This window comes from Thermobia domestica, chromosome 18 (assembly GCF_964235325.1).
Source record: "Thermobia domestica chromosome 18, izTheDome1.hap1.1, whole genome shotgun sequence".
In the NCBI taxonomy this organism is placed as follows: Eukaryota; Metazoa; Arthropoda; class Insecta; order Zygentoma; family Lepismatidae; genus Thermobia; species Thermobia domestica.
Window position 1 is genome coordinate 46,740,987 of NC_137471.1, and position 72,089 is coordinate 46,813,075.

General features: G+C 37.3%; 2 protein-coding genes across 4 annotated transcripts in view; both read left to right on the forward strand.

The window, feature by feature from the left end:
• Nucleotides 1-3,516: 3,516 nt before the first annotated feature.
• On the forward strand, nucleotides 3,517-30,910 carry LOC145675449 (uncharacterized). The gene is made up of 2 exons (XM_081745873.1): nucleotides 3,517-3,571; nucleotides 28,782-30,910. Exon 2 carries the CDS (start codon nucleotides 28,811-28,813, stop codon nucleotides 30,527-30,529), a length of 1,719 nt encoding a protein of 572 aa, XP_081601999.1. The 5' UTR covers nucleotides 3,517-3,571; nucleotides 28,782-28,810; the 3' UTR covers nucleotides 30,530-30,910.
• Nucleotides 30,911-60,004: 29,094 nt separating this feature from the next.
• The window catches only part of LOC145676131 (uncharacterized), a 997,262-nt gene continuing 985,177 nt past the window's right edge, over nucleotides 60,005-72,089 (forward strand). For all 3 annotated transcript variants that reach the window (XR_014129303.1, XM_081747034.1, XM_081747035.1), the window contains exon 1: nucleotides 60,005-60,687. The gene's annotated coding sequence lies outside the window, so the exon portion shown is untranslated. The remainder of the gene's footprint in view (nucleotides 60,688-72,089) is intronic.

Genomic DNA, 72,089 nt, shown 5'->3' on the forward strand with positions numbered 1-72,089 from the left:
CTAAACCCATGTCCCTGCAAGCGTTTAATAATATCTCTGCATTTATTTCTACTGTTCTCCTATCATCCCCTATTAAATTTACATCATCAGCATATGCCATAACCTGGTGAATGCCGTTCAACTCTAGGCCCTAGTTGCTATCTTTGATTTTCCTTATGGCGTATTCCAGGACAAAGTTAAATAATAATGGCGACAACGCATCTCCTTGTTTCAGGCCATTTTCGACGTGGAAGCTCGTGGACAAAAATTTTCCTACCCGGACTTTACTTTGGGATTCACTTAAACATATCTTAATTAATCTAATTAGCTTTCTCGGTATTCCAAGCTCTGTAAGAACGTTGTATAATATTTCTCTCCTAACCGAGTCGTAAGCCTTTCTAAAATCAATAAATAGTTGATGTCCCGGGGTATTGTATTCCCACTTCTTTTCGAGTATTTGGCGAATGATAAATATTTGGTCGATAGTTGATCGATTTCGTCTAAATCCGCACTGATAATCTCCAATAATTTCATCTGCGTATGGGGTCAATCTTGCTAACAGAATATTTGAAAGGATTTTATAGGATGTTGACAGAAGAGAAATGCCTCGATAATTATTACAGTCAGTTTTGTCGCCTTTCTTGTGAATTGGAACAATGATTGACTCTTTCCACTCTTGTGGCAAATCTTCCTTGTTCCAGATAAGGAGAATGAGTTTGTGTATCTTGTTTCACAATTTTTCGCCTCCAGCTAAAATTAACTCAGCCGGAATTTCATCTACACCCGGAGATTTGTGTTTCTTTAATTTCTTTATAGCGGCTTCCACTTCTATTCGATTGGGTTCTGGAATATACGGTTCTGCGGTGTGTATCTCCTTTTCTCCACGCACATTAGTTTTTGGCTGCGTGTTCAGCAAATCGTCAAAGAAATCTTTCCATCTATTTAAGAGGCTATCCGTATCAGTGAGAACTGTTCCGTCAGATTTCTTTAATATATAAGCACGAGGTTGATAGCCTTTCTTAAATTCGCTGATTCCCTTATACATGTCCCGAATATTTTTATTTTTACTATTATCTTCAAGTTCCTTAATTTTAGCTTTGAAAAAATCCCGTTTCTTTGTTCTAAAAGTTTTGGAAGTTTCCCGCCTGATATCTGCGAAATTTTGTGTAGTTATTTCATTCGGATTTTGTAGCCAGCGTAATTTTGCCTGTTTTCTCTTCTCTGCTAGTTTAATGCATTCTTGGTCGAACCATGGTTTGTTCCTACGTATTTCCGCGTGTCCCAATTTTTCTATTGCTGAACTTTTAATGCTATCTCTAATTTCAATCCAAGTATCCTCAACACTAGTGCACTCCGAGTCTTCTAAAACCGAGAATCTATTCGAAACTTCAATCTGGTATTCCTCTCTTACCTGGCTCTCTTCTAATTTCTTTAAATTAAATCTCTCCGTTTTCGGACATTGAGTATTACCTTTATTCAACGATAATCTCTCCCGTATTATCGCTGCTACCAGGTAGTGATCAGTGTCACAATCAGCCCCTCTAAACGACCGGACGTCAATTATGCTAGATTGTCTTCTTCTATCTACTAAAACGTGATCAATTTGATTATGTGTTTTTCCGTCTGGTGATGTCCAAGTGTATTTATGAACGTCGCGATGTGGGAATTTTGTACTCTTCACGATTAGGTTTTTGGATGTTGCAAAGTTCACGAGTCTAACACCGTTATCATTACTTTCCTTATGCAAACTTTCGTTCCCTATAATCGGTTTGAAAATATCCTCTCGTCCTACCTTCGCATTGAAATCCCCTAATAGAATCTTCATATGGTATTGCGGGAGTTGGTCAAATATCCGTTCCACTTCTTCGTAAAAACTATCTTTTATATCGTCACCCTTATCTTCAGTTGGAGCATGTACATTTAAAACAATAATATCACACCACCGTCCCTTAAGAGTAATAATAGAAAGTCTGTCAGTAACAAATTCAACCCGTTTAATTGCTGGTAATATTCGTTTGTGAACGAAAAACCCTGTTCCTAACTGGTGATTTTTATTCCCTTCCCCGTAAAAGAACGTAAAATTTCCGGAATTCTCAGATCCATTTCCTTCCCACCTAACTTCCTGAACTCCTACTAAGTCCATCCTGTATTTCTCTAACTCACTCGTTACAGATTTTAACGCGCCTGCCCTATAAAGACTTCTAATATTCCATGTTCCAAATCTCATGTCCATTTTCTTTTGCTGATGTCGTGCCAAGTTATCAGTCCTTGTCCGAGGCTTTTGTGAATGTTTCTGAACAAGTACCTTTTTTTACAGGATAAGGGTGTTAGCCTTACCCAAACCCCCAAGCTGGAGGACCACTCCTAGTCGTCTGTCCGCGACTGCTTATTCGGTATATTCGCAGCTAACCTCTATATCTAGAGGCCTTCTCCTCGATCCGCAACCTGAGGACGCGGCATGCCGTGGTGACAGGAACCCACGTTATATATATATATATATATATATATATATATATATATATATATATATATATATATATATATATATATATATATTAAATTGGGCAATATCTTCAGTTCATGCATTGAGATAAAATTTTCGTCAAATTGTCAAAAAATTGTACTTTGTGGAACACCCTGTAAAAAACACTATTTACATCTCTTGGAAATGAGATGTGGTCATCTTCTGGAGTTTCTTGAATAAAGAACTGTCAATGAAGAGCGAAATTGTGAACTCTGACACGTTTGAAGTCTCCAATGAAGCAAAATCGATCTGAAATGTTCACATCAGGTATCAGTTTTTTTTTTTTTTTTTTTTTTTAACTATAACGTTGGATCTTATATATAGTCAGAAGAACTGCGGAACATGCTTGTAAACCTGATTGGAACGAGGTGAACATAAACTTAGTAGTCCAACTCTTACACTCATTGATTTCGCCAAGGATGTTATAAAATAGAGGATCTGCCCATAAATATCTTCATCATATGAACTCAATGAAGCCAAAAAAAAACAACTGAGCATTGTCTGAGCCGGTACGTCTGATTGGCTACTCTCGTTTCGGCCATGATTGTTGGCTCGAAACATTGCGATCTTAGTGGCGCGGAGTGGGCAGAGTGGGTGTGGCGAAGCTGTGACGTATGGCTTCACGATTTTGTTGTATGGGCGGGTCCTTTATTTTATAACATCCTTGGATTTCACATCTCCATCTTAAAACAGTGATTTAATGGGAAGCGTTTTGCAAGCAACGACAGAGTGATAACCGTCGAAACGACGCAATAATCCGTACATGATCATTTTCTAGATTTACAAAACAAGTTTTGTTTCTGTAAATGTTTTTTTTCGGAAAATCGGCATAAGGTTTAAAGCTCTACCACATCATTATGTTCAGCTGATAAAATCTATTGAATGGTATGTGTCTTATCTTGGCTTTTCCGTTAAACGCTAATAACACTGAATAATTATAATGTGTTATATTGCCATTTATGCAATTAGATGCTTAGGAAAGTAAATTGTTAAAAACTTTATTTCATTGTTGTATTATACAACAATAAGGATGCATAGTTATAGATATAACAGTATTAAAATTGTCACGTAAGTATTATTCACTAAAATTTAATACTTCGCTTGAAATATTTCCTAATACGTGATGCTTTGAAGTAAGCATGCTAGTAACTTGTCTACCAACATGTCTTGATATGCATTTTCTCTTAGAGCTAGGGAAAAAACGGCAGGTAGAAAATTTCAATTATGGACGTGACAGAAATTTTCAAACGTATTTTTTTTTCACAATTTTAAGTTTAATCAATATATTTTACTTTAAGCGTGTAACTTTATTCTAATTGTAAGAGCTTGTGTTAAGCTTCAAAGCACTCGAATTATTGTTCGACTTCTCATAGAAATTTGTAGACGTTAGACACGAAAGTAAAAATTACTCTCAGAGGGAGTTATGAATTAGGTCTAGTTAGCTTGATAGATATTTCGAAGCCTCACTGCTTGTAAAGCTTTACGATCCCAATTAAGAGGAATAAGACAGCTAATGTAAAGGTATTTCTAACCATCTAATAAAAAAAGGTAAAGTGAGTTTTTTTTTCTTTCGGCAGCTAATTTTTTGAAGGTATTCAGGTGCAATGTAGATGCAGCTATTTAGTGTGGCATGTGGCCTCACGAATATTGTTCTGCTTATAAGAAAGATACTACGTAATGTTTGTGATATTTGTTACACGGGTAAAAGTGGATCTGAAAAGATAGGGGAAAGCATGACGACACGCCGTTCGTGTGCCTATCGTTGCACATTGTAATTTTTTAAGAAGTGGGGGAGGCCATGGATATTTTTAGGAAGTAGGACAATGACGTCCCTCCGCGTCCCCCCTCACTTTTCCCCCTGGTTTGTTATTAATTGTTATTTTAATAGTGTAGGAATGAGGTTAATGGAAGCAGGACACACATGTACAATCATGTCCAAAATTATTGTCGCATGTCTATAAATATGTTGTTGTACGAATATAATTGGATAACCAATTCGCCCGGTATTTCTTATAATGTTAGTATCTGTATAATCGGTAAAGACATGTATGTGGAAAAGTTCATGCCAAAAGAGGAGTAAATAAGAACAATAAAACGAAAATAAAACTTTCTTGTCCACTTAGCAACATTTTGTTTTACTTATTCTAATTTTCGTATTTATAATTCTTTTCCTATGAAATTTACCACAAATATACATTTCACGATTATACACATAGTATTAGTATTAAAAGTATCCTGCAAAATCATTATCAAATTATATTCTTACAAGAAGACAGTTATAGATATGCGACAATCATTTTGGACATGAGTGTACCACTAATGAAATCATAAAAACTATTGGTACCATTCCATAACCACAGTCGTTTATCTTATTCCAGTGTTTGGCTTAAGTTTGGAGGTGCCTCTCCAGTTTCAAACCTACAAAAAACTGTTATGGTTACACAGAGAAAAATCCGTTCTGCGGACAGCGGTATATTGTACAGTCAGCGACTTTAGAAAATGGAGGTTGGATACATAAGAAATGATAGCTTTTTCCAGTAGCAGAATAGTTTCACTGTATGTCTGATAGTTGGACAACCAACATGACAGCAAATACATGCCCGAAAACATAACATGCCAGGATATTCCTCCATTTGGAGGAAAAAGTATTACTATCTGAGAGCATCACTTAGAGAAACAACCACGAGATAAATCTACAGAAATTCCATTTACTTTAAGATCAAAGAGATAGGAATTAATGCAAAGGAAACGAAAACAATAATACGCATCATGCAGAGACCGAAAAAGTATGGAAAGCTAAACAAAATGAGAAAAGAAGGAAAGAGGGAAAGGAAAGAGCAAAAGACATGGGAATAAATTAAATTTTAACACTTAAGGATAAACAGTGTCCGTCTTTCCCCCTGACCCCATCGTGGGTTTTCTCCCTTCATAGGATAAATCTCTTTCAGTATCAAACGCGAACATCATTTATAGTGTTGAAAAAAAAATAACTCAGTCTAGGCCGAGACTCGAACCCCACACCCTTAGAATGACAGTCTTACGCGGTATCCACTTACCTACACAGGCTCTATCTATAAACCAGCTATTACCCGCGCTGATATCAAACGTGTTAAATCAGCCATTGTCGGTGAGCCACCCCAGTTTCATTTGAAGTTTAAATTTTATTTACCTCACTTAGCCATCTATGGGTAGCAGTCCCCTTGCTTTCATAAAAAACATTTGTTCTGTAGATTAAAATCAAGAATGAATTAATCTGTACTCTTGGGTGCTCACTGGTGCACCAACATATCTATCTATCTATCTATCTATCTATCTATCTATCTATCTATCTATCTATATATATATATATATATATATATATATATATATATGTGTGTGTGTGTGTGTCGAATTGATTTTGGATTAAAAGAGCGACTTCGTAAATTTACGGAACGCGTGTTAACACGACAGTAAGGACATCTCGTAACGTTGTTAGGTAACACACGCAGTGTAAATAAAGTTTCAAAACCAGAAATCGGAAGATATGCCGTGGGTAAGTCGGTAAGACGTCTGCTTGCTGAGTGCAGAAATTCGGGTTCAAATCTTGGCAGTTACTTTTTTTTTTTGTTCCGTTGAAAATACATTTTTATATTTTTGCGTTTGAAATTGCTTTCTTTCATTTTTTGTAGATTATCTTAAATTAGTGAAGGCCAAGTAAGGTCAGATTACATATATGTCTGCTTTATCTGTGTGTACAGTCCAGAGATGGAGTGAGTCAATTGGGTCAAGATTTGTGAGTAGGTCAGTGGATCGTGGGTCAACAGGACGTGACTCACTGTGACACACCACCCCCCGTGACCTCTCTGACTCACACTGACCCTACGTTTTATATTTTAAGGTCTCCCTCTTTATTCGGCCTCCCTCCTTATTATTAAATTCAATGTATAGATAATTATTGAGTTGAGTTGATTTTGAGTTTAGCGCCCTTTTCAGCAGCGAGGCTATATGAGACGGGACCTACTGATTAACATAGAAACCGAAAAACGTGAGCTCCCGTTGGGAATCAAACCAGGGTCTTCCACGCCACAGGTATATAATAGTGTCTTATATAGCAGTTAATATTCTTGCTATAAAGTATCAAATAACTAAACATTTGATGTAAATAAATGAGAAACCTAAAATATTGCAGATTACTGCAATTGCGATTTAATTCAATTTAAGCATTATACATCCATATGATTGTTAAAAATGCTTTATAAAGATGCAGATTATGAATTATAGTAATTTTTTCAATGAAATGAAATTAAATTAAGTTTGACGTCCCATGCTTATGTCGGCTAGGTAAAGGAGACGGTGATGATAAGTGAACGAAAATTGTGGAACGATGTAGGTAGGAGGAAACAGGAGAATCCTGAAGAAACGAACGCACACGGTGTTTCTTCACCACAAATCTGACTTTGTGCAAGCTGGGATCGAACCAAGGACCCCATGCACCAGAGGTGAACGCTCTACCACTAAGCCACTTTGGCCCTATGAAAAATACAACCATATTTATTCTCTCTCTCTCCCTCTCCATTTTTATATAGTTATCAGAAGCATGAATAATTTTCATTTTGGGGGTGCGGTGGCTTAGTGGTAGAGCGTTCACCTCCGGTGCTTCGGGTCCCTAATTCGATCCCAGCTCGCGCCGTTTGGACTTTGTGGTGGACAAACGCCGTGCTGGTGGGTTTTCTCGGGGTTCTCCCGTTTCCTCCCACTTTCTTCATTCCACCATTTCACTCCTTTCTCATTATCACCGTCTCCTTTAGCCTAACCGGCATAACCATGGGACGTTAAACATAAAGATTTCATTTTATTTCAATTTTTGCTTTGAACGTATGGTTTCAAGTTGGTATTAAACTCAGAACTCTGATCTTAATGAGTTGAGTTGATTTGGAGTTTAACGTCTCTTTCAACAGCAAGACCATATATGATGTGGACATATTGATTAACGTAAAACCCGAACCATGTAAACTCCCGCCGTGTGGTGGTGATTGTGATTTTGAGTTTAACTGCCCGGTCAGCAGCGTGGCTGTAGGAGACGTGGACCTACTGATTAACATGGAATACGAAACACATGAGCTCCCACCGGGAATCGAACCCGGGTCTCCCAGGATAAAGTCGTGCGTACGTTAACTCCCACCGGGAATTGAAATCTGTTCTCATTGTAAGAATGTTAACGTTCCTTATTTTACCGGTTTTTGTATAACTTCATGCACCAAATTTCACAGAAGTAAATCCCCACGGTAAGCAGGTTTGCATATCCAGACTCCTAAGTATGAAAACATTTACGCTCACTTCAACCTCAAACAATTCATGAATTGAAGAATAAAGGATAATATTCCCGATAAAGTATATGGTTTGAAAAATACCATATAGGAGAGGGACATATCAGTCCTTTCTGCTCATGGAGTTATTAAAACAGGATCATCGGGCAGTGGTCTTTACCATTGAAAGATATTGCTTCTAAAATATTTCCAAGTAACTTCCAATTTTCTTGTTCTTGTTGTGGGGCTCAATGGTAAACCGCTTACGCTGGTGCGTGTGGTCTTTATTGTTTCGATCCCCGGGCAAGTAAGTTTGCGTTGGACAAGATCGTATCCGTAGGTTTTCTCAGGGTACTCCCGCTTTTTGCCACTTTTCATTCAACCAATTCTTCTATCATCATTGACTTGCTTTAAACATAGGAGAGGTCTTGGTCCCTTGAGCATTGCGGTGATGTAAGAAATCAGATTCGATCCCAAGCATTTGGGTTGTGATGTAAACCTTTGCTGTGGTTCAGTCTCAGTATTTTATTACGCGAGGTAAAACCATCCATACAGCTATAAATGTTGTTTTATCTTACGCAACCAGGTATTGATATTGAGCCAATGCGGAACCACATTTTTGGCGCTTTGAGGCCAGGAACTGACTTCGGACATTACGCTGTTTTCAAACGACTAGGATCTTTCCAATGTTACCATCCGCGTCCAACAACCCCATGTTTAATAGGGGAATAGAAAGAGCCCGTGTCTAAAACTTCCGGACCGAGTTTCTTGACGTTCAAGTTTAGGGATCGACTTCTGACATCACAATTGTGCTCAACGGATCAAAACCTTTTAAATGCCGCCAACGCCGTCCAACAACTTCATCTTTAATAGGTGAATAGAAGGGACCTGAATCCATAACGTCAGGACCCCATTCCTTGAGTTGCGTGGCCTGGGCCAGACTTCTGACATTACTACTGCACTCAGGGGACCCGGGCCTTTCCAACGCTACCACTCGCGTCCAGCAACTCCATGTCTAAGATGGTCGTCCTGACGTAGGAGAATCGACTCCATGCTTTTTTCATAATTATTCTCCAAATGGATTTGTATACAAGGTAGTTTGGCAAGTTTAGCAGCAGGTCTAAAATAAGCCTCTTGAGAGTGGCTCTTATTTGTTAAAGAATACATAACGATCGCTTTTGGCTGTTGCAATGGTCTGTCTAAGCGGCTTGATAAAAAAGAAAAAACAGCGTAGCATAACAACAAAAAGGTGTTTCTCTTATATGTTAAAAATAAAAGCACAGAAAGAAAAAGTCAAAGTTTGGTAAGGTGAGTGTCGGGGGACGCCGAATTCTACTTCGCCCCGGGCAACGAAATTCCTAGCTACGGCTCTGAACTCCAACACTTATCGGTCATTCAGAGTCTCATCCCTTACCTACAACAGCGTAGTTTGATTAACCTGTTATACCAAAACGTTTGGAAAGAACCTTTGAGTGTGACTTATTGACAGCTATGCAATATGTTGACAGAGTGCTAGTCTTCAGTTTAGCAACGAAGGTGCCCTTAGGCGAAATTTCACGTTGCTCTCTACTTTTGTCTGTGCCTTGTAAACCGTAACATTATGTTTAAAGGCAAGCAGAAACAACGTCAGTTGTTTAGTACTTCTTTGCAGAGCCACTGATAAGGCGTTTGTGTCTTTTACACAAATAAATTTTGCCTGATTGCTGTTTGAAGCCTTTTTGTATTATACACTATAAAACAACATATCCAGATTCAGAGAAATACACAGAAAGTTTAAAGAAGGGGGGTTAAAAATATCGTTATTATTCAGATGCTTTATTATTATTATTATTATTATTATTATTATTATTATTATTATTATTATTATTATTATTATTATTTTCTTGAGTACAGAGATACAAAGAACAAGAACTCCGTCACCATTAACATGGAAGCGAAAATGACTTCGAATTGGAAATAATAGATCAATGCATTTAATTTCGAGGAGAGGCTATAGGGCAGACACGGATCCAGGGAGCGATCGGGGCAATCGCCCCCCTCCCACGGAAGAGGAAGCTTTCTTATTTTATATATAAATAATACCCATCCCAAAATTTGGAGCTCTTAAAACTAGCTAAGTAGCAGTATTACAATCGACGCCCCCCCCCCAGAAGTCCGTTCTGGATCCGCCCCTGCTACAGGGGTACTTTAGAGTTCACTGCTTTTCCTTGCAATCCACGCTCATTGCTGGATAAGTATTATATTTTATTATATTATTTGTCAAATTGAGCGAAATAGTTTTACCACAGCGGCAAATTCAACAATTAGGTTTAGGAAAAACAACTCATTGGTTCAAGCACACACAGAAAGAGAGAGTCCATTTGTTCGGGATGTTTTTTGAGGTTCGCGGCGTCTCCCAAGAAGAAATCTTGCTAAAACATATGTTGTTTTTAACAAGGAACGTAAATGGGTATCAGGTATATCAGTACTTCAAATGGAAAGCAAAAAGAAAAGAGAGATAAAGATGAGTAATTTCCTATACTGTATTTTTGGCATTGAAGAATACCGTTACTGTTTTATTGATCTACTGTACGCACTTCTGCGTTTTACTAACCAACCCACAATCATGCTATATATACCATATATCGGCTAGGTCCAATCTGCTGCCAATGCGCCTTTTCTTCAAGGAACATTTTTTTATTATTACACGCTCAGAAACAAGGATAATCACCCGAAACCTGAGAAGATCTGGAGAATGACCCAGTAACAATAAACTGACAAAGGGAAGGAAATACAAAAGTGGAAAACTATTGTAATTTAAAGTCGAGGCATTTTTTCTTGCAATAAAAGACCCTTCAAGTCGGGGGAAGTTTCTTGAAATAATAGTAATATATTTTTAACTTGCTCCTTATTTTAGCTTATGTAGTAATTTAAGACACAAAGATGTATCGCAATTTGCAATACATTTTTCAATTTTCAGTGCAAACATGTAAATGCAATGTTGCATTTCCATGTTTGCGCTGCATTGCATTCCCATTTGCACTGCAAACTGCGATGCGATACTCCATTTAAAAAATGCAAGGAGATTCCTGACCAGTTGTTCTTTCAGAAAAAATGTTCAGGGTGAGGGGAGCACTGCTGGTACTATTCTATTTATTATTGTATTATAGACGTAATATTTTGGTCTCCTCCGGGGGGCACTCTCAGAGCTCCGGGAGGGGGGCAGTGCCCCAAAAACATATCTGGAAGAAATACTGTTCCTGACACCAAGATAAGACAAAAGGTAATAACAAACCTGGTCGCACAAATGCTTAATTTCGGAGTTATAGGCTGCCAAAAACATGAAGAAATGAACTTTAAAGGTCCATAGCTCCAAAACTAGGCGACCTACCGTAGTACGGTCAAGACCTTATTTAGGAACTAGTACGTGCGCTGTCCAAATATCCATATTTTAGAATTCTAACATACTTCTGCAACAATTTTTATACAGGTATTTGGTGAGTACTTCAAATTATATGCACATAGCCAAAGTTCCTCTCTAAAAATTGTCGCATGTGTACTCTAGATTCTGAAACATTGTATTTTTGGATAGCGCACATATTAGTTTCTAAGTGAAGTCTTAACCCGACTACGATAGGTAGGGATGCGCACGAGACAAGATTTGAGGCTTTCTCGTCTCGAAAATGTGCTGTAAAAGTGATGTCTCGACTCGAAAAATGTATTCTTTTTTATTGCAAGAGCTGTGTCTCGACTCGAAATTTGTCAGGAAAATTCTGTCTCGACTCGTCTCGTGCACATCCCTAACGATAGGTCCCATAGTTTTACAGCTATGAACCCTTAAAGCCCCGGATCCAGGATATGATCAAGGGAGCGACTAAATCACTGTTTGCCGCTTTATCCAGTGTAAAGCAGGATTGAAGCCTATTTTATCCAGTGTATACCTGAGTGTCAAGAGGGCTGTAGCTCCCCTTGGATCCGCACCTGTATAATATATATATAACTGTTTCTGAGTGATTAGTTTCTTCAAAACTATTGTTAAAAATATGTGAAGAGTTTTGAGACATTCGAGTCGAATCAAGATTTTTACGAGCAGTCTCGATTCGACTCGAATTTTACAAATTGTGTCTCGACTCGTGCACATCCGGTTCGGTTCTCGGTTCGGTTCGATATTGAATAAGCTGTGAGCCAAGCCGCACAAGTCGTTGACAACCGTAGACCCAGGCAGAACAGTTTTAAACATGTTTTCCTGGCACGCTATAACTTTTAACAAATTTTGGCCCAAGCACGAATACTTGATCCTCCGGAACTCAAACCCAGAACCTCGTGAACGATGTCCTTGTGTCCTAGATTTCACGACTACCGAAATCGGCAGTTAACTAGTTTTTAGTATTCAGATGGAAACCGCCTATCTTTCAAGCTTAATTACAGAATTTAATAATAATAATAATAATAATAATAATAATAATAATAATAATAATAATAATAATAATAATAATAATAATAATAATAATAATAAGCTGTAGTGGAAGTAGCAACATTGATAATAATTATATTGTTTATGCAGAATAAGTGAAAAAGGAACTTGAAACTACACACAAGATTTGGCTCGATTTGGCTCGACTCGACTCGAAACTCGATCCAAATTCGAGTCCAGTTTCGAGTGGAGTCAGAAGAAATTTTTCGAGTCGAGTTCCCGAGTCGAGCTAAAAGATGTCTGTTTCGAGTCGAATCAAGTTTAAAAATAAAAAACACTCGAACTCGCTCGTGCCCATCCCTAACCACTGCCCCTGAGTGCAGTAGTAATGTCAGAAATCAGGCTCAGACCACGAAGCTCAAGGAATGGGGTCCTGACGTTATAGGCTCAGGTCCCTTCTATTCACCTGTTAAAGATGAAGTTATTGGACGGCGTTGGCGACATTTCAAAGGTTTTGATCCGTTGAGCACAATAGTGATATCAGAAATCGATCCCTACTCTTGAACCTCAAGAAACTGGGTCCGGAAGTTTTAGACACGAGTCCTTTCTATTTCCCTTTTAAACATGGGGTTGTTGGACGCGGATGGTAACATTGAAAAGATCCTAGTAGTTTGAGGAGAGCGTAATGTCCGAAATCGGTTTCTGGCCTCAAAGCGCCAAAAATGTGGTTCCGAATTGGCTCAAAATCAATACCTGCTTGCACAAGATAGAACAACATTTATAGCTGTATAGATGGCTTTATCTCGCGTAATAAAATACTGAGACTGAACCACAGCAAAGGTTTACATCACAACCCAAATGCTTGGGATCGAATCTGATTTCTTACATCACCGCAATCCTCAAGGGACCAAGGCATCTCCAATGATTAAAGCAAGTCAATGATGATAGAAGAATTGGTTGAATGAAATGTGGGAGGAAGCGAGAGTACCTGGGAAGACCCACGAATACGACCTTGTCCACCACTAACTTACTAGGCCGGGAATCGAAACAATAAGGACCCCATGCACCAGAGATAGAGCTCTACCACTGCGCTATCGCGCCCAACGATTAAAGCGTCAATGCTAATAGAGAAGTTGGTGGAATGGAAAGTGTGAAGAAGCGGGAGTACCCTGAGAAAAACCACGAAGACGATCTTGTCAACAACAAACTTACTTGACTGGAGATCGAAACAATAAGGACCCCACGCACCAGAGGAAGCGCTCTACCACTGAGCCACCGCTCCCAATGATTAAAACAAGTTAATGATAATACAGGAATTGGTGGAATGAAGAGTAGGAAGAATCGGGAGTACCCTGAGAAAACCCACGGATGCGATCTCATCCACCTTAATGTTAATTGGTCCACCAGAGGAAGCGCTATACCACTGAGCCACCGCGCGCAATTATTAAAGCCAGTTGATAATAATAGAGGAATTTGTGGAATGAAAAGTGGGAAGAAGTGTGAGTACCCTGAGAAAAACCACGGGTATGATATTGTCCACTACAAATTTCCTTGGGTGGTGATCGTAACAATAAGGACCCCACGCAAAAGAGGAAGCGCTCTACCACTGGGCTGCCGTGCCGAATGATTAAAGCAAGTCAATGATAATAGAAGAATTAATGGAGTGAAAAGTGGCAAGAAGCGGGAGTACCCTGAGAGAAGCTACGGATACGATCTTGTCCACCGCAAACTTATTTGGCCGGGGATCGAAACAATAAGGACCCCACGCGCCAAAGTAAGCGGTCTACCATTAGCCACCGCGCTCAACAAGAACAAGAAAATTGGAAGTTACTAGGAAACATTTTAAGAAGCAATATCTTTCAATGGTAAAGACCACTGCCCGATGATCGTCTTTTAATAACTCCATGAGGAGAAAGCATTGATAAGTCTCTCTCCTATATTGTGTTTTTCAAACCACATACTTTATCCGGATACTATCCTTTATTCGTCATCCGGATGTAATCAGTTATCCGAATGTTCTATTATCCAGATATTATCCGTTATCTTAATTTTATAAATTATCCGGATAAATCCATTATCCGGATATTATCCGACATCCGGATAACATCCGTTATCCGGATCTTATCCGTCATCCGTTATCCATCATGCGGATAGTATCCGTTACCTCTATATTATCCGTCATTCGCTATCCGGATATTATCAGTCATCCATTATCCTGATATTATCCGTCATCCGTTTTGTTGTCCGTCAACCGGATATTGCAAATTCGGATAAGTTTCTATCCGATATCAGTATAAAAATTATCCAGATGTTACAATCCTTAATCACCATCGCAGGAGCTAAATATCTTCAAAGTCTGCTACACAAGAGCGGGGGCGGATCCAGTGGGCGATCATGGCGATAGCCTCCCAGAAAGGGAATATTTGTGTTTTTATATAGAAATAAAACCCATTCCAGAGTTTGGAGCTCTTAAAAGTAGCTCTAAATAGGAGTATTACCAACCACCGAGCCCCAGAAGTCCATCGTAGATCCACCTCTGGACAAGAGAATGGGAAACACTTATTATTCACATTCAGTTTGCGCATCTCAACAAATAAACAATATTTTCTTTCACTTCTGCATTCTACTACTGCATTCTAGTGAACTGTAATGCCTTTTATGTTTAAAAATAATTATTCATTTTCCAATAATTGTCAATGTTTATAAGTTCAGTAATTCACCATGAATAGAGTCAACTAGAAGTGTTTTTGTAACGAAGAAATAACAACATGAACTGTGAAATATCTTCTTACAAACTGTCGAGAGTTGAGAGTCGACAAACTTTGCTCTTTCGTTTACCGATTACCTCGAAACCGCGGTAGCCAGAATTAGCCCAGGATAGGGGACTTATATTAAGAAAATGAAAATCTTAGGAAAATGCAGAAGTCTTTTAGTCTGAGAGAAAAAAGGAATGAAATCTTTAATTTCTAGTTCTGTTAGTCTTGTAGCTCTTAGTCCGTACCAAAGTACTGATAGAAATATGGCCAATGAATTATGACTATTTTGTAGAATATTCCACTTTAATATTACAGGAAATTCATCTTCCGGCTTGCTTGGTTGTGAAAAGTTATAGAGTGTATTGGTATTGGTATACTATGTAAAGTATGTGTACTGTCGCTGATTTGTGATAACAATCAGAAACAGAAGTAAAAGGTAAATTGCAGTAATAGTTTTCTGTTAATTTTTATATTCAAGGGGAGACGGAAAACCTACTTTTATCTTAACATTTGTTTTTCTTAAAATTTCTATTCGGGTTCACACTCTTCCCCCTCAACATTGAATAGGGAAATGGAGAACTTATTTAGAATTTGATTGTTGATTCCAGTATATTTCAAGCATCACTTCTCGGACCTGGGCCTGTGATATGTCGATAAATCGCTATCGTCGATATATATATATATATATATATATATATATATATATATATATATATATATATATATAATCATATATCAACATTCGATATCGCGAATATATGGACATGAATATATCATTCGAAATTTTCGATATCGATATTCGGGGGGCGGCGAGGTATAAGGGGCCCCTAAGACTGGCGATGGATGAAGAAATTAAACTTACTTATTACAATATTGTTTTCTAATCATAATATCTTTATTACCACAAATTGCAATGTAAATACATCCACTTGCAAATTTGCAATATTATATGGTATAATTTCTTAGGCGCCAGAACTTTTCTGTTCCCTGAAAAAAGAAACAAAAAATCACGTGCAAAAGCAAGTGCTTCGAACTTTGAACTAGAATTTACCAAAAAAAAACTTTTTTATTTCTCTCTCTTGGAGATTGATTGATTGATTTTGAGTTTTACGTCCCGTTCAGCAGCGAGGCTATATGAGACGTGGACCTACTGATTAAGGTGGAATCCGAACCACATGAACTCCCTCCGGGAATCGAACCCGGGTCTCGTTACAAATCGGAGGATAATAATGGGAAAACATACTTTATATTTTGTTTTCAGCTATGGATTTTAGATTTGCAATTGATATATTGTTCCGTCTTAGCCGAATTTGAAACAAAAGAAGTTTCCAATGAGTTATTCAAAGAAATGTTTTCCGCCTCCAAATGAAAATAGGAAGACACTTAGAGAAACTTATTATCGGGTTTTAAAACACAAACATATGATTGATAGAGTATCGACCTAAACCACTCGACCATTTTGCATGCTTTTGCAGGCTTTCTTTTAACCTTTGTGAAAGCAGTTTACTGTTCCATACTCGCTTTTGTTTATTGCGATACGACTATGAGTTCTCAGTGAATATTTAGACGTCACAGCTCTTACAATGTATAAAAGTGTTTGTAGAATAAATCACATTCAATTTTACGTCCTAATAACATATGTAAATCAGGTTGAATTCATGAAATGATTGAGGTTGGAGTGAACGTAAATGTTTTCACACTTACAAGGAAGGGTCACGCAGTGGCTCCGCTGAGATCGGAACGAGACCATTGTGTTTGCATTTTATATGTTATAACTAGATGGATCCCAAAGTTATACGTGCCACCGGGCGGAATATCGTGAGTTACAACATATTTTGTAATGTAAGAACTACAAAAAAATACCATGCAGAATAGTTTGAACCGTCATTTGTTCGGAAATGGTTGAGTAAGTGAAAAACTCTGCCAACACTTATCCCACCATTTTCAACGAGAAACTTTTTGTGGTAAGAAAAAAATGCCCCAGGGTCCCCCGCGGGGTCCCAGATGGGGTCCAACTCAAAATTTTCAAATGGCAAGGGGGGTTAAGTGGCATATCATTTGAAATCTGTTGTAAAATGAAAGAAAATGCAGCAAGTCTCGACTCTCTACAACAACCGCGTGCAAAAGGGCGACGGGTCAAAGTGTAAACAAAATCTTAATTGGAAAGCCCATGACTACCCCTATAAATCGGAAACGGTAAAACAAATGTGGAAACAGGAAAGAAAGCGTGGCATTATTTTCAAAGCACAACGTGAAAATGTCTTGTTCCAGGGTCCCCACATGGTCCCAGGTGGAGTCCAACTAAAAAGTTTCAAATGGCAAGAGAGGTAGGACATCGTTTGAAAGCTCTTGTTAAATGAAAGAAGATGGAGCACGTCTCGACTTTCTCCGACAATCCTGTCCAAAATTGCGGCGGGTAAAAATATAAGCAAAAGCTTAATTGAAAATCTATGGCCACCTTGAATCCAAGAGACAGCTTAAAACCTATATCGAAAGGATAGGCATACCAAACTGCTGAAGCTAGGAAAACCAAATTTGGCATGAATGTTGATCAGTGGATGACGAAAAGATGCGAAATGTTCAAAAAACGAAACGTCTTGAGTTCAAAATGCCATAGTATGTATCGAACGCATGTCCAGCTCAAACCACTGGTGTTGGAGGTAATCCAATATGGCTGCCAGCGTGAAAAATGAGTTTGTATATAAATATGTTATTTCTTGGAATACCGTAATTAAACAACAAAGTTTGGTGCAACTCGAAATACTGAAATGACTTAAACATGGTTTGGTACTACTCGCCAATCTTGCAAATGATTTTTTTTTTTTTTTTTTTTGTATATTTGGTATTGCTTGGAGTATTGTGATCAAACCAACGAATGACATACAAATGTAACCGCCACGAATGCGCAGTTACGAATTACAATAGAGCCACCCACCTACTGGTGCAGCAAGTCCTTTATGCATGAACTACGTATGACAAAATTAGAGGAAGTCAGAGTTGTGTGTTCATCGCATATTCGTTATATTAAAGTAAATGATGGCGAGGGAACCAAACAAAACATATATGTGTTGTTACCGAATGAAATTATAGTTGAGGTGAATCGAAATTCAATTGTTCTTTAATCTTCCTATTGTTTCTAAATATATAATAGAGAAAAATAGAGATTTAAATTTGTACTGTTATGAACGACATAAGTTTTAACCGGCCATCTTGGATTCGAGGTGGCCATAGTTTATCAAATAAGCTTTTGATTACTTTTTGACCCGCCGCAATTTTGGACAGAGTTGTCGTAGAGAGTAGAGACTTGCTTCATCTACTTTCATTTAAGAAGATCTTGCAAACGATGAGCTACTTAACCCCTCTTGCCATTTGAAACTTTTTAGTTGGACCCCACCTGGGACCATGTGGGGACCCTGGGACAAGACGTTTTACCTTAAATTGTTGTACTTTGAAAATAATGCCACACTTCCTTTCCTATTTTCACATTTTTCACCGTTTCCGATTTATAGGGGTGACCATTGACTTTTCAATTAAGTTTCTGTTTACATTTTGACCCTCCGCCATTTTGCACAGGGTTGTCGTAGAGAGTCGAGACTTGCTGCATCTTCTTTCATTTTGCAACAGCTTTCAAACGATGTGCTACTTAATCCCTCTTGTCATTTGAAAATTTTGAGTTGGACCCCATGTGGGACCCTGCGAGGATCCTGGGCAAACTTTTTTATCCGAAAAAGTGTGTTCTTGAAAATGACGGGATACATATTATCCGAGTTTTCCATTTACCCAACCGTTTCCGAACAAATGATTCGGTCAAAATATTCTGCCAGCTTTGTAGTTCTTACATTACAAAATATATTGTAACTCACGATATTCCGCTCGGTGGTACGTATAACTTTGGAATCTATCTAGTTATAATATATCAAATGAAAACACATTTGTCTCGTTCGGATCTCAGCGGAACCACTGCGTGACCCTTCCTTGTTAGGAGTCTGGATATGTAAACCCGCTTAACGTAGGGATTTATTTCTGTGAAATTTGGGACATGGCGAATAAATACGAGTGAACTTGGAAATGTGAAAGTTCATCTGAATTTGTTTTACAATCACTTCAAAATACAACTTTATATATACTTTTAAAAAGCCATCCCTATTTTGAAAAAAAAATTACTGTACTTAGGCTCGAACCGCCGCCCTCCGGTTCTAGAACTTTAACAGTGCTATTAAGCACGCTTGACCACAGAGGCAACTCACGAAAATTCGTTGTGATATAGCTAATAGAATCGCTCCAAGCGCAGGTTTACACTTGGAATTTTAAATAGCCAGTTTCTGTCTTTTTCAGTAATTCCAACTGAAGATATTGACTGATTTCCCATATTGGAACTTTGCGTGAAGTGTGAATTGTATGCTCATTTCAAAAATGCACTATTTTCTGTTCTTTCAATTTTACGTATTTGCGAGTGTTCCTAAGACCTGTTGTGTGCAGCGATTTTCACACAGTTAAGCGTTTTACTAACCCCCGGAGGCATAATATGTTAAACGTAGGCAGCATTCTGTTGTTATCATAGTAGTCACTTGTAAAGGCACACCTAGTATTAGTTTTTCATTTTTGTTCTTGTGTTGACCTTGAAGGACCAACAAATGCCTTTCGTGAAGCTACAAGTTTTCTTTAACTTTATACTTTATAGCAAGAATATTAACTGCTATATAAAACACAATTATATACTGTGGCGTGGGAGACCCTGGTTTGATTCCAACGGGAGCTCATGTGTTTCGGATTACATATTAATCAGTAGGTCCCGTCTCATATAGCCTCGCTGCTGAAAAGGGCGCTAAACTCAAAATCAACTCAACTTAATAATTATCTATACATTGAATTTAATAATAAGGAGGGAGGCCGAATAAAGAGGGAGACCTTAAAATATAAAACGTAGGGTCAGTGTGAGTCAGAGAGGTCACGGGGTGTGGTGTGTCACAGTGAGTCACGTCCTGTTGACCCACGATCCACTGACCTACTCACAAATCTTGACCCAATTGACTCACTCCATCTCTGGACTGTACACACAGATAAAGCAGACATATATGTAATCTGACCTTACTTGGCCTTCACTAATTTAAGATAATCTACAAAAAATGAAAGAAAGCAATTTCAAACGCAAAAATATAAAAATGTATTTTCAACGGAACAAAAAAAAAAAAAAGTAACTGCCAAGATTTGAACCCGAATTTCTGCACTCAGCAAGCAGACGTCTTACCGACTTACCCACGGCATATCTTCCGATTTCTGGTTTTGAAACTTTATTTACACTGCGTGTGTTACCTAACAACGTTACGAGATGTCCTTACTGTCGTGTTAACACGCGTTCCGTAAATTTACGAAGTCGCTCTTTTAATCCAAAATCAATTCGACACATACACACACACACACACACACACACACACACATATATATATATATATATATATATATATATATATATATATATAGATAGATAGATAGATAGATAGATAGATATAGATATAGATATAGATAGATAGATAGATATGTTGGTGCACCAGTGAGCACCCAAGAGTACAAATTAATTCATTCTTGATTTTAATCTACAGAACAAATGTTTTTTATGAAAGCAAGGGGACTGCTACCCATAGATGGAAAATTGGAAGTTACTTGGAAATATTTTAGAAGCAATATCTTTCAATGGTAAAGACCACTGCCCGATGATCCTGTTTTAATAACTCCATGAGCAGAAAGGACTGATATGTCCCTCTCCTATATGGTATTTTTCAAACCATATACTTTATCTGGAATATTATCCTTTATTCTTCAATTCATGAATTGTTTGAGGTTGAAGTGAGCGTAAATGTTTTCATACTTAGGAGTCTGGATATGCAAACCTGCTTACCGTGGGGATTTACTTCTGTGAAATTTGGTCCATGAAGTTATACAAAAACCGGTAAAATAAGGAACGTTAACATTCTTACAATGAGAACAGATTTCAATTCCCGGTGGGAGTTAGCGTACGCACGACTTTATCGTGGGAGACCCGGGTTCGATTCCTGGTGGGAGCTCATGTGTTTCGTATTCCATGTTAATCAGTAGGTCCACGTCTCCTATAGCCACGCTGCTGACCGGGCAGTTAAACTCAAAATCACAATCACCACCACACGGCGGGAGTTTACATGGTTCGGGTTTTACGTTAATCAATATGTCCACGTCATATATGGTCTTGCTGTTGAAAGAGACGTTAAACTCCAAATCAACTCAACTCATTAAGATAAGAGTTCTGAGTTTAATACCAACTTGAAACCATACGTTCAAAACAAAAATTGAAATAAAATGAAATCTTTATGTTTAACGTCCCATGGTTATGCCGGTTAGGCTAAAGGAGACGGTGATAATGAGAAAGGAGTGAAATGGTGGAATGAAGAAAGTGGGAGGAAACGGGAGAACCCCGAGAAAACCCACCAGCACGGCGTTTGTCCACCACAAAGTCCAAACGGCGCGAGCTGGGATCGAATTAGGGACCCGAAGCACCGGAGGTGAACGCTCTACCACTAAGCCACCGCACCCCCAAAATGAAAATTATTCATGCTTCTGATAACTATATAAAAATGGAGAGGGAGAGAGAGAGAATAAATATGGTTGTATTTTTCATAGGGCCAAAGTGGCTTAGTGGTAGAGCGTTCACCTCTGGTGCATGGGGTCCTTGGTTCGATCCCAGCTTGCACAAAGTCAGATTTGTGGTGAAGAAACACCGTGTGCGTTCGTTTCTTCAGGATTCTCCTGTTTCCTCCTACCTACATCGTTCCACAATTTTCGTTCACTTCTCATCATCACCGTCTCCTTTACCTAGCCGACATAAGCATGGGACGTCAAACTTAATTTAATTTCATTTCATTGAAAAAATTACTATAATTCATAATCTGCATCTTTATAAAGCATTTTTAACAATCATATGGATGTATAATGCTTAAATTGAATTAAATCGCAATTGCAGTAATCTGCAATATTTTAGGTTTCTCATTTATTTACATCAAATGTTTAGTTATTTGATACTTTATAGCAAGAATATTAACTGCTATATAAGACACTATTATATACCTGTGGCGTGGAAGACCCTGGTTTGATTCCCAACGGGAGCTCACGTTTTTCGGTTTCTATGTTAATCAGTAGGTCCCGTCTCATATAGCCTCGCTGCTGAAAAGGGCGCTAAACTCAAAATCAACTCAACTCAATAATTATCTATACATTGAATTTAATAATAAGGAGGGAGGCCGAATAAAGAGGGAGACCTTAAAATATAAAACGTAGGGTCAGTGTGAGTCAGAGAGGTCACGGGGAGTGGTGTGTCACAGTGAGTCACGTCCTGTTGACCCACGATCCACTGACCTACTCACAAATCTTGACCCAATTGACTCACTCCATCTCTGGACTGTACACACAGATAAAGCAGACATATATGTAATCTGACCTTACTTGGCCTTCACTAATTTAAGATAATCTACAAAAAATGAAAGAAAGCAATTTCAAACGCAAAAATATAAAAATGTATTTTCAACGGAACAAAAAAAAAAAAAAAAGTACCCGAATTTCTGCACTCAGCAAGCAGACGTCTTACCGACTTACCCACGGCATATCTTCCGATTTCTGGTTTTGAAACTTTATTTACACTGCGTGTGTTACCTAACAACGTTACGAGATGTCCTTACTGTCGTGTTAACACGCGTTCCGTAAATTTACGAAGTCGCTCTTTTAATCCAAAATCAATTCGACACATACACACACACACACACACACACACACATATATATATATATATATATATATATATATATATATATATATATATATATATATATATATATAGATAGATAGATAGATAGATAGATAGATAGATAGATAGATAGATATGTTGGTGCACCAGTAAGCTCCCAAGAGTTCAGATTAATTCATTCTTGATTTTAATCTACAGAACAAATGTTTTTTATGAAAGCAAGGGGACTGCTACCCATAGATGGCTAAGTGAGGTAAATAAAATTTAAACTTCAAATGGATCTGGGGTGATTCACCGACAATGGCTGATTTAACACGTTTGATAACAGCGCGGGTAATAGCTGTTTTATAGATAGAGCCTGTGTAGGTAAGTGGATACCGCGTGAGACTGTCATTCTAAGGGTGTGGGGTTCGAGTCTTGGCCTAGACTGAGTTAATTTTTTTCCAACACTATAAATGATGTTCGCGTTTGATACTGAAAGAGATTTATCCTATGAAGGGAGAAAACCCACGATGGGGTCAGGGGGAAAGACGGACACTGTTTATCCTTAAGTGTTAAAATTTAATTTATTCCCATGTCTTTTGCTCTTTCCTTTCCCTCTTTCCTTCTTTTCTCATTTTGTTAACTTTCCATACTTTTTTGGTCTCTGCATGATGCGTATTATTGTTTTCGTTTCCTTTGCATTAATTCCTATCTCTTTGATCTTAAAGTGAATGGATTTTCTGCAGATTTATCTCGTGGTTGTTTCTCTAAGTGATGCTCTCAGATAGTAATACTTTTTCCTCCAAATGGAGGAATATCCTGGCATGTTATGTTTTCGGGCACGTATTTGCTGTCATGTTGGTTGTCCAACTATCAGACATCGAGTGAAACTATTCTCCTACTGGAAAAAGCTATCATTTCTTATGTATCCAACCTCCAGTTTCTACTGTCGCTGACTGTACAAATATACGGTATCCTCTTGCTTACTATAGAAATCAGTACGGAGCATACGTTATCCGTATGCTACATAGGCACTGCCCTTAGGTGCTACATCATGCGTTGTAGGATGTTTGACATCTAACAGTTTTCCGTATATCACATGCATATACTTATGTTACCTTCGTCAGCTATATGTTATATACGTCCATTTGTATGTGCGATTCTGACCGCCTACATTGTTTCATACGGAAAGTACGTATAGATGGAACACTTATACAGAAAGTATTATAAAACATGCGTTTTCAGTTATACGTCTGCTGTACGTTGAGTCCAAAAACTACAGGAATTACGTATGTAATCTATCTTTTTAAGTACGCCACCTACAATTTTTTCTCAGTGTAAAAAGGCAGTTAAAAATTGTTAGATTAGGTTAGTTTAATTTAGGTTAGGTTAGGTTACACGGTAAGACTTTAGTTGACTATAACTATGACTAGACCCCGTTGTCATAGAAACTTTAATTATCACCTAAATTCAGTTATCTGTGGTTCTCATAGAAATTTAATAGTCTCTCTTCATTATTCTTATATAATTCTGTAAAATTCAATGCAGAAATATCACATTCAACGCACCGATTCGCCATCCTATATGACTACCACGTTGCTGAATCATCGAAACCTCTCGCGTCTTGCAAATAGTACCCACTTCTACATATCTTTTCTCGTATTAAACGTAACTTTACTGTCCAACTTAAAACACCCCATAAGAACTCCAAATCATCATTTCTAACCTCATTTCTCCTGTAAATTTTCCTAATTTTTGTAGAAAACGGAAGGTCATCTCTAAACTTAACCCCATTGTTTAATTAATTATTTGTTTTCTGAGAATTTTGTAAAGCTTCAATTCATTGCATATTAGAGGCTATTAAATTCCTGATAAATCTATTGAGCAGTGATGAAATGAGTCACGGGTTCCGGGTTAATAGGGTCATCACTTTTGTCCAGATTATCCGTTTTTGGGTCTCGGTCCTCGGACCCGATCCGAACCGGTGACCCATAAGCAGCAGAAACATCATCTTTGTAGCATGACTGTAGAATTTTATAGTTGACTAATTATGTTCTCTATTCGAGCTCGAACATTCATTTGTTTGATACTGAGTGTGACATTGCTTAACCAAGACACGTCGTCTTGAATATGCCATGTTTGCACGAATGTAATTTCATGTTTGTTCGTTTTCCTATACATAATTCTTGAACATACAAAAATAATTAAAATCTGATTGTTTGGGCTAAGTAGTATCTTTAATGCTCTAACCACAAGTTTTACAGGTCTATTAAACTTTGCCAATCCTTCATATAAGAAACATTCGTTTTCAGATCTTCCCGGGCAATGGATCTGTCCGGGTCATTCCGTGTCATGGGTTTCTTCAGGTCAGATTGTATCACTTTGGGTCACAAGTTCGTCCAGGTCACTGTCTCAGACCAGGTCACTTCGGGTCATGGATCTGTCTAGATCACCGAGTCTGATGGGCCATGGGTCTGACTACCCCTTTGCCTTCTGGATCAAGGTCACAGTGTTTGTGTGACGCATTCTATCATTGCACCGCGTCGAAGACGTTTCCACTACCGATATAACTTGTAATCACGAAAGAGTTCTGGGTAGTACTTGTTACTTTGTTGATTAACAGTTGTAGTGAGTGAGGTTAATTGTAGCCGAATATGGATGGTGTATTTACAATTCCTATTGCAGTATGTGTAGAGATATTTAACCCACTCTCTCAAGACAAATCTACTTCTATTTTTTCTTAAACTATTTCAATGAGTTTTCTGTTCTCCTTATACATCTATAGGGGTTCCTATTAAATCTTCAAGAAGCTACTATACTTAAACTAATACACCTCAACAAAATTATATTAGAGTCGCCAACTGAAAGGTATATTTATCGTATGACCAGTAAGTATTCTTGCCAAACTCAGCTATTTATTTTAAGGTTTAAACTACTATTTTTTTTTCATCTGTTTCTTTAGGATTATGAGTGGGTGCCTGTGACTTTCTTTTTGAAAGTGGGCAACCCTCCTACATGATACACAATTCTCTGATATTCCTAACCCTCCGTATCACGATTCACTACCATAATAAATCGCACATTCGCCAAGACCATAATTTATCGGCCAAGACAAAAGCAGAGGTGGCTCCAGAGTTCTACAAAGTTCTACAAGAGGGAAGCTACATCAGCAGTGGCGGCATAACCAGCTTTCACCCCCCCCCCATCCCCTGCCGAAAATCATTGTTCTCTTTGGGGTCCTCCCACACTTTTCACTATAAAGGCATTCTTTAAATTCTGATGTGAGGCACAAATATTACAAGGAAAAATAACAATGAATTTGCCATTGCATAATAATATAACTAGTTCCTGTATGTGCCTTATATATGAAATAATTGATCTTTATTTTGAACATTTAACTCAGCACAACTAATTCAAGCTATTCGACTGGAAAACAGTTGGTGTTATCGACATTTCTCAACCTATTTCTTGAATATGAATTTCCCAATCGCTTCTGTGAAAATCATTTCGCTTACATACACATTAACATTCATACTTATTAACAGTGATATTTGCATAGATGTTCATTGTACTCCGACCCCACTCACCCTCGTCGGGTGGTTCAAGAGTGATGAAGTCACAAAGACAGTCATTTTTATTTTTTTACATATATATCTCCCCCTCCCCCTCACCTAGGTTGACTCGTCAAAGTAAAACGACAAAAAACACCCAATGCCCGACCCTCATATATGCTGAAAATTTGATCGAGATTGGTTGTGTGGTTCAAATGTTATTAGGTTTTTATTTTTTTACTTTTTATTAATACGTCCCCTTCCCCTCTCCCTCCCCCAGGATCTACCGTTAAAGTGAAATTACAAAATGTTTCCAGATCCAAACCTCATGGATCTTGAAAATTTGATAGAGATCGGTCGGATAGTTCAAGAGTTATTAAGTTACAAAAATAGTCACTTTCAGTCTTATATAAATTGATTTTTATATATCTCCTCCTCCTTCTTCTTCCCTACGTTGCTCAGTCAAATTTAAATCATATAAACGATTCCATGCCTGAATCTCAGCTATGTTGAAAATTTGATCAAGATCGGTCGAGTGATTCGGGAGTTATTAAGTTTTATTTATTTTTATACTCTCTCACCCTCCCCCAACCCTTCAGTTCTAACATCAAAATGAATAGCCTAAAACCAGCCCAACCTCGAACCTTATCCATGTTTCAAATTTGAATGAGATCGGTCGGGCGGTTCAGGAGATTTAAAGTCACAAACATAGTGATCTATATATAAACTTCTAAAATAGGGAGTTGACTTCGATCGTTTCTAAAGCAAATGAGCAGTTTACACGATCATTAATTTTAAGCAGTAGAACATTGACTTATTGTTTAACGTAGAATCTGAATCACATATACTTCTACCGAGAATCGAGCCCCTGTTTTCACATTCTCAAAAAGCATTTCCCAACCATATATCAGAATGAAGATCCTAAGTCTAAATGCAGTTCTACAAGTCAAGAGGCCATCGAATTTACTGAACCCTTCGTGAGTTTTCCCAGTGTTATCTACCCTACTTGACTTAACAATTATTGGTATTTTGTAATTATTAATTTGAAAATGAAAACGAAATGAAATTTCTAAGTTTTACGTCCCACAGTTACGGTTAGGCAAAAGGAGACGGTGATTATGAGAAACAAATGAAATGGTGGAATGAAGAAAGTAGGAGGAAACGGGAGAACCCCGAGAAAACCCACGAGCACGGTGTTTGTCCACCACAAAGTCCACACGGCGCGAGCTGGGATCGAACCAGGGACTCCAAGCACCGGAGATGAACGCTCTACCACTGAGCCACCGCGCCCCCCAATTATTAATTTGAATATTTATCTGTAACTTCACGTGCTTGCCCTCACAATAACATTTCAAAGGTTAACAAATTTAAAATCCACTTCAAGAATATCCATTCGTTTCATGAATACTTGCAAAAAAAAAATAAATAAATAAATAAAATAAAATAAATAAATAAAAATAAAAAAAATGAAATGTACCTAAGGTTTTATTAAATTCCGAAATTATAAGGTGCATTAGGAAAGTATTTTATTTTTTTCCTTTATAATATCATAATTTGTATATTGCATGAGTATCTACTGTGGAATCCTCTCGTCCATGAAGCACTCAGCCTTTTTCTTTCTGCGAGAAACAGAAATCTCTCCTACGTTGTTCGTGTGAAGCGCATGAGCGAACAGCTTAGAGATTCCACTTTTTTTTCTTCCTTCTCTCCCGCCTGCAATAAGAAGGTAGGTAAAGTTTTTTTTTCCTTTACATTAAAAATGTGATTACATTGTTGATTTAAAGAACTGTTATGTGAGGCAGGCGAACAATAGAAAGAGTCAAAGCTGCAACACGCGAGAGAAGGTAACACCAAGCATAGTGATTTACGTTATGTTGCTAAATCGCAAGTGAGCTAGCTCCCTCCTATCCAACCCCTAGCTACGAGCCTGATTTCACCTTATCTATTTCGAAACTTCATGCTACATTACTGCTGAAACTACAAATTACTGTTTTCATGAAGGAAAGAGTGTCTTAAAGCCATTTTTGGTCTCTTCTTCATGAGAAGGAATTCTTGTTTGATAGTTGCGTTTGTTCATTCTCTGCAGCAACTTATCTGTCAAGCAACCCTCTCTTAAATAAAAATCACTCAATCGAAATATAGAACGTGTTCAGCCGATGAGTTGTTAGTGAAACTAGAGATCTAGAAATGCGAACTTTATTTGTGTTTGACTCACTACAAACCATTTTTTCTCAACTCTCAGAAGAAATGCAGTGTCGTTTTTCAAGTACAAAATAAGAAGTTATTGATAACATATGTATTTTATCGATTATTTTTCTGTCAATTTATATTATGTTTATTGTTAACAGTGTACACGAATGCTAGGTTACGGTATTAGCACTGGCTGTAGCAGATAACCAAAGATTTTTTTTTTACAGTTTGAAGTAGAAAATTGAATCAAAAGTTTGACCATCCGTTAGTGTAGTTAGCATGTGACAATATTTTCTCTCAGGTGGTATACATACTTTGTACATGTTTTACAGCACGATTTGGATTTCTTTCAGGTTCCTCAAATACAATATTTAAAAAAAGAATGAGTTGGCTAAGAACAGTTCCACCTTTAAAAGAAATTCTTCGCTCCATTATATCACAATTAGTGCTGTCCAAATGCCCAAAGTCAGGTAAAGAAATATCTGATTTCTACAAAAGAAGACAATCTATTCGAGATTATTATGCTCAGCTGCCTACGACTATGTATTTAGAACTTAGTGACTTTATTTTAAGCAGTAACAAGCTTATTTCCCCGTTTGATGAAGGCAAAGATGAAGATTTTAAAGAAGTCAACCTTTATCCAAAGGATTTGTATTTACTGGAAATTTTCCTTCAAAATCATGTTCGTAACATCGATCTTACAATTAAAAGAAGCACAACATCTTTTGATTTTACTAGAATGTTGGAATTACTAAGCGAAAATTGCACTAACTTACATAGTATACGTTTCAAACGTTTTGAACGGGAACTACATTGGTTTACGAATGAGAATTTTGAATTTTTGGAAAAAGCGCTTTCTTCAGCTGTGAACCTGATTCAATTAGAGTTAGAAGGTTTTTGTACAGACGAAATTCTCGCTGCTATTGGAAGAGAGTGTCATAATCTCAGGGAACTGAATGTATCACACTCATTAATCACAGAAACTGGCATTAACTTTTTAACACAAAATATTTCGGAATTACGAGACGCAAATGAAATTGATAACACTGACAATAGTGAATGGGAGAGCACTTTCTGGAAACTACCAGGCGTGTTCCCACCAATCAGGAAACTGATACCGTTACGAGATTTGATAGTTGATTGCAATACAGTGAAAAAATATTCAAGAAAAAAGAGTCCTCTGTGTTCTACATTACGTAAATTTACAATGTACAAATTTCCCGTCTCTTCATGTAAAAAAGAACTAGTGTTGCTGGAATTGCTGGAGAACTTAGAGATTCTAGACATGAACTTGAGTGATCTAGTTTCATATTTGTTGAGTGAAGAATGGCACCCTCAGGAAAACGACAGTCAAGAATTAAGATTAAAGAAAGTAATTCTGGGATCTGTGACTTCTGAAAAAATTGATTTAATCAAGAAACTCTGTCCACGATTGGAGGCAATAGAAATTCATGAAGTATCAGAAGATGCGGATATAAACAGTTTACCACCTCTAGAGTCCTTGAGTATTGGCACGCGAAACTTTCAGGGTAATTTAGGTAATAAGATCCTTCAATTTCTGAATAGCAAAGGAAAAAATCTCAAGAAATTTCAATTATTTTCTGTCCTTTTTTCCCCCTCGGAAGCTAACGGAGTGTTGGATGTCTCTTTTGTGTTCAATTATTGTCCAAATTTAAATCTATGTTCTATTTACGTAGAAAGCATAAAGAACACAGTGCAAATTAAATATTCACCTGAACAAAACAATTTTCTAACAGTTGTAAAGCTACTCGCATTCGTTTCTGAAGATGATCTTATGAATCTCTTACATAGAATACCCAACATTGAAGAACTTTTCATCTTGGCCCTGTGTAACAAATCCGAAGACTTTGTGCAAAAGATTTGTAACATGCCTCCACGACAACATTGGAAAATATTTTGGATAGACTCGGGACGGATTTTAGAAACCGAAGATGACTTGTTTTTGTTTCTTTCAAACTTTGATCGAATCGAAATTTTGGGACGCCTCCCAGAAGAATTCAAGAAATATGGTTTGCACAGTACTAAATACGAGAATCAATGCACAAATATGCGCGACCATATTACGTTAATGCTTTTCTAGTCTCACTTAGTGCGAAGGTAAAGATCAATAATAAGCATTCTTTTTTTTTTTTTTTAAAAAAAAAAGGCATGGATTTAAGACACTGGATTTTAACAGTTTACGATTTGGAAAAACTTGGTTTTACTCCACAAAGAAGTGAAAGGTTGAAGCAAAGATAAATCAAATTAAGCAAGCATTTTGTATTTTTTTGAAACAAATAAATTTTTGATAAAAAAAATAAGTATTATTCTGTGTATGATTTATGATTGAGCGGGGACCACGAAAACTCAGTAGTAGCGCGCTCACCTGTGTTGCGTTTTGTTCTATGAGACTTCCGACAATTATGTAAAGCATCAAGGGCGCTAGACGGAGGGGGAAATGCTCATGTGGGACCCCCATGTATATTTATGCATATGCATTTTCTATATCTATGTATTTTTTTATGTTTGAATTTGGACTTAAACGAATAATTATAAATTTATTCGAACAAATAAATCAACTGACAACATTTCTATGTATTTTTATTGTTATACTTATTGCTATATGTATTTTTTATGAATATACTGTACAATATTTGGCATAATTTGAACTCAATTTGTCTTAAAACTCTCATATATGTCTTCTTAGACCCTTGTCTCCAACCAAACATACATCTGAATGGGCGCCCCAAAGTTACAGAGAAATCGTTGCTCTTGCATAGTCTAAAAATGACTTGAAATACGTAATTGATTTCATTCATAATATTGGACAAAACTGTTAGGTTTATAAGATACTGTGTGAATTATAAAATAATATTGCGGCAAGCTTCAGTCTCTTGGATGAAGTAAATAACCTGTTTACAGATAATATTGTAGCGAATTTCTCGTATATCTTAATGTTTTTGCAAGATCGAGACTTGCAAGATTCTTCATTTTCCATGATTGAAAGGTGTTAGTTGTTGGCCTAAGAAATAAATACTTTTATCATAGATGATAGACCCAAGAGTAAGGGGGACAAGAAACGGCGGAAACTTCATAACGAGGAGCTACATAATTTAACCGGTTATCAAAAGTTATTAGGATCACCAAGTGCAAAAAGGCCTATGTTGGCAGGTGATGTAGCCAGAATGAAAGAAATTACGAAAGTTTTCCAACTTTCAACTTGAAACTCAATCGAAGAAAAACCATTAGGAAGACCTAGGCGCGCAGACGGAAGGACAATATTAAGATGTACCTTGCTGAAATAAGAATACAAAGCAAAAACTGGATCACAATTAACTAAGGACAGAAATCAATGGAGAGCTTCTGTGATGAAGGCGTCATTGAACCTTTGGATTCCAAAAAATATATATATGGTTCCAAAGAGTGAGATATGGTTGTTGGGAAAGGAGAGAAGTTAAAAGAGGCAATTTTGAGTTTAAAGATTTTGACTCAGTTTGTTAGTGGATTGTGCTGTCAGGCCAACGAGCCGTTGTCTGCTCGTTTACAACCTGTGTTCCGTGAATGTCGGTATTGCTAGAACTCATATGATGATATTACGATTATTGCCCTTATTCACGAGGGTTCTCCTAAATGCAACCTAAACAATAAAAGTTCACCAACCTCTCAATGCTACTTCTTTACGTCAAAGTTACAAGAAGACTAGACGTTTGTGCAGCAGTTCAGTTCATGTTTCTTGCTCTTCGCTCTCATAGGAGTCAATATTAGGAGGACGAGTTTTAGTTTTCCATTATTCTTTAGTTTTCGATAGAAGTCATAAAAGTCTTGAGTGGCGAAACATCAGTATGATCAGTAAAGTTTGGTTTAGAGATAGGTTTCGTATCGTCATAACAAAGAGGTATTTGAATAGGAACTGTGTGTCAGCCTACTTTCACGACATCCAGCATTGAAATCGGCCAACATCGAATGATATTTGCTAAAATAGCTTGTACTCGTTGTTACGATATTGATTAACGAATACATTGTGCCACTTGAAGGAAACTTTTGTATTGTTCAAATTGCGAAAAGTTAAATATTGTCCGAATAATTAGGGAAATTTATAAAAAAAAATCGCTTGGAGTTATATCCATAACGGTAATTGGTTTTCAGTTTGAAGTAAATTGAGCCAGTTAGTACTAGTCACGAGGAATTGCAATCGATAGAGAAGCTCTCTCAGCTGTCCTATCAATGGACTTTTCCTTTCTGGCCAAAGGTTGTAATTTAAAGACACCATCGTGCAGAACTTGTCTTAAATATATCACATACCAAAAGCTTCCGAAAAATATCTCCCTTTTACGGAGGTATAACGCTTCAAACAATGCAAAAATGAGCTATTTGCATCACGACAACAGAAACAAGTGTTTTGGCGCGAGATCATATCTCGGTATCCCTCTCTCAACTGTATTGAAAACTTCAGGAAATCCTTTCACATTATGGTTCCTTATTGTAAATTACAAATAAATTTAGTGTAATAGTGAAAAGTATAGTGACAAAATAAGTAAAATACTTACTGTATACACAAATGTCAATGAGACCTACGCTCAAAATACACTAAACTTGATCTGCAATATTCTATCATTAGAAATATTTTTGATATACATCAACAGGGTAATTTTATTATATTATCATACCAGATACATTAGGAGCCTGACTATCACATCAATTCAATTTTTTTAAAAAAATAAATCAGGCACAGATTGAGAATAAGCCTTCATATTACAGCTACAAGTATAGCTTTCCTTTATTTCGAACATTTATCTCCCATTGCGTTGAAAGTTCATGTTCTTTTATCGCCTACACATTTCTTCAATTCTTAATTGTACACATTGAAAGTTTGTCGCTATATATATTATAAATCTAACGAATCTTCATGTTGTTATACTGCTGATACAAATATAGCATTTTTGGCTCTGTTTCTGAGAAAGCTCTTAATGTCTTCTTCTTCTTTTTTTTTAATGTATCCCACAATATCCTTTATATCGTTTCTACCATTTACTATACATATTAGCAATTGGTTACCACACACCATTGCTACAACTATACTAAATGCTATAAAAATTATATTATATAACGTCTTTAGTCTTTTATTATATTTCCAAATGGAAAATGCTTTAGTGGTCACTGGTGGTTTGAAATTGAAGAAAGCTATAGCAAACAAAGGCAGACCGATGGTTAAGCTGCCGAAAGAGCATCGTAAACAAAAGCAGTGCTCGAAAATTTTTATTCTGATCTAAGCACCAGTTTACAAAACTAGACAACATAATAATACAAATACAATTTGATACATGAACCAACATTTTAGGTTTAAATTATCTAGAAGCCAAACTCGTTTTCGAGTTTGGACAAGAGGAACATTAGTTGATAACTTATTATGTATTCCACTAATTCATTATATATTACATGTGTTCTTAATTTTAAACTTTAACTTTTTCTTTCTAAAAACCTCAAACGAAATAAATGTTCCGGGTATACCAGGTCCGTATTTATTGTGCGCCCCTGTGCTCTAAATAATTTGCCGCCCCAACACAATCCTCCGAAAACGACCAATATTAAAGTTGAATTTATAGTTTCTGGGTTGTTGAGATGAATAGTGGCAGTTTTAATCGAATTCAACTTCAAGGTCCTACTCCATTCACCAGGGAGGGTTCGAGATTTTAAAAGTAACTGGAAACGACATATATTAGTGTTGAATTCATAGGTTTCGAGGTCGCTGAATTTAAAGACGTTCATGACGTTTAAATTCATCCTCACGCCTTGGGATGGGGGTGGGGAGGATGACTTCTTAAAAATAATCAGATAAGTTAGCTAATTAGTAACTACTGTAATTAAAGCGAATTAAACATACTAATATATGTTCTCGCACTTGCGCGGGACTCTGCGTGTTGTTAGTTTTAAATATTACTTTATTGTGAATCTTAAAAAAAGAATTCCAAAATGTTGTCACCCCCTAAATTCTGCCGCCTGTGCTCGAGCACAGAATAGCACTTATCTAAATACGGGCCTGGGGTATACCGACATACTTATAATTTTTCTCTCGTCTTCTCTGAGTGTGAATAATATTTGGTGTATGGTGGTAGGCTTGCAAAAAGATTAGATTGTGAAAGTAATGCGTTTTGTTCGTTTCCCGAAGTCCACAACTGAAAAAAAAAAAAACCGTAAAAGCAAATATGTGGAGTTCACCCTTTGTTAAATTTCGTCAGTGTAGATTGGTTTCCTTTATATTGCATCACCAACTGGAACAAAATGTGTTTATTACTCGTCAACACATGTGAAGATTTCGTCCCTTGAAAATAAAATAAAGAAAGAGTGACAACTTCTTGTAAGATTTGAATCAGCGCACTGAATTTTGCAAGAAATTGTTTTCAGTGATTAAAAAAAAGGAAACTGCCGCGATACCTTTATAGTGTGACCTCCATGGTAAATTAGTGGTATAGCGCTCAACTCTCGTGCGAGGGAGCCAACGATTCAATCCCAGGTCATATGAGTTTGTGGTGGACAACATCGTGTCCCTTACCTTGCAACACAAAGTGATAAAAAAAGTTAAAAGTGAGGATTATCTCTTTACTTCCGTATTGTTTTTCATCGGCTTCATCTCCGGAAAATTCAACAGAATACTTGACAGACATGGTATAAGAGTTATTCATAAATCTCCGGCCAACATCAAATCATTACTCAAACAGTGAATGGCGACCTTCACCTGCTCACTCTTGGTGTGTACCGTATATTATGTGAATCTTGGAATGCATAGGACAGACTCGACGTACAATAGAACAACGATGCAAAGAACGCAACAGCTACATAAGACTTCAGCAACCCGAAAAATCAGGACTAGCAGAGCATAGCCTAGAGCTTGGACACAGAATTGATTTTACAAATACTAACATAGTAGCCAAGTCCAGCAATTTTTAGGACAGAACAATAAAAAAAAGCCATAGCTATCTCATGGGAATGAAACAGTTTCAATAGAGATAATGGGTTTCAACGCAGTCCTATCTAATCGGCCCTTTTCAGGAACAAGAAAAGACATTCAACAAAGCCATTTCTCATAGCCACAACAACAGCCAATCAGGAGCCAGCATCCTTTAGTCAATCACAAGTCCCCATTCATAGCTTTGCCCCTAAATAGTCACTACGTCTCCGGTTTCTTCATTACAATCCCTGAAGATGAATGCGATGTCTGCATTCGAAACATCGGATGTCAATACCTTCACCTGGCTGATAGCCCGAGAAGACTTATTAAAATCACGTTGCCAGGGAAAATACGAGGGCCATCCGGAAAGTGGTACCCGTTTGTGCAATAAAGACACAGTAGTACATATTAACAAATATACACATTTTTATTGGAAAGAGCATACTTTACACTACTTCTCCACATAATCACCAAGCAAATTGAGGCATTTGTCATACCGTGTGACGAGTTTTTGTATTCCAGAGTCATAGTCCTCTGCCGCTAGCGTATTGAGCGTATTCCAGCGTCTGCCGCCTCGTTTAAGTTCTTCATCGCTGTCAAATCTTTGTCTCACCAGAAATTTATTAAGCTTCGTAAAAAGATGAAAATGTTCACAGAGTTCATCAATTGTGACGCACCGATCGTTCCTCATGCATTCATCTATTGACCTCAGCAGTTCGTCTCCAATGACAGATGGTCTCCCTGAACGCTTCTCGTCGTGTGTACTCCCCCTCCCCAGGTTGAAGTTGCGACATCAGCGCCGAACAGACGACTCGACCATCACATTGTCTCCATATATCTCCTTTAATTGGCGATGAATTTCACAAGGTCGAACGTTTCGTGTATTAAGAAATTTAATCACGGCTCTCACTTCACAACTGGCGGGGTTCTCAATTCGTTTAATCATTATAAACGAGCACAGACACAACACAGGCACTGCTAACGTCACGCAACCTCGCACAGAGCAGGCTGACAAGCCACTGACGAGGTCTGACCTTGCCCAGCGGCTCCCCGAGTCGTCAGCGCTTCATGCGGCGCAAACCGGTACCACTTTCTGGATGGCCCTCGTACAAGTCTTCATTCCACTAATTTTTTTTATAATTATTCACTTTCATTAATTATTCACCTCCCTTAACATACAAGGAATATTCGCGGGACATACAAGGAATATTCTCGGTACATAAAACTAGAAATTAGATTTTATTTCATTCATTAATCAACCAATCTGGAGATGTTCACATAGATTACACTGAGAAAAAGACGTATGTGGTATAAGTAAAAACGTAGGTTAATGAGTAAGGCCCGGATTTTTATGTTTTTACATATCTTTTCCTTTGTATGTACGCTGGTGAAAATATGAAATGTTCGCAAATTACGAAGTAAAGAGCCATATAAACCAAAATCACGTTACATATTTTTACATATTTTGAAGTCTGTTACATATTTTCCGTCTACTGTACATATTTTTACATAAATTCAGTTTCCTTGCTCCTTTTCGCTAATTTTCTTTAAATAATACGCAAATAAAAATAGGCCTATATATGGAACAATAACTCAAAAAGTACTTTTTTAATTATCTGTATTTTTTTTCTTTCACTTTGTTCAACCGATTTGCATTGCGGGAAAGCTGGGTTAAAACAAATCATACACCCTACAATATGCAAAGAAACGTCGTCAGTTATCGCTTCCAATCCTGAAAAAAATCTTTTTTTTATATATATAAAGAAAGAAAACAATATAAGAATTTTTGTGCTTACAATATAAGGATTTTTGTGCCACTCGGATGTGTGCCGAAAAAACAAACTAAAACGCACACAGTTGACTGGCTTTCTCATCTTTTGTATGTGCAACCTCTACGGGTGGGGGTGGGGGTGGCGGTAAGAGGGAGGTGATTGGAGCGGCTAGGCTTTATCACTTGTTTCTTAAATCGAATAAAAAATCGCTTTTGTATGACTCGATGGCTACTTCGCCACTTCTTCCTTCAAACAAAGGGAAAAAAGATTCAGTTTCACGACCGGTTTGTTAGTGTGCAGCTTGTGACCGAGTCAGTTTGTTTCTTGTTTTCAATGATGGCTTCCTCTTTAGCGTCAAAATTGAAATCGTGGATAGCTATGGATGACGCTTATATCACAGACGGTAAAATTGTATTTTGTCAAGTATTCGATAAGAAAGTGGGCTGTTCAATGAAGTCGCTATTGGACCAGAACACGAAAACAGCTATTCACATGAAAAACAAGGTGTTACAGCGTGCCACAAAGCAAAAACTTTTAACCCAAACAAAACCAGCATCTGAAAACAGCAGTGAATTTTACAAAGACCTTGCCAATGTGTTCATAGCAGCAGACATACCGTGGCATTAGGGGTGTTCGATAAGGCTGAGGACCTATCGAACTTCGGGACTGAAAATTTATCGAGTTGTCATCGGTTACTCGAAACCTTTCGAGTATTTGAAATTATCGAAGTTTCGGGTATTATCGAAATTTCGAGTATTATCGAAGTTTCGGGTATTATCGAAATTCCGAGTATTATCGAAGTTTCGGGTATTATCGAAATTTCGAGTATTATCGAAGTTTCGGGTATTATCGAAATTTCGAGTATTATCGAAGTTTCGGGTATTATCGAAATTTCGAGTATTATCGAAGTTTCGGTATTATCGGAATTTCGAGTATTATCGAAGTTTCGGGTATTATCGACATTTCGAGTATTATCGAAGTTTCGGCTATTATCGAAGTTTCGGGTATTATCAATAGTAGTGATGGACAGTTTGGTTCCTTCACCTCTCCAATGATTCCTTCTTGCAGCCAAACTAGTCAAACAACTTTTTTTTATCTGATAAGTTATTGCAAAGGAAAGCGAGTAGAAAGGAAAGCGTGCACAAAGGGATTGCTTTTTCGTCCCCCCCCCCCTACACAAAAAGCGTTCATTTTTCCCTGAATTTTATCTCTTGTTTGTTATTTGCTAACAGCTAGTGTATTAGTGTTGCCAGAGATACGGTCTTAAACGTACAAATATGGTAATTTGCTCTTCATACGATATAGTATACGCCCAACACCTCAACCATATTAATCACGCACGGTATTGCTAAAATGTTATAGCAATTTTTTTTTTTTTTTAAGCCAAATGTATTATCTTCTGTCGTGTTTGCTTTCTCTTAATGGCCACTAGTTCACACATTGCCGCAATCAAATATGATGATGCTTTGGGCGCAAACTCCCCCTTTAGCCTTTCAGTAAAATAAATGTTAGTCAAATCAGTAGTGATTTCAGGGGTTGTTTAGGAGGAATATTTCCCCACAAACATATCTCTGATCATGTTCACCGTGGTTTACCAGTATTTTTGCTACTTTCACCCTCCGTGTATTCAAAATCTCCCGGGGTAGGATTACCATAATTTCTGGATATTTTTAAGAATGGTGTATCTGTTTATTGAGAAGTTAAGAAAAGTCTAATCTTAACTTCCTAAAATGCTTATGCTCATTTTCTATACTTAAAATATATTTTTTTATATTATTGTCTTAATTATTTTAGTGAGTAAAGTATTCTTGCGAAGAACACCTTATCCTTATTGATTTTTTCATAAATATCAGCACAAGACAGAATTGCAAGCCAAGCACTTGACCAAACACAGCGAAATTTCCCAGTCTTCCATTTTCCCTAAAATTTCGGGCATTAGTTAATCCCAGACAATTTTCCGGATCGGGCTTGAATCTAGGACGTATGATAAGACTACGCGGGGGAAACCTTGAAATCATCACTAAGTTTAATGAAGGTGAAAAACGGAAATAAATCTATTTCCTCGACAGTGAATATACAGTGTACCATATGTTCTATACAGTTGGTTTGTACATTATGATGAATCCACACACTAGCGGATCCAGAAGCGTCGTTTGGCGTCGTTAGATTGCTTCCTGGACGAATAATGTAGGTTTTAAAAACGTAAGAGTTTTGCATCAATTTAGAATAACGTGGTGCATTATTTTATATAGAGTGTTTCAAAACAACACCGCCAACGTTTGGGTTGCCACATTACCTAATTTTAGCGGATACCACCAGATTTTCAGGTCTTATATTCGTCCCCCGCTTAATCATCTCTTAATCATGAAAAACCACCCGCTTTTTCGGATTGGAGAAAAATCTAAGACGACTTTGTTGATAAAGTGTTGTTATATTCAATGTAAACCGCTACATTTCTGTCAATCTCAATCGCGAATGGACAGATGACAGAAACAAGATGAACGCAAAAACTGTCAAATTATTACTACTGGTTTTGTACAATATAAAAGACGTATCACGCGTAGAATTTTATGATAAGATTTTATGCCATCGAGATTTTTTAAAGGAAGTTAAAGGGAATGAAAAATGTAAAAAAAATTGGCATAATCATACACATTTTGGTTCAACCCATGAATACTAGTGTATGATCTCATGGGTGCGTATTTCTTTGATAACATTCTGTCCAGTTCAACTGAACACGTCTATGTTGTTACGTAATCTATATGTTCAACTAGTCTTTATATATTCAGAAATGATTGCAAATTGAACCTACGGATCCTTAGCATATTGTTTAGACTAGATTCATTATTAGTATCTTTTTCTTTTAAAATGTTTATACTGTATTTCATATATTGTGAAACTGTGGTATTTTCGTATGTTAGTATGATTTCAAGTATTTAGGAATCTTTGAAAATGATGAGAAATTTTATGAGATGGACCAAGACTCCTAAATATGTTTTAGCTTTCTTACGATAAAAGTTTAGAAATTATTTTGTATTCCTTAGAGAGAAAACCGTATGAACAACATCTGCCATATATCGCTTGCTTTTTTTCTTTTCTTTTTTCTTTTTTTTTTTTTTTTGAAAACTTGTCTTAGAGAAATCCTTATTAGAAATATTTTACTGTAATACTTATTTAATACTTACTTTACAATTCGAGACTCACATTTGTTGAACTTAATAAAATATTAAAGGCAAAAACTAAATTTTCTTTACTTTAGTTTTGTTAGAAAAGTACATTGGAAGTGTCACTTAACAAAGAAATCACTAAAAAAAAAAAAAAAAATGGTCAGAAGGATCGTCAGTATTTCTAATACACAAATTCACATCAGTACTTACGGTTTAGAATACTCCGCTTTTCTAATTTCAAAATATGGCAACCCTATCCTGAGACCAAGATAAAACAAAAAGTATAGACCAACCTGGGTGCACAAATGCTTCCTTTTGGAGTTATAGGATGCCGAAAACATGAATAAATGAACTTTATAGGTCCATAGCTCCAATACTATAGGATCTACCGTAGTCCGGCCAAGATTTTATTTAGGAACTAGTATGTGCCCTATCCAAATATCCAAGTTTCAGAATGATCCAAATATCCCATATGATCTTTTCGCTGACATTTTCACTTCAGTAACTTGAACACACTTTCCAGTACTGTTTCAGCTTGAATTAGCAGTATAACCTTGTTTCCCATAGAGAAATCTGATTACAACCGAAGTGCAATGTAATCGTAATCGGTTTTAAAGACATTGGCTTCTTGTTTCTTAAAAGAAAGAAATAATGATAAGTAGTCTATTGTATGCAGGACACAACAGGAGAGATAGGGTCTAATATTTCTTTCAACAACTGCAAAGCAAGTAACTGCACGGCCATCTTTCTTTGAAAGGCTGTTTGCAACAATATACGAAGCAGCTAAAAGAACTCTTGAGGAAATAATGTTTTCTATTTTTCCTTAAGAAGTGATCGGAAGTTATTTTAATTTGATATGGAAATTGAATCAGAGCCATTGAAGTGTAAGTCAGAGGCTGTGTGTTTTTTTCCTTCATCTTCATCCCTTTTGTCCCTCCCTGGTTCGATCCACGACCAAGTAAGTTTGTGGTGGACAACATCGTGTCCGTGGGTTTTCTTGGCGTACTCCCGTTTCCTTCCACATTCCCATTCCACCAATTATTCCATCATCATTCACTTGCCTTAATCATACTTCTCCCTTAGCCTAACAGACATAATAGTAGGTCATTAAACTGGAAGATTTCACTTCATTTCATTTTCCTTTAGTCTTCGTTCTGTCATATGTAAAGTTCTCCCTTGTGCATAGCATCATGCCATGAGGGCATGTAGGGAGTGTGCCCTCAGTCGTAGATGAATGTGGTGTTGTCGGCACCACGCTTCGGCCACATCCCCCCCCTCCCAGGTACGCATTGAATCTGAGGTTGGTAATACCCAGAGCCGCACGGCATCACATGCCTACGCCCAAAGTAAGAACAAATACTTCAATTCGGGAAAAATCCCCTTGTGGTATGGCAACCAAAACAATAAGTGTCTGGTGAAAGCAAAAGAGAGCATTTTAAAATGAGTTCCATCAAAATCGGACAATCCGTTCGAAAGTTATCGTCGGATGCCACATGCAAACAGACAGACAGGACGGCCTATAATAGGGAGCTTCACACCCAAAATTCTCAAGGTTTTTTTCACGACAATTTCAAATACTCGAAGGCATTCGAGAGCCGGAGAGTAAATTTTCGAAAAGGAAGTTTGATAAGTCTTCAGCCTTATCGACTTCCCTTACCTCTACCTATATCAGTACCTATCTCTATACAGAACTTTAAATTAAACCCTCGAAATCATATTAAAATTATTTTTCTGCCTGCCCCGTTATTGGCGCAATCGGCAAAGTGACTATTAGTAGACTAATGGTGTCTTGGATTCCAATTCTATTCAGGTGATGCATGTTTTCTCTTTCTCTTTCTCTCTTCTGACAGACTGCTTAAACCTTATACAGATCTGTGGGGAAAAAGCTTTTCCTTCACTTCATTGCTAAGGAGAGAAGTTTTAAAATAAACACTCTGCATATATGTAATATATATTATATACAACTATGATAACCTCGAATTCATTGTTTCTTCCTAACACTCCGATAATCCCGAACTTTTCAAAATATTCAAGCGACTCGACAAATGCGATCATATTGATATATTTCTGTATTCGCTGCTTTCAAACAATTCGAGGCTCTCGAAGAGTTCGACTGTCTCGAAGTTGTCTAATGTTTCTTACATTTCGAGTGCCTCGAACACTTCGACAGTCTCGAACATTTCAGGAGTCTCGAACATTACAAGTCTCGAACATTTCGAGTGTCTCGAACATTTCGGGAGTCTCGATCATTTCGGGAGTCTCGAAAATTTCGGGAGTCTCGATCATTTCGAGAGTCTCGAACATTTCGGGAGTCTCGAACATTTCGGGAGTCTCGAACATTTCGGGAGTCTCGAACATTTCGGGAGTCTCGATCATTTCGGGAGTCTCGAACATTTCGGGAGTCTCGATCATTTCGAGAGTCTCGATCATTTCGAGAGTCTCGAACATTTCGAGAGTCTCGAACATTTCGGGAGTCTCGAAAGTTCGATAATTCGATAAAATTAAAATTCTTTATCGATGAAACGGTTTTGAAATTTTATCGAATTGTTATCGATTACTCGATTATCGGAACAGCCCTACGTGGCATAAATTGCAAGTCCCACAGTTCGCGTCCTTTTTGGAAAAGTATTGCAAGAGACACATTCCTGACGAATCTACTATCCGCAAGAATTATTTGGATGTGTGCTATGAAGATACTATCAAACACATTCGAGCTTAAATTGGTGATTCGCATATATGGTTTGCGGTGGATGAAACTACACACGTATTGGGACATTTCGTTGCCAATCTGGTAGTAGGAAAGCTTGACCCTGATTCTCCATCACGACCATTTCTTATCTGTTCAAAACTTTTGGACAAAACAAACCATTCCACAGTTGCACGTTTCGTAAATGATGGACTGAGAGTGTTGTATCCAGAAAGTGTTCCTGCAGAAAAAGTGCTGCTGATGTGTTCTGATGCTGCAGCGTACATGTTAAGAGCTGCCGATGCGCTTAAAATGTTCTACGCAAACCTCATTCATATGTGCTGTTTGGTCCATGGATTACATCGTGTACCAGAGGAAGTGTGGATCAACTTCCCTGAAGTCAATGAGCTTGTGTCTTCTACTAAGAAAGTTTTTGTGAAAGCCCCTGGTCGTGTGCAGTGCTACAACAATATGCTACCAAATATGTTGCTACCACCGCAGCCTGTACTGACACGGTGGGGCACCTGGATACAAGCTGTTAACTTCTACAATGAAAATTTTGATGCTGTAAAGTCATTTGTCACCACATTTCCTACAGAGTCCAGTGCAACAGTACGTGATTCTTAAAGTGCGTTCAAAAATCCTATTGTTCAATGTTCACTAGCGTACATTGTAAGTAATTTCGGGTGGATTGCAAATGTTAGCGAGAAGCAAGAAAAAAATCAATATTTTTTATGTTCAATAATGTGATTTTTTACTTTCTTGATACATATTTTCATTTGTTTCTCTTGAAAATTTGTACGTATTTGTAGGAAGTTATTACACAAAGATGTTACAGTATATTTATTAGCTAAAAAAATATCACAGACGCAAAATAAACACGAAAAAATATTTTTACATATTCTCATATTTTTAACATATTTCTTACATATTTCATTGATTTTTGTTACATATTTATGTACATATTTCGGTACTTTGTACTACATAAAAATCCGGGCCTTATTAATGAGTAAATCCTGTAATTTTTGGACTTAACGTAAAACCGATGTAACATCCTGCACCAAATAACTGGAAACATATGTTTTATGAGTACTTTCAGTACTAGAGAAAGAACTGCATATAGGCGGTCAGGATTTCACATACAGATGGACGTATATAACATATAGCTGACGTACATAACATATAATATACAGAAGACTGTTAAAAGTTTGACATTCTGCAGCAGCATGATGTAACATCTAAGCGGGAGAAAAGCATTACGTATCTAGTGTATGGATAACTTATGCTCCGCACAGATTTCAGTAGAAAGCATAAGCATTCCGTATATTTGTACAATATACTGCCTTTCAGATAACGGACTTTTCTCAGTGTAATATAAGCAATTTACAACTATGTTCTATTAGCTACACGAAACTATGGTAAACGCGAAGATATGGTCAAATAATATTGTTTATGTGTAAAGTAGTTCGATAATAGCTGGTGGAGAAATCTCATAAAGCACATGGACATGGTTATCATCTTAAGTTTGTGCGTCCCAGTGTTGAACTCAGTGAAGAATTAGATTACTTTTACTTGGGGAAATGTTTCTTGATGGATAAATTTCCGCGGGCTTCAAACTGAACGCTAAACTATTTTACATGTCAGAAATTTGCATCTACTATCAAATCACTGTGCTTTTATATCGTTGACTAGACTTTGGCTACTGGGGGCTCTGCCCCCAGACCCCCAAGTCTACTCGGCCTATGGCCTCGCATTTCTTATCTATCGGCCTTTGTATCAACACTGAATTTCGTGAACTTGCTCTTCAAATTTCCTGAATCTGCATATCCGGGGGCTTCGCTCCCACTGTCTTTGCTCGGCCTATGGCCTCGTATCACTTGATCCCACAATTCTATCGTTTCTTTTCCTATTTTAACTATCTAAAAGATAAGATTTTGTATCCCAAGAAAACGCCCGTTTAAAAAACATGGGAATTTCTTCATCCCGCTTTAGACTCCTAAAAATTAAAAATATTCACTTTTGGCAATTTTCCTGTCGGTTAGTGCCAAAAGGCTACAATCATGCCAAATTTCATTATTTTAATCCTGCCGGAAGTACCTAAACATTTTGGGGTGTAGAAGTCGTCCCATATAAATAACATGGGGAAGATTTTTCAGTTCCCCATAAAAACACTCTATGGTCTGAATTTTTATTTCTGATGATTCACTTAGATAACACTAATGAAAACGTAAAAGCATACTGAATTTCAAGTTTTTATTCTAATTCTAAGTACCTAAAACATGAGATTATAGGTCTAAAAAAGGCCCATTTAAATAACATGGGGAAATTTCTCATCCCCTCTTCAGACTCCCTAAAAATTAAAAATATTTACTTTTGGCAATTTTTCTATGGGTTAGCTCCGGAAAGCTACAATCATGCCAAATTTAATCATTGTAGCCCTACCGGAAGTGCTCAATAATTTATGTCAGCTCATGTAGTTTTATATATAGTTAAGATAAGATTTGTTTTCCTAAAGAATGAATAAAATTCGCCTCGTAAGGTTGATTGGTTACCCAAACATGACGAGATTAATTAGTGTATTAACTCAGATTGCAAGCGATGTCCATCTACACGTGTAACATATATTGCAGCTTTTAAAAGAACCAGAAAACTTATATGAGTACGTATCAGGGGACTCTCGACTCAGCCTTTCTGCTCTCATTTTTCCCAGGATACTTTACGGTCGGTGACGTCACGTGGAGGTATCACCAAGGAAGTTATAAAACAGAAGATTTGACCATACCACAAAATCGTGAAGCCATACGTATCCTATGATTGGTGATTTTTCTTACCTGTGAAAGGTTATTTTGGGTAATTTTTACTCACTCCTATTTGTACAGCCATACGTGCAGCATTAACCATTGCATATTATAAATCTAAAGCAACGACTTAGATAAAAATAAACGACAGATATACTACATGTCTACATATGAAGATTGCAATGTTTTGAGCCAACATATATGGCGGTCATTCAATTACCTAATAGGATGAAGATACATATGTACGGATCCTCTTTTTTGTAACACCCTTCGGTATCGTTCAATACCTGCGAAATACTGCATACCCAATTACGCTAGTTAGTATACTGTTTCAAAATGGGTGAAAGTTAATCCACAAGACGTCACGGACAGGGAGCCAATCAGAACGCTAAACGCGAACTGGGGCTACCTGTTATTTTATATAACTTGAGTACGTACGTTTAGAGACAAATGATTGTGTCGTACTGCTAAAGAAGGTAATACTAGTTACATAGGAAGGTATCACTAGTAATTTAATGTATTGATGTTATTACTGAGTAATACTTCAGAAATATATGTTAGATACTTTGTTGTATAATCTGGTAAAGTACACTATAACCTTGTTCTTAGATATTCGAGTACATTCAGTTAATTGATTATAAACAAATACAAATAATTTACTTTTCAAAGAAACCTTACATTTTGTTACTTTTCTTTGTCATTCTTCATTTTATTAAAAGAAAGTCGTAGACGTTTGAAAAACATTCAACGTATATTTCTCCAACAAGCCGTTTCCCTACTGAGCGGCGCAGACAATTTCCCCTGAATCGACAGATGACGTACAAAGATGGTGGTCATTGTTTTAAGCGCACGAGTAACAGATCGAAATTCAATCATAAATTTCGACGAGTTCAATTCAACGCATGAGCGAAAGAAAGTGTTTCCCATAATCAGCTAGCCCTGAAGTATTTTATAGTACAAAAAGTGAAAATATTCGTTGTGGAAAATGTGAAAGATCGTCGTATGGAAACAGGGACGGCGTTAAGGGTGGGCGGGGGTGGGCAACCGCCCACCCGATGGATGGCCTCGCCCACCCATCCGCCCACCCCAACAGAACAGAGGTGTCATTAAGGGGGGGCAGGAGAGGGCAATTGCTCTCCCCCCGCAAGAGTTTGAGGAATACATATACTTTATCGATTGTCTACTAATATACTAGTACAAACTGTGCAAGTCTTACGTTGTTGGTGTTCTTGCCCCCTCAAGCGAGGTCTGAAATGTCACCCCTGCAACAGAAATAGGATAATGAAGGTCACCAGTGCCGGATTTAGGTTTGATGGGGCCCTAAGCTATTGAAGATAATGGGGCCCTTTTATTTCTAGTTTTTTTTTCAGCGATAAAATTTTCGCCTTTTCTGTTTGAATATATGCTATGCTATATGGTAATTTATGGACCTAATACATATCTATTAAGTAAATATGTTTTCGTGTATATTTCGTCAACTTAACTTACTGTTTTGAATACATTACAGAAAAACTGTAAAATTTGTAAAATTAGCGGTAGTTTAATTTGGTACCAATAAAGTCCTTTGCCGATGTTTTTGCACTAACTATGATCAACGCTCCACGCCATGCTTCTACAATATGTAGAGACCGCATCATTTCTCATTTCAAGTTATTTCTATTCAGTTGGGTAAAGTTTGAAACGTTTCCAGGGATCCGTGTAAGTAAATACAGTCTAAATATCATCCAGGGTTGGTAATTACTGCCTGAAGCTCAACTAATCGTGTGAGCTTTTTCCAGGTCAGGTTACTAGAGTAACTCAAAATGGAATGACACCCTCGAAGATTACACAAGGTGTAATACGACACAAATTCGCTGGAAGCAGAGGCGAACTTAGAAGGTTAAAACTGGGGAAGGGCAACTAAAACCCAGATTATGATAGATATATCGTGAGTTTACTATAAACTTTCAAAAATATGTAAGTAATGGCTTCGATTATTTTTGTCACTCAAAAAACTGGGGTCTTAGACCTCTCCGGCCCCTGGCTAGATACGTCTCTGGCTGAAAATCATAAAAACATCGTTAAAAAACCTAACTGTTGCACTAAAATTGTTATAAGACCTATAAATGTAGGTAGCATCTTTTTACTGCGACGTGAAAAGATGTTGGTACCTTGCCTTGCTATGTAGTAACTAGTGCCGACAACCTAGTGCATTCAGCCTGTTGCATACCAACTTACACAAGGCAAATTCGGGCAGTTCTGAACGTAACAATACATAAAATACTGTTAATATATACAAACGAACGACTCATATCCCTAGAGTGAATGGATGAAATCACTACGATTCGTGCTCCTATTCTTTCCTTTAGTCAGGGGCGGATCCATTCTGAATGTTTAGGGGGGAGCAATCGTTCGAAGTCAATAGGTTTTATTTTACGTTTATAATACAAAGGTGAAAATTCTTAGGATAGGTTTTATTTTTAAAATAAAAGCATATTCAATTCTGGGGGCGATCGCCCCCTGGATCTGCCCCTGCCTTTAGTGATCCATTATTGCACCCTATAGATCACTATATGAGCTCCTCCGTGGCTAAGCGGTTAGCGTATGCACTTTTGGCGTGGGAGACCCGGGTTCGATTCCCGGTGGGAGCTCATGTGGTTCGGATTCCACGTTAATCAGTAGGTCCCGTCTCATGTTTGCCTCACTGCTGAAAGGGACGTTAAACTCAAAATCAACTTAACTCTATAGATCACTATGAAAATCAGTGCCGAGTTCTGAAAGTTATGAAAATAAAAACTTCTGCACGCTACTTTTCATACTTACGTACAGTGAAATATCTATAATTTCGCGATGTAAAGATTATTGCCGCTTAGGGCTGTAATTCCTTTATATTTTACTATTATTTCGCGAGCTTGTCGTTTCATGCCTTCTTCTTATGCATCCACTGTTACCAGACTCAATTTCTTCTCGAATTCCAAATAGTACGTGAAAGGGTAGCACTAGAGTTCTATCCGCATACAAGATAATGTATCACTTATGCTGTGAAGTCTTATTAAAGTTGCTAAGTGTAATGGCTGGAAAACAGGGACCCGATTACAAATGGGGCTCTGAAACAAAATCCCTATTACAAGCGGAGCTGGGAAACGAGGGTTCCATTATAAGCGGGGCTGGGCAACAGAAATCCCATTGCAGGCGGGTTGGAAAACAGGGCCCTATTACTTGCTTCATGAGAGCTTAATACATAACAGTACAGAACACCGTTGTTGTATGTGCGTTTTATCTTATTTGCTTTTTCTTATTATTTCGAAATGACATTACAGCCACTTTTTCTTTAAAATTTTTGGGGCCCCCAAGAGAGCAATAGCTTGTTTAGCTTATGCGCAAATCCGGCACTGAAGGTGACATACTATACTTCAAAAGCAATAGGTATTACTTTCTATTGTAATGCACTTTCGGTTCTAGGACTCTGTTTAACTCTGCAATGGACAATGATTTTAAGACAGATACTTGTAGTAATATAACCCTTTCCGGTACCCGGTTTTTTTTTGGGGGGGGGCTATTTTTTAGACTTTCAGTCAAGCAGCTACTGCATCGTCACTATTTATCCTAGGATCATGGTTCATACCTCATTCTCTTCAGAATAGAGCTGGCTTTCAAATGACACCACTTGCATGCTCATACCATAAACCAGGAGCGGGAAAAATGATGTCAAAAGAAAAATTTCGGAGGGAAATTTTTTCTCGCACTTTGGGCCCCTCTGGAGCGGCCCTGTGCGAACGTAGCCATCTAAAAAAAATCTGATAAATAGTACTTGGTATACTGAATGTGTGTGCCAAATTTCAAGTTTCTATCTTGAATACCAAGGGCGGGAGAAATTTTATCAGGAATTCCCACCATGCCCCAAATTACCGTAAAACACCATGATCTCAGGTAAAAAATTTCCTGAGACATCCCTAATTACTCTAGGGTCATGTTTCGTCCATCATTCTCTTTAGAATAGAACTGCCTTTTAAGGCGGTATGACTCACGTGTCTCCATCATGTACCTAAGGCGGGAAAATGAGGAAAAACGGGATTTTTTGGGTCTAAATATCCTTTTTTCAATTTTAGCCCCCCTGGATCCCCCCTATTTTAACGCAGAGATGTAAAAAAATCTGGTAAATACTACTCGGTGGGGTGAATGTTTATGCACAATTCCAATTTTCCAGGTGCAAAAGTAAGCCCGCCAAAAAAAAAAAAATATACCGACAATGTCCCATATTCCCGTATACAGAGGGAAATTTTTAAACATTCCCTGAGACATCCCTAATTACCCTAGGGTCATGTTTCGCCCATCGTTCTCTTCCGAATAGAACTGCCTTTCAGGCAGTACCATTCACTTGTCCCCATCATATATCTAAGGCGGGAAAATCCCGTGAAAGTGATTTTTTGGTAAAAATTTCCCTTTTTCAACGTTTAGCCCCTCTGTACCCCCTGTTTTAACGCAAAAATCTAAAAAAAAATCTGATAGATACTACTCTGTGGACTGAATGTTTGTGAACAATTTCAATCTTCTAGGTGCAAAAATAAGCCCGCAAAAAAATAATACCGAAAATGTCCAAAATTCCCAAATTCAGAAGTATATTTTGGTAAAAATTCCCTGACACTTCCCTAATTACCCTAGGGCCATGTGTCGCACATCATTCTCTTCAGAATAGAACTGCTTTTCAGGCGGTACCATTCACTTGTCTCCTTCATGTATCTAAGGCGGGAAAATGAGGAAAAACGGGATTTTTGGGTAAAAATTTCCCTTTTTTCAAATTTTGACCCTCTCTACCCCCTGTTTTAACGCAGAAATCTGAAAAAAATCTGGTAAATACTACTCGGTGGACTGCATGTTTGTGCAAAATTTCAATCTTCTACGTGCAAAAATAAGCCCGAAAAAAATACTTTACACAAACCCCCCAAAAAGTATTACACGAAAATATAAATTTTAGACTTATGACGTCATCACCTCCTATGTCTCGACGCAGGAAGGTGTGAAACCATACGTAATGTCTTCTACAATGCCTCTGGACTGGACTTGAAAAACAAAACAAAACAAAACAAAAAAAAAAAAAAAACGCGGACGAAAAAGCTCAAATAGGAGAGTTATAACGCAATGTACCATGAAACACCCCTATGGTACAAATTGTACCATGGGATCCCCAAAGGGATGCCAAAAGTCGTGATTAATGAATTGAAGTTTAACACACACGCATAATCGTGCTATTGAAACGCCAGTGTTTGTATGTGCTGCACTGAAAAAAAAAAGAAGTGCTTTTTTAAAAGCCGACTAAATAATGGACAGGACTGGCCAGTACTGTCTATTGTCTCATTTCAGAAAGAGAGGAAGGAGAGTAGTGCTTCTCCCAAAGCCCCCAAAGCTCATGTGCGCCCCCGCATTTTATTTATGAATATACAATATTTGGCATAATTTGAATTCAATTTGTCTTAAAATCCTCATGCATGCCTTCTGCATCTGAATGCCCCCCCCCCCCCCAAATAAAATACAGAGAAATCGGCGCCCTTGCTTTGTGTCGGCGCGATAGCTTCTTATAAGGTATTTGTAAAAACCCTTATTATAGCATTGTTGAGTTGATCTCTGTTGCGTTCAGAAGTCTTGGCAGTCGGTGCTTGTTCAGCTAATATGTCAAAAAAAAAAAAAAAAAAAAAAAAAAAAACTAGCGATTTCTTCTGTCTCGGTGTCTTTCTCGTGTTCAAAGAAGCACGATTTTCAATCCTTTGACGTTAGTGATAATCCTTCTTCTTCAATGGGAAAAAAGACAAAAAATACAAATACATGTGACAACCAGGATTCGCAATTTGAAGTGTTCGATTTCGAGGAAAGTGAAAATGAACTAGATGTTGGAGAGAGCGAAGACGACAGCGTTGCTTCTGAAGTTACTCGTTTATATTTTTTGTCCCTTGCTTTCTTGTAATAAATACTTCAAAGATAAAAATGTTTGCAGCAGCCTATTTTATCCTTGTTTTACTTTACCTACTTATTGTGTATTTTATGTTATTAACGAAAAGTAGAGTATTATCTGTTAGTCTGCGTTGTTTGAACCTTCTTTTATTTCTATGCACTCATGTGCATTCTTGGGGGAAGAGGAGGTAAAGCTGTCTTGAACGTCATCGACTACACAGTACACGCCGTTATTATTGTTTTAAAAAACTGAAAGTAGAGGTAGTGTGTGTGCCACGCGGAATTCGGTAGGTCGAGCATATTTCCACGAACTCCAGCAGCCCATCCTAAGTCCTGCATTTCTTCAGTCTCACCAGGTGAATGCTGGAATGGCACCTTCTATAAGGCCAACACAGCTGTTTTCCATATCCTTGTTTCTCCCCTATTTCGGTCTGAGCCTTAGCTAACTAAAGAGTATAAAAATTGAAATTTAATTATTGTCAAAAAATGTCTACATTGCCCAGTTCTCATTTTCATTGTCCGCCCACCCAGCAACTAGGTCCGCCTCTTTCCGCCCACCCCATCAAGCGTTCCTGGCGCCGTCCCTGTATGGAAATCCATCACTGTAACCAGTACGGAATTAAACAACTCATAACCAAGTGCATGGTAGATTTCACGCAAATGTTTGCGGTCCAACCCTTACCGTTTGCAACTAGACGACAAAGCCAAGTGATAAATGGATTGGGCGTGCTGCTAGAGATGATAGTAAACGTTTACGTTGGTCTCCACGTTTCTCCGACCTTATACCCTGCATAACACTTTTTCCTCTGGAGTTCCATGAAGAAGAAAAAAAGAACACGTGTGTCGGCTACCTTTACGAATCCAGTATTTTCGTGTTCACATCATGGAGGCTATTTCTGATATAACATGTATGATAAGAATTGACTACAACCTAGATGTGAGCCCGTAACAAAAGGAGTCCTCATTGATTTGATTTGATTTGATTTTGAGTTTAACGTCCCGTTCAGCAGCGAGGCTATATGAGACGTGGACCTACTGATTAACGTGGAATCCGAACCACATGAGCTCCTGGAGTCCTCATTGAGTACACATGATGTGATATGTTGTGAACCAAATGTAAATGTGGTATTTTACATTTGGTTCACAAGTATAAATGGAAATAAAAAAAATAATGAATGAGAAATGAAACGAAATCTTTGAGTTTTACGTCTCACGATTACGCCGGTTAGGCTAAAGGAGACGGTGATGATGAGTAATGAATGAAATGGTGGAAGAAAGTGAAGAAAGTGGGAGGAAACGGGAGAACTCCGAGGAAACCCACGCACACGGTATTTGTCCACCACAAAATTCACTTGGCGGTGGCTCGGATCGAACCCGGGACTCCAAGCACCAGAGGTGAACGCTCTACCACTGAGCCACTGCGGCCCTCAATGAATGAGACTAATGTAGAAGGAATTCCATGTAAAAGACCAAAGAAGTAAAGGAGATAGAGAGAAAAAGAAAGAGAACTAAAAAACATTGAAGCGATGACAATGAGAGCCCAGAAGCGGCTGCCATATGGAATGGTCCTATAAGAAGTTTTTGTGATTTCCAGAAATAGGGAACCAATCACTCAAAATATCCTAGTTATGTCAATGAATTTTACGTAATCCAACCCAACAGGTATACGAATATAGGAACTTCGAACACAGTTAAATGTTCTTCGGTAACATTCGAACTAACCATGAACTGCACCTTGCTTTTTACAGCCAAACCCCATTAAACCAATGTGAAGGGTTTTTGTATGTGTGTTTGTTCAATGTCAATTAAACCATTGTACCATTTTATTCCTTTAAAGCAAAAGCGTGTCTAACGGACCCTCAAAATAAGATATTTGAAATGTTTACATTTCCGTCGGGAGACGTGTTTTCGTTCTTTATTTTAATATTTTCCTGATAAATCAAGGACATTATGTATATGGCACAAGTCGAACCAAACTCATTTAGTCGGAATCAAACTTGTCAGTGTAAAAAAAAAAAAAGTGAAATATGTTGTGCAGGCTTTCGGTTCTCGAGTTGTGGGAGGTCAAAATTTAATTTAAAAATTTTCGAAGAAAAACGTCAACAGAACTAACTGATTAAGATCAAACTTGGCACGGTCGTAGACTTTGATCTGCTATATGAAAGTGTGAAACTATGATGTTGTGCAGACTTTTGGTTCTCCAGTTATGGGAGGTCAAACTTCAATTCGTATTTTCGAAACAAAAAATTATTAACGGAATTAAACTGATCGACATTATACTTGGCATGCTGGTCTGTTATATAAACGTGTGAAATGTTACGGTGTAAAGATATCTGACTCCTAAGTTACAGACAATCAAAGTCATAAATCAACTCATTGGGTATAACAAAAAGTTCTAAATCAACTCATTGGATATAACAAAAAGTTCTAAATCAACTCACTGGGTATAACAAAAAGTTCTAAATCAATTCATTCGGTATAACAGAAAGTACTAAATCAGCTCATTCGGTATAACAAAAAATGTTCTAAACCAACTCATTTGGCATAACAAAAAATGTTCTAAATCAGCTCATTCGGCATAACATAAAATGTTATAAACCAACTTATTGAATGTAACAAAAATGTTCTAAATCAACTCATTCGGCACAAGAAAAATGTTCAAAGTAAAGTCATTCGGCATGACCAATGATGTTCTAAATAAACTCATTCAGCATAAAACAAAAATGTTCTAAACCAACTCATTCGGCATAACAAAAAATATTATAAACCGACTAATTCGGCATAACAAAAGATTGTTCTAAACCAACTCATTTAGTATAACATAAAATGTTCTAAATAAAGTCATTCGGCATGACAAAAAATGTTCTAAAAAAACTAATTCGGAATGACAAAAATGTTCTAAATCAACTTATTTGGCATGATAAAAATTTTCTAAATCAACTCGTTCGACATGACGAAAAATGTTCTAAATAAACTCATTGAATGCAACAAATATTCTAAATCAGCTCATTCAACATAACAAGTAATGTTCTAAACGAACTCATTTTGCACAACAAAAAAATGTTCTAGATCGACTCATTGGACATAGCCTAACAAAAAGTAATATATACGGTTTAAATAGAAATTAAAGATGTCTTGGACAGAAAACAAAACCTAAATAAAAAAAAATGCTTTATTTATTACTTTAGTTTTCACTTGTAAACTAAAGTAATTTTGAACAGTTACTTTATAAAATTCAGAGAATAGAAAAGGTGTAAAATGGAAGCTACAATCTCTGCATCTGAAACGATTTAGCAAATAAGCGACTATCCCATATTGTGGTATGTTATTTATGGTTATACGCAGCTGTTTCTCCACTCGTTCTGTTGAGAAAACTCGTACGAATGTTGTATTGAAAGTTTTAAAAGTTCATTTATCTAAACTAGAGCGTTTGGAACTTTTAGCATTTATTTAATTTAGGAGAAATATCTATATTTGTATTAAAACGCTCTTTCTTTTTGGAATTCCAACAGTCACTCAATAATTACATGTGGGATGATAGTTTCTTTGTAATATTGTTTTGTATGTCAGTAATGAGCTTTTATATGTTATGTATTTATATCTGTTCTAATTAGACGTTATTGGGTCCTGTTATAAGGATGTTTTACAACCTAGAATTGTAGCTACAAGGTTGAAACATGTTTTTAAACTGATCTAAAACAAGCTTATAGGTAGTATAAATCTGTAAGTTTTACGTCCCACGCTTATGCCAGCTACGCTAAAGGAGACCGTGATGTTGAGAAATGAATGAAATGGTAGAATGAAGAAAGAGGGAAGAAACGGGAGAATCGCGAGAAAAAACACACACATAGTGTTTGTTTACCACAAAATTCACCTGGCGCGAGCTGGGATCGATCTAAGAACCTCATGCACTAGAGGTTAAATCTCTACCACTGAGCCACCGCGGCACCTCCCATCAATTACCCGCTTCGTTGGGTTAAATTAACAAAAAATAGTAATATGTTCACTTTAGACTAATACTAAAGCTCTATCGGTCATTTCCGATTATTTTTATATATCCCCTTTCCCATCCCCATGGGCACAGCAACATCGGAAGTGTCATTCTTCATCTCAGCGAGCCCGAAAACAATGAATTCGACACTGATATTGGTCATTTAGATCATTTTTATATATCTCCCCCATCCCCTCCTCAAGTTGCGGGGCTGAATTTGGATTTAACCCTACGACTACCAGGTGGGTCCATTGGACCCATACGGATTCTTTTTGTCAGTAATTATAATGACACTGTGCGTTTCCAGTTATTAATATCCTCTGACTTTTTCTTGAGTTGAGTTGATTTTGAGTTTAACGTCCCGTTCAGCAGCGAGGCTATATGAGACGTGTACCTACTGATTCACGTGGAGTCCGAACCACATGAGCTCTCGCTGGGAATCAAACCCGCGTCTCCCACGCCAAAGGCGCGTGCGCTAACCGCTTTGCCACGAAGGAGCTCCTGACTTTTTCTTGTTTGCATTCTTATTTTAAATAACTTAGGTGTTATTTTATTTTTGTAAGTCATGTGGTAGTTTTACTAATTTATAGCATTAAGTCCCAAGTGGATCCATTGGACCATGACCTTTATTAAGTGCAAACGTATTTTTCAAATTTTAGCTTCGGTTGAAATTGTGCATTGTAGATGGCAGCATTAGCATTTTAATGTTCTCCTAGCTATCATGGTGAAGCTAGAAATAAATACGATGGTTGGAAAGAAGACATGGCAACACTGTATTATCCTCGAGCAAGGAGTTTATTCGTACTGCTGTTGGCAACACATTTAGAGGACGTGTGGAGCTATACAGCGCGGGTGGCGGCGCTAGTGTAGGTGCTCAGTGATAATAGTGGTGTGTGTTGATTATAGGTTCTCAAAACACACCGCTCTAAAGAGGGTGTTTTCTAAGTTAGAACAACGTGCATGCATAAAAGTCAAAGTGACCCGTGGCAAAAACGCCAAGGAATGTTACTCTGGACTACGTGAAGGATGTGGTGAATGCGCATTGCGGTATCAGACTGCAATACTTTGGGTTGCAGCGTTTGGTGCAGGACGTAATAGTGTCCAACAGGAACCAGGTGGAGATCGACATGGGATCAGAAACAGTCATTGAATTGATTCAATCTTTGCTACATGTAGACAGGAGGTGGACTGGCAGCGAATTGACTAAGGAACATCTCACACTACAGTATTGAATTTGTTGCACAATGTCCTTGGTTACCGAAAAATTGTATCCCGGTTAGCACCGCACCACCTTATAGCCGTTCAAAAATGACACATACACGCGGTGGTCAATTGGCACATTACAGAGGGAATGGTCGCATGTTCCAGGACAAGATTATCGCACTTGATGAAATATGGGCGTGCTCGTTTGAGCCAGAACTTAAGTACCAATTTAATGAATGGTGCAACCCATCATCGCCCCGATCCAAAAAGCTGCGTCAGCATGAAAACTAAGTGTAGCCTAGGGGAATATGAAGGTGATGCTGATAGTGACATATGACGTATGTGGTGTCATATTAAGGCATGCAGTCCTTCGGAACCAGACCGTAAATGCAGTGTACTACCATAGATTTCTGGTAAAACATCTTAGTTCTGCACTGCGCAGGAAACAACAGAACTTCATAAGGGATCCACCCATTATTTTGCATGGCAACGCCCGTTGACACAGCGCAGTTTCTGTGTGGGACCTGTTTGCATAATGGGGGTGGGAGCTCCTAGAGCACACACCTTATTCACCGGACATGAGTCCATGTGACTTTCATTTGTTCCCTAAAATGAAACAACCACTGCGAGTTTGTGAAAACTCTTTGGGAAATTTTATATAATTTTACTTTTTGTTACATAGTAATACATTTCTGACGTCTACATTTCAATATTATGTATCTTAATATTTATTTCATAAATAAAAATATGCTTTATTTTCCTTAAAGAGAGAAAAACCTTAAACAGAAGTGTATTTAATTGATATTCTAATTAATAAACATTGCTCCCCTCTTCCAGACAGCGGCGCAAATCTGTATTCAATATTGAGGGGGGGGACGGGTAAGACCGTTCCCATATCTATATATATATATATATATATATATATATATATATATATATATATAAGCGATGTTCAAAATATCTATGAAGTTGAAAAACAATACTGTGGAGGATTAGGGGAGCAGAGTTGTCTTCAACATTTTGGGAAGCGGGCAGATTTGAGGCTTATTCTGGGAGAACATCAATTTCATCTCACTTTCCTTTGTGACAATAGAACACAAATCGTCACATTTCTCCCAAAAAAGCCATTTCAAATCGGATTATTGGGGGGACAGCCCCCCGGTTCCAAGATTGGAGGGGACATGTCCCCCTCATCTCCCCGGGATTTGCACCAGTGCTTCCAGAAGTGTATATATTGACTAGAAAAAAGCAAAAAAAAAAAAAAAAAATCACCGTGCGACCATTGGACCCGGTTGGTATTCAAATGTATAAAATTTTGTCTGTAGTTCCAGTCCAGGGTTAAACTGCATCAAAACTGTCACTGTTCCTCTTAGCGACCCCAAAAACTATGGATTCGAGGCTTGATGTTTATAAGCGTAGGAATGACTAACATTTACTTCTTTTTTATTTAAAAAATCTGGAATTGGTGTAGTGGTGGGGGAGCTTCCGCCACTTGAAGATTAAATTCATGAAATTCCGAGGCGTCGTGCAGTTAATGTACAACTGTTTTTGAAAAAGTGCCCTAAAATGAAAAGGAATTTCCCCTCTCGTGAACTAGCCCTATATAACGGTTGATCAACTTAGGGCAGAAATTAAGTAAAGTAGAAAAACATTTAAATTTACAAACGTAAATATAATTTCTAATTCCTTTCTTTTTAGCAACTGAAAAAAAAAATACTTCTTGCATAACAGCTGTGAGTTCAATTTTATTGCTGGAGACCCGGGTTCAATTCCCGGCGGGAGCTCATGTGGTTCGGATTCCACGTTAATAAGTAGGTCCACGTCTCATATAGCCTCGCTGCTGAAAGGGACGCTAAACTAAAATCAATCAATCAATTTAATTTTATTGCAACACATTTCAATTTTAGACGTTGCGGACCCCCCTGGGTAGATCCCAACGACCCCCACGGGTCCGCAGACCCCACTTTAAGAACTACTGCGTTAAACTTTAAAAAATCCGATTATTTTGAATGAGGAGGTTATATACCGAGTTTTATCTTCCTAACATAAAGGACTAGTGAATTACACTGTTTTTGGTAAATAAATTGAACTACTTTATTCCATCTCCCTCCTTCCCACCCACTTGGTATACGCATTTCAATCAAAAATTAAATGATAAAAGCCTGGCTCGAACCAAGCGCTAAAAGTCACAAACTATGGTTTGCTCAAGATGAGCTGATATGCAATCAAAATAAACTCCCCTTCTTTCTAATCTCTTTCAAACGGTTTGACCGTTTCTTTCAAGACGGTCGGACGTCTTTTAAGGGACGTTTTGTCATAAAAGGGCGAAAATACGTCAACGTCATTTTTAATATCAGCTAGATAGAGACCGATACAGCTTAGAGCAAAAATATTGTTTAAAAATATTGATTGAAATTAAAGGGAGATAATTACGTTTTTTAACGAGATGGGATAAATCAAACTTCTCAAGGCTTGTATTTTGTAATTCACTTCATTTTTATTTATATGAAAAGAACACTACGTATTCTGAACTTGTAAAGAACTTTCTATAACATTCTCTCTGTATTTTACTTTCGTACCCAAAAGTCTCTAAAAATCCTACAGCAGATCTGTTTATTATCATTTTTAATGTGATGACAAAGCACAAGTAGTAATAAAGACCGGGAAAGTAATTTTAAAAAATTATGCTTCATTTTTCCTCTCATTAGTAGAGCATACGGCAGCAACTAATGAAGTATACCAAAGATGACTTCTTTTTCAAAATATGTATTTCTTTTTTGTACTTGCAAAAGAAAGAAGTGACAGAGAGGGGGAGAATTTTTTTTTAAAAAATAGTTCAAAATACGAAGAAGAACGTGAGTAAAATATATTCACACTGTTGAGCCCTTGAATGTATATGCGTATATGTAGCATTTTCTTTTTCTTGGGTCTGGGTCAAAGGGCAGGGGAGCTTGAGATTCCCAGGGACTTATGGGAAAAATGTGGCTGCTCTCTTCTTTACTAGCGCATGCGCTAATCGCGAGACGGGATTCCGATCTGTCCAGGGCTTCCGTTAGCACCCCAGTCCTGGCATTGAGCTGGGAACGGACAGATCGAACGTCGCCCGTACTGTAATAACAACAATAAGAAGAATTGTAATAGTAATAATAAAACAAGAATCTAAAAAAAGAAAAATAGATGGGAACAAACTCAAAAGAAAATAAGTAAATTTAAAGAAAGCAGCGGTGATTGTGGGTTGATCACGCGATTTTCGTTTTTAGTGATATTATTCCGTTTAAAATAATATCAGCAGAAGATTGTAAAGTGCGTTTTTATTTTATCTTTTAATATGTTAAACAGATATTTGTTCTTTAGTTTTGTTCACGGTTGCTTAGTTGTAGAAAAGCAACTTGTTGGATCGATTTGAGTTTTTTGTTGACACGTTCCGCAGAGGTACAGAAACTTCGCTCGAAGAGCCACAGGTGGTGTGTCTGTATGTGCGTGTGGTAACAGGTTTTATCGCCTGGCCTTGTGGGTGCCGTTTCCCGCCAGACTCCTATGTAGACAGCCAGCGCGCGCGAGAAAGCAAGTTTCAACACGCTTTTTTTTTTTGGTTCCACTTTCTTCCTTTATCAGAGTATATGATGTCCTTCAACAAGTGTTATGGCTGTGTTACTAAGCACTTATATTATTTCCTCGACTGTTCGAATCCTTTAAAACATTTTATCAGTGCGAAGATATTGATATAAACAATTCCTCATCAAGAAATGTAAAGATAAAAATGTTCTTTAGGTAAGAACGTTAAATTATTTACATAATATTAAATATATGTCATTTTTGTGTTTATTTGTGTGATAAATGTTGTTCTGTTCGATTTTGTTTACTATTAATCAGTTAGAAACCCACAATTTTTAATGTATCTATCTTCCGAAAATTATTTTTTGAAGCGTTAAACACATTCACAAAATATTTTTGAAACTGATCTCATAACAATTCATCTCGGGTCATCCTTCGGACCAATCACGTACCAAAAGCGACATATTTAAAGAATAGATTACTTTCTGTGTTATTATTATTATTTGTTTATATATTTTCTTTTCGTCAAATTAGAGTTTTCCCACTTTTTTGTGTTTTTTTTTTATTTTTTTCCCTCCGCTTCTGGATGCTATTGTGATAGACGCCATAATTTGCCAAAATTGCTAGCAAAAATTGATACCCACCAAATATTATTTATCTTGTTTCTTGAAAGGGAGATATTATTGTTATTTTTTGAGAACGTATTTCTGTAAATTAAAAACATTTTATTTTTTAGCTTCATAAAACTTGTTCAAATTCAGCTACTCCAAAGTAGGCTAACCAACCTCGCATAATGTAAACCCGGAACAGAATCCACTTAACCCTCCCTTTTTTTAAAAGTGAAAATTGAAATGCGGTGAAAATGTGCGTGCTTTTACTTTATAAACTAAATTTATACAAAAGAATTTTTTAACAGTGGCATTTTAATACATTGGAACATTATCGGGATTCTATTCCTCTGAACCTTTAAGGTTCTCGGTCAACTAGTAATAATAATAATAATAATAATAATAATAATAATAATAATAATAATAATAATAATAATAATAATAATAATAATAATAATAATAATAATAATAATATAGTTCGGTAATTCTCTTTCATCTCTGAATAACAGATAAAATAATTTCTATTCCTGCGCTCTAAATTGAAAAACATACCTCTAGTTTTATAGGTCAATTATCAAGAAAAGTAACAGAAAATATTAATGATATGTACGATTCATTTACTTTATCACAAATTTGTAACAACAAGAGTGTCATTAAAATCAATTATTAATAAAAGAATTTAGCCACATAACGTTGACGAATATCCGTGAAATACTGCAGCAAATCTTTCTTTAATAATTAAAAAAAATAACTGGAAGTTTTGATAATCCCAACTTGCTACAGAGAACAGGTTTCAATGCTGTTCCAAGTAATTTATGATATAGATATTTTATTAATGAACTAGATTTCCGAAACGACATATTACGTAAACTCTCTATTTCTTAGAATATGCCTAGAATATATTGAAATTATGGTGACATTGGGATTTGGAAATCTTTAATATCACGTTTCACAAATGAGTAAATTCTTTAAAATATATAATTTTTTTAAATGAAGGCAATAAGTTAGGATGACTAAATCGTCAATTGGAAAAAAAATGGGACATCTTTTATTTTTGGATAGGTTGCTCCCCTAAATATATCTTTTAGCCTCTCCGTTTTCTATCTCTGTTTGTACCTCTCACAAAAAAGGACAAATTTATACTTCTTTCGTTTTAAAACCTATTGAGAAGATTGCGGAATTAATTAAATAACAAGTAAGTGCTTAATTATCAGCAGCTAGCAAAAAAATTGAAAATAATTAAATATTTGAAAACATTACTAAAAATATATTACTAAAAATATACAAAAATATCAATTATTTTTTTTTTAAAAAGGAGGTATATTCATGAAAATAATATAATGTAAAACATGAATTCATTTCATGAGATAGATTCATAAGAATACTTAGCTGTTGTCCCAGCCATCTTTAAAATTTCTTTCTTTTCTAATACAAAGTTATAAAAGTTACAACAGTCCGTTTTGAAATTGTACAGTACTTGAAGAATTGCAGAAAGGGTCTCCACTCCCATCTTGTTTCTTTCATTTGTCCATTGAATGTTCATGACCAAACATATTCTTTCAGTATTGCCATTATGGGCAGGGATCGCTAACACATATTGGCATATCTTTAAAAATTTAGAATGCTGTTCAGACCTAGTATACGTTTTGAAAAAACAAATCCACTTCTCCAGGAATGCTTTCTGTCTTCCTCGCTTCACTCCTTTATATTATTACTAGGGATGGGTAAAATCGTTTTTTATAAAAACCGGAAACCGGTTTCTAAAAAACTCGAAATCCGGAAAACCGACATTTAGATTTTCTCCAAAACCGGTTCGGTTTTCTCCGAAGCCAGTTTCGGTTTTCTCCCAAAAACGGTTCGGTTTTTTATCGAAACCGGTTTCGGTTTTCTTCAAAACCGGTTTCGGTGAAAACTTTTGGAAAACACATTGAACTATTTCTGTGGAAACGGAATCGGTTTTTGGAGAACAACGAAACACTATTCTGATCAGAAATAGAACCCATTTTGAAAAAAAAACGGTACCGGTTGTGAAGAAAACTGAAACCGGATTCGGTGATAAACCGCACCGGGTTTGGAGAAAATCAAAATCGGTTTCGGTGAAAAAACGATTTTTCAAAATTCTCAAAAACCGGTTTCGGTTTTCCAAAAACCGAAAAAACGGTTTTTTGTGCCCACTAGTAATTATTACTAACAAAATCCTTCAACGAAGCCATTTGATCGAAAAGCAAAGAATTATTTATTTCAATACCTTTTTCCTTGAAGTAAGCAACACTATCTTCGACCTGTCCCCAACTGAGGATGTCCTTTAACAGCATCCATTTTAATATTGAAAAAATATAGAACGATACACTCCATTTTCTTAGATTCGATGCAGGTTTCATAAAAGTCATTAACTTCATTTTTGAAGTTTATTTTGTCTTGTTGCGTAATTCCATTCCTTTTCAGAACGGATTTTTCATTAAATGATTAAATTACTCCTTTTTTCTTTCAGGCATAGCTTTAAGCATGCCTTCCAATACATCATTGACCTTCATAACACTTCTTGCACTTCCTTCAATTTTCTTAATTCCGTGCTGGAAAGTACTAAGCTGGCTACGGATAAACCACAGGTATGCTTCACTTAGAGGATTATATATACATATACATATATATATATATATATATATATATATATATATATATATATATATATATATATATTACATCAGCTAATGCTTCTGGCAACAAATACTATTCGAAGCTTTCTTGCACCCACTGGAAAACGTGAAGTATATTAATATTTATTTGCATATATTGTTATTGTAGACTGTTCCCATAATGCCCACCGACTTCGATTTTACAAAATTTGAGAAATAAATTTCACTTTTTATTTAGTGGTCAATTTGAAGGCATTTTGTTATACTACCATTAAGAAACCCATATACATCATATTACGAATCAATCATTATGAAACAATCTCATGTTAACACGCAGCAGTGGTACCAATCTTTGAAAGTTTCATTTACAACTTTTTTCTTTTTTAACTGATTTTGTGAGTAATGGTGCATTCAGTATAAAGGTACAACAAGATATTCTCTTTCTCTCTCTCTGTCCCTGTGTGTGTGTGTGTGTGTGTGTGTGTGTTTGTTTGTTTCTAGTTTCCGGCGTAAGCGTGTGGATACTACCAGGTATACTTTCGTGTGTACAAATGCTAGTGTGTGTGTGTGTGGCGCGGGTATATGAACTATTAATTGGGATCGCGTAGTGGACCTTATCAATATTAGTACGTACATACAAACGGCTGTTACTTCACACGATAACTTTGGACGAATGCGAATTTTTAAATTCTGCTTTTTGCAATAAATAAGTAGAGTGATTCCTCTCGAGGGAGTTCCCCTAAATGGTAGCCCCTACCATGTCCAATTAAATCACAAATTGCCGCAATCGTTTGTACATTGTTTGTACAGAAATGTACAGGCCAAATTTTCGTTTGTACACTATTAGGGGCGCCGCCAGAACGAAAACAAATTGGGGCTGTTTAACTGGTACCCCCCCACCAACATGTTCTATTTAATCACTAATTATCGCAATCGTTTGTACTTCGTTTGTACAGAAATGCGCAGGCAAAATTTTCGTTTGTACACAATTAGGGGCGCCGCCAGAACAGAAAAAAATGGGGGCTGTCTAAGTGGTAGCCCCCCCCCAACATGTCCAATTGAATCACAAATTGTCGCAATTGTTTGTACTTCATTTGTACAGAAATGTACAGGCGAAATGTATGTTCGCACGCAATTAGGGGCGCCACCAGAACGAAAAAAATTGGGGGCTGTCTAAGTGGTAGCCCCAGACCATGTCCCATTCAATCACAAATTGTCGCAATCGTTTGTACTTCGTTTCTACAGAAATGTGCACGCGAAATTTTCGTTTGTACATAATTAAGGGCGCCGCCAGAACAGAAAAAAATGGGGGCTGTCTAAGTGGTAGCTCCCCCACCATGTCCAATTCAATCACAAGTTTTCGCATTTGTTTGTGCATCGTTTGTACAGAAATGTGCAGACGAAATGTTTGTTTGAACAAACTTAGGGGCGCCGCCAGAACGAAAACAAAGTGGGGGCTGTCTAAGTGGTAGCTCCCCCCCCCATCATGTCCAATTGAATCACAAATTGTCACAATCGTTTGTACTTCGTTTGTACAGAAATGTGCAGGCAGAATGTATGTTCGTACACAATTAGGGGCGCCGCTAGAACGAAAACAAAGTGGGGACTGTCTAACTGGTAGCCCCCCACCAACATGTTCTATTCTATCACAAATTATCGCAATCGTTTCTACTTCGTGTGTACAGAAATGTGCAGGCAAAAGTTTCGTTTGTACACAATTAGGGGCGCCGCCAGAACAGAAAAAAAGGGGCTGTCTAAGTGGTAGCCCCCAACCATATCGAATTCAATCACAAATTATCGCAATCGTTTGTACTTCGTTTGTACAGAAACAGGCAGGCGAAATGTTTGTTTGTTCACAATTAGGGGCGCCGCCAGAACGAAAACAAAGTGGTGGCTGTCTAAGTGGTAGCCCCCGACCATGTCCAATTCAATCAGAAATAGTCGCATTCGTTTGTACATCGTTTGTACATAAATGTGCAGGCGAAATGTTTGTTTGTACACAATTAGGGACGCCGCCAGAACGAAAACAAAGTAGGGTGCTTTCTAAGTAATACCTCCGCACCATGTCCAATTGAATCACAAATTGTCGGAATCGTTTGTACTTCGTTTGTACAGAAACGAGCAGGCGAAATGTTTGTTTGTACACAATTAGGGGCGCCGCCAGAACGAAAACTAAGTGGGGCTGTCTAAGTGGTAGCCCCCGACCATGTCCAATTCAATCACAAATTGTCGCAATCGTTTGTACGTCGTTTTTACAGAAATGTTCAGGCAAAATTTTCGTTTGTACACAATTAGGGGCGCCGCCAGAACGAAAACAAACTGGGGGCTCTCTAAGTGGTAGCTTCCCACCAACATGTCCAATTGAATCACAAATTTTCGTAATAGTTTGTACATCGTTTGTACAGAAATATGCATGCGTAATTTTCGTTTGTACACAATTAATGGCGCCGCCAGAACGAAAACAAAGTGGGGCTGTCTAATTGGTAGCCCCCACCATATCCAATTCAATAACAAAATATATCAATCGCTTGTACATCATTTGCACAGAAATGTGCAGGCGAAATTTTTGTTTGTACTCTATTAGGGGCGCCGCCAGAACGAAAACAATGTGAGGGTTTGTATAAATGGTAGAAGCATTAAAAAAATGTGTCACATTTATGGAGTATTTTTCTAACAGGACTTAGTTCACACTATTGTGTGGTTTGGTTTGTTCACACTATCGTGTGATTCACTATATTGATCTTATCCTAACGATGATGGAATTAATTTTTTTTTTTTATATATATATTTATATTTATACTTACAATGATTATTGCTGAGTTAGTTTTTCACTCCTCGGCTCTTATTATTAAACTTATTCATTATTTCTTACGTGAACTGAATCCTTATGAGAAAAATGTATTTTTTTCTTTCTATCTTGCGCAGAAACCGTTATTCTCATCTCGTACAGGAAATTGATAAGTGGAAGATATAACAAATTCACAAAGTAGACTGTTAAAGGGAAAATTAGAACACAGTATTTTGTTTTATTTGATCATCTTCATTAAACTCATTTTGCAGAAACTATAGAATGCATGGTGAAGTATTTTGGTGCATTCAGCATTCTGATTTACGAGTAGAGTTGCTAACTGGCTGGTATTTGCTGTAATTTTGATTAAGGCCGGTGACCGGTACAAACTTCTTATTAGCCCCCTTCTGACGAGCATTTTGCAATCTGCAATCCAGAATATAACATTGAACATCGAAATTTTTCAACAGTGCCTTTACAAACACAAATTTCCGTTGTATTATACATTATCGATATTTTTTTAACGTAAGGCAGTTTTTTTTATTTATTTAACATAACAAATTTGATAACACTTATATTTTATTGTAAAAGAATTTTATTCATTTATTGAGAGTAGAAAATGACTTTTTAAAGTAATTTCCTTTGTTTGAAGTGAAGTTTATAGAATAAATTTCATTTTATGAATCAACTATTGTTACATAAAGATTAATATCCAGTATTATTCATCTGTTTCGATAATTTTAAACAAGTGGCAATTGCTGGTAAATACAATAACGATCAATACAGTCTTCAGTTTCTCATTTGTACAGAGAATTTTGAGGGTGTGCCGGTAATTTTGTTTTCCTGAGTTGGCAACCTATTTACGAGGTTTTGTTTCAACTCTGCTACGTAGTGGCTCCGTACTGACACTCCGCATGCAAATAAGTATGTAAGGCTACCATACGCCCCGGTTTCTTAAAATTTGTCCCGGTGTGCAGAAATTTTCCTTCTTGTCCTGTTTTTTCTTTATTATTATTATTATTAATTACATATCAAAATTTCTGAAAAGATAATAAAATCGACTTATTCCTTTTGCTTTCAATTCCGACAATACTATAGGAACAATTGCATTCTAATCTTTATTATTATTGCAATCGTTGCTTCCCCGGATATAACATGCAATGTTTAAATCCTCCTAAGTAGCACTCTTATCACTAAAAGTAAGAATGTATACCCCGAGGTGGCAACAAATTCTTGTGACGTTGCAGACCAGCCCCGAAAACACATTTTTTTTCTGCTTCAGAAAAACAATTATGCAAATTGCTTTCTTTTAGTTCGCATTTTAGGTTAACAAAAATAAATCAGCCTATTGAAATTTTGAAACAACTTCATAAATCTGGATATTTTTCTTTATAGACATGTAGAGCATGTAAAGGTGGTATGCGTAATAATATTGAAAATGTAATTTTTGCCTAAATATTGTATGTTCACTGATTGCGTTTATATTGTATAACAGCTTCTAGCTTCTATAATAATTTTTAGCACTGTTGATTAAGTATGGACAGTGGCGTATTTACGATTTTGTTTCGGGAGGGGCTTTGCTAACTTCCGGGGGTGCTTTGCCTGAAAATATGAAAATTCTGCAAGATACTTCATATACTTTACTATAGTAAGTAAGATTTCGGTGGGGGGCTTGAGCCCGGAAGCCCTCCCCCTAAATACGCCACTGAGTATGGACTATATTAATACATTATTTTAAGTTGTATAACTAGTGCGATACTGTAGTAAAATTCGAAAGATAAAATTAATACAAAATGCAATATTTACTACTAATTTGTAAGATGTCCCGTTTTTTCTGTTTTCAAAAAGTATGGTAGCCTTAAAGTACGCTAAACCATACAAAATAAATTGTACTGTAAATAGTACCCCTCTGATAGTGCTCTCAAACGGGTCGGGTTACGGGTCGGGTTGTCGGGTCGGGTCAGTCGGGTTAGCTCGTGTCGGGTCACTCGGGTCGGGTCGTCACATTCTTCACTTATTTTCTATACGGAATACTATAAAGAGCTTTGTTCTGGAATTCAATTCGAAGTTGGTGAATGAATGATAAATGTGACTAATTGAAGGTGAAATAGTAATAAAATTTTAATTTTACCCTATATTAACTAATTGGTATTGTAATTGTAATTAATATTACTACTGACTTTTTTCCTTTCTGCGTTTCTATGTCAAGTTAAATGTCACATTAAGTGAAATTGAAAGGAAATATCTAGTTAACGTCCCACGTTATGCACCAACGCTAAGAGAGACAGTGATGATGAGAAATAATTGAAGTGGTTGAATGAAGAAAGTGGGAGGAAATGGGAGAACACCGAGAAAACCCATGCACATGGGGTTTGTCCACCAGAAAACTTACTTGGTACGAGCTGGAATCAATACCCATGGACCTTCGGGTCAAACATCTGCCTTTGGGCAGGACACATTATTATTATTATTATTATTATTATTATTATTATTATTATTATTATTATTATTATTATTATTATTATTATTATTATTATTATTATTATTATTATTATTATTATTATAACTTTAAGAGTGCCCAAGAAAGTTCCGCTGCCTTTTCACCAACACCTTCGAACATTGGTATGTAACCTAAGACGTACCTGGAATATCAAAAATCGTCTCCATCAGCCTCGACGACCTTCTGAAAACGTTCTGGAAGGCCATGGATTCCATCGCAGTCCAACTTGGTGGGACGTGAAGTGAAGAAGGTATCAAGTGCATATTGAACCTCTACTAGCTGTTTGAATTGGCGTTCTCTAAGGTGATTGTCCAAGGAATGGAACAGGTGATAATCGGACGGTACAACGTGGAGTATGGCGGATCCAATAGTGTTTTCCATCCAAGGCGTAGAATGATGTACTGGGTCATTTTAGCCACGTGGGGCTTAGCGTTGCCTTGTAACAAGAAGACCCCTTTGCGATTCAGAACTGCTGGATCCAGACAGTACACAGTTGCATTGATGATCTGACCAGCTGGTAGCAGTTCCCGATGGACGATGCCTCGAACAGTCCACAAAATGCACAGGAGAACCTTATTCTGGCGTAGTGCTGGCTTGGGCTGTTTTTGAACCGATTCATGGGATGCTAACCAACAATGACGGCGCCGTGGAGCTTCGTACAGGACCCACTTCCCATCACATGTCAACACCCTGTTCAGAAATTGCTCCTTCCTCAGAAGAGACACCAAAGAAACACAGGTGTCTGCTCGCGTTGCTTTCTGGCTCCAAGTCAAATCATGTAGGACCTATCAACCCAGCTTGCAGTGCTTCCCAAGTTGATGGTGGTGGTGCCGAATGGTTTCTCCACTTACACTGAAAGGTAGTACCAGTTCCTCACATGTCTGTCTTCGCCTCAATTGCTGCCCGAAGATCTTTATTTTGAACATCTGTTTGTCTTCCGGCACGTGGTGCGTCTTCGAGTGTTTCGTCACCGTCCTTAAACCGTCATACCACTGCACTCTCCGCGTAGTCACGACACCCTCACCAAAGGCCTGTCATATCTTCCGCTCCGCGGAGCAGCAATTTGAACTCGTACAGCAAACAAGCCCTTATGACGCTCTGTGAAGGCCCCATGTTCACTCAGTCCTTACGCACGTTCACGGTGTATCTGAACAGCCACAACCAAGTAGTATGTTGGATATACTTACTAGTGTTGCTCACGAGACCTGGTTTGGGGCATTCTCGTTTCGAAAATGTGTCGTGAAGGTAGTCTCGTCTGGAAAACTGCATATGTTTCTATTGAAAGAGCTCTGTATCATCTCGTACCCTTTCATGAAAATTCTGTCTCGTCTCGTCTCGTCCAACAACTGACCTTCACCTTATATCCATTCGCATTCAACTCACGGTGTGAGGGCCAATTGAACACAGACCTCTACAAAGAGACAGAACTTTCTTGGTCACCTTCAGATTATTATTATTATTATTATTATTATTATTATTATTATTATTATTATTATTATTATTATTATTATTATTATTATTATTATTGCTGGGGTAGTGATTTGACTTTCTCCGCAATAAAATACTTGCTAATTTTATATAACGTTGCAAATATCTCCTAGATAAATTAATCAAGAAAAAATAAAAGGTAATTCCCTACAGAATGATATTTCAGTGCAATTAATTCCTTATGATTCTATCAGACAGCAACGCTGTTTTTAAATAGAATAATCGGAATGTTAACGTGATGAAATTGTTGTTTGTTACACAGCAAACAATATTAAAAGAAGTTCTATATACATTCCTTACTAGAAAATAATGTTGTCTTCAGAACTTTTATTCTTTTAGCCTTCAGAACTTGTCTTCAGAACTCAGTCAAATTTTATTTTGATTTTCGAAGTTGAATGCCTAAATTTTAACATTGGAAATTTGGATGTGGAGTAAAATAAAGAAGGTTAGCAGGGTAGAGAGGAAAACGAATTAGGAAATGCTGAAAAAATGCAAGAGTCGAGAGCAATATTAGACGATATAAGGAAGCGAAAAAAATGGACGGATCACAAGTTTCGATCTTGATAAGGGATTGCATTCTGAGAGATGTAGTAAAGGGGGTGATATCAGGAGAGCGAGAGTGTGTAAGAAGGTAGCAATTGATAGATTGTAATAAGGAGGGTGGTACTTTATGTTGGGTTGCGAGGCAGATATTAGCGGGAAATCGCAAAAATGGAAGCTTCTTACCTAGTTCACAGAAACTGGCCTGTCATTAATGGCAGAACACTGAGGAGGAGGAGGAGGAGGAGGATAATTATACTACAAATAAAAAAGCCGAAACAATGGTTTATGCATAAGAATTGGTCAGCATTTTTTTTTTGGTGGCAGTTTTGTAAGGTTCTAGCTCTCTCAAACTGATTAGATTGTAAGGTCAGGTCACTCGGGTCGGTTGTCGGGTTAGGTCACTTCGGGTTGGTTCACTCGGGTCACTTTGGGTCGGGCCAATCGGGTCAGCTCTGGTCGGGTTGTCGGTCGGGTCAGTCAATTCGGGTCACGGGTGGGGTCGGGTCGGTCTTCAACACATATAATTTCCACGAAAATTACAATATACCACGGTTTATACCTCACTGGACTTCCAATAAAACATTTTCAATGATGTGTTCACCATGTCACCATTTTTGTATGAGGAAATTTCTAGAGGGATTTTGTGGGAATTTGATGGAGTGTAGATTCCTGTGTGTGTGTGTGTGTGTGTGTGTGTGTGTGTGTGTGTGTGTGTGTGTGTGTGTGATACGTTACAGGATACAAGATGTCGAGGAAGTGTGTAATAAACCGGACAATTTCTGTTATGTATGTGGGGAGCTGATATTTAAATCACAACGTCGATGTTTTACTCCACTTGTGAGGAAGTGTTATCAGTTATATTTTGGTTGCTGTGTAGGAGACCAAGATAAGAACTGGGTTCCTCACTGCATTTGTTGTACTTGCGTGAAACGTCTGACTGGGTGGGCAAATGGTGGACGAAACATGAACTTCGCAGTACCGATGATCTGGAGGGAACGAAAAGATCATTCTTCAGACTGCTACTTTTGTATGACACAGATAAAAGAAATAAGCAG

Coding starts and splice junctions, on each gene's coding strand:
- LOC145675449 (XM_081745873.1), top strand. CDS start 28,811: ATGAGTTGGCTAAGAACAGTTCCACCTTTAAAAGAAATTCTTCGCTCC.